Source organism: Quercus suber, unplaced genomic scaffold (assembly GCF_002906115.3).
Source record: "Quercus suber isolate HL8 unplaced genomic scaffold, Cork oak 2.0 scaffold_424, whole genome shotgun sequence".
Classification (NCBI taxonomy): Eukaryota; Viridiplantae; Streptophyta; class Magnoliopsida; order Fagales; family Fagaceae; genus Quercus; species Quercus suber.
Genome location: NW_027069875.1, coordinates 67,928 through 132,452, shown reverse-complemented (window position 1 = coordinate 132,452; position 64,525 = coordinate 67,928). Strand labels below are relative to the sequence as shown.

Genomic DNA, 64,525 nt, shown 5'->3' with positions numbered 1-64,525 from the left:
GGTAGGAGTTTGAGAAAATCACAATGGATTGTGTAGAGAATTGTGGGTATAACAATTTAATCTCAAGGTTGTGGTTAGGGTTTCTCTCTGAAAACACTCCTCTCATATGTCGGGTAATATGGGTAATATAGTGGTGTTAGAGACCTGGTGTATCAGATATGACAAATTGGCAAACAGAGAATGTTTCGGGTATCTTGCGAGAATGGCCTTACCTGAGAGACACTTCGGAAAACCAGCTGTCTCCATCTATCTGACTCTTCGCATTCTCATCATGGCTGAGCACATGCTTCTACTTCGCGAGAAAGGCTTCTCACGAGCTACCTACGAAAACTTCTTTGCTCTTTACTTGCCTTGAGTCTTCACACACACACTCTCTCACACACACAACCCTTACAATAAATCTCATATAAATACAGGATACGGTAGATTGAACATAATTAAATCAAATGGCACATAATTAAAGCCAAGACAAAATAGTTGTAAATCACAACTTTACATATAAATTTCTTGAAAATTTTTGTAATAGAACTTTTAAGGACCGATTAGAATCTAGAGTTCGAATGGTTTTAGACAATGGCCCAATGAGCCCAAAATAATGAATTTGTTAGAGAGTGGACCTATTATTAAACGTTCAATGAGTTAGGATGTTGAACACAATAAACTAGTTAATATTTGATGAGCAAAACAAACAGTTTGAAAAGGAAAATCGCTCCTCGATCAAGTTCAAGGATGGTATGTTCTAAATATTTCTCTTAGACTTATACAAATATTCAAGTTCTTGTTACACAGTGGTTTTCTTTAGTTCTTCTGATGATCCCCCTTGTGAGGGAGTTCTTCCTTTTATATTCCCTTCCCCTCTTTTATCTTAGCCATCCACGTGTAGATCAGATTGCTAATCTCCTTGATACTTCCCATTAGCACCTTCTTGAAATCTTTGTGGGTAGATGTAAGGTTAAAAATTACTGTTCAGTATCACTTCCACATTAATGCGGCCAGGAGGTTAGATGCAGAGCATTCAATGTGGTGGTAGAAGCTTTCTTCTCAGATATTTATCAATTCTTTATTGACTTATCTTTTTCTAAGAATATCTTCCTAAGCAAGGTTGCTTGTTGCCTAGTACTTGATGGGTGGTCGACTTTAGGCCTCCACTCAATTTGGTCGAGGAGGGATCACTCCTTGGACAGCGTCACCTATTCATTATGACTTGTCCTCTTCCTCAGCCTAATAATCTATCTGTCTTCGCTAGTATTTATTTGTCCCTAGGCTATTTGACGTCCTTGGGCGCGCCCACGGCCCAATATCCTTATCTAGGCCTTCATCCCTACAGAACTAAAGTTGGAGTTGAATTTAAATTTTTAAAACTTAGGTAATTGATTTTTACCCAGAAAAAATGACAATATTAAATTTAAATTTCTTAAATTGTTTGGTAAAAAAAAATTAATTGAAATAGAATTTAAATTTAAATTTCATTAACCGAAGCCTTTGACTTAACTTTGACTTTTTTAGAGCTCCCACATTTTTACACATCAGCATTATTTAAATAAAAAAAAAAAAACAAAAATTCAAATTTAATTCTGATCCACAATATTAAAAAAAAAAAAAAAAAAAAAAAAAAAAAAACAAAACCTTACTCTTTGACTTCTTTTCTACTTCCTTTCGTCCCTATGTCAAAAACATTTTGACTAAAAAAAACACAAAATGAAACTCGACTCTTTTGAGTTCTTTTCTACTTCCCTTCATCCCTATCTCTCTCTATATCATAAGCCTTTTATAAACCAAAACCAAAATAATCTCATCTCCCTCTTTAAATACAGTGCACCCATAAATCACAACACAAGCCAAACCCATAAATCACAACCACTAATATTACAACACCCTCCTATACCGTGAGATAATGAACGTGAGAGAGAGAGATAAGGTAAGAAGTCAATTTTTTATTGATTCCTTAGTCCGAAATTTTCATTGATCTTATTGACTTCTCTCTTGGTGCTCCGCCCCCTATACAAGACCCTTTCTCCTCCGAAATTTCACCTTAGCCCTAAAACCTTCCTAGATTGGTGAGAAAATCATGCCAGTAATGTAATTTTTGTGGTGGTGGGTGTGATTAGATTTTGCCATGAGAGAATGAAGATGAGAAGTGAGAGAGATCAGTTGCTTTAGGTGAAAGTATGTAGAGAGAGAGAGAAGTATGGGTCAAAGAACCAGAGTTGGCAAGGGATTAACAACAAAGGATTATCACTCTTTCAACTATTCATTGATCAGTTTCCATACATTTCCCCCTTTGTTTCAAACACCCTCCCTCTATTATATAGCCACTCTCACCCTCATCTCTACCGTCCACGTGCTCCCCATCCATGGACTTGCTCAAGTACCTGTCACGTCAGGCAGCTTCTTTTCATCTCTGTGTGAGTGGCGGTAGGTTATGAAGCACTGTTCAGAGGTCTTCTCCACATAAATGCGGCCAGAAAAGCTGTTGCAATGCATTGAATACAGTGGCAGCAGCCTTTCCCTCAGATATTTCCTTATCCTTATCGTTCCTGAATATGTTTTGAGCTTATCTTGATCAGGTGGAGTCCTCGGACAATCAATCAGGCTTTTCCCCTACTCTGTTAGTCTCCGATATCATATCAAAGTAAAACATCTTCCTCGGACAGATGACGTCCTCCTCGGACTGGAGATATCCTCTTCGGACAGCGATGATTCTCTACATGAGGATTCCACTTCACTCTGGGCCCTGCATTCTCCGCATCTTTCTCTTCGGATGTGAAACAGTCCTCTCCTGGGTATTCGGCCCATTAACTTGGGCCTAACCCCCTTATCCCCCACAGCTGGTTTTCACGAGTGTCTCACGAGTAAGGCTTTCCCGCAAGATACCTGCAAAATATTCTGTTTTGCTAATTTGTCATATCTGATACACCAGGTCTCTACACACACTATATACCCACATTACCCGTATATTGAGAGGAGTGCTTTTCAGAGAGAAATCCCTAGCCACAAACCATGAGAATTGTTACTCGCGAGAAGCCTTTCTGCGAAGTAAAGCATGTGCTCAGCACATGACTGGAATGCGAAGAGTCATGACAGATGGTAACAGCTGGTTTTCACGAGTGTCTCTCAAGTAAGGCCTTCCCGCAAGATACCTACGAAACATTCTACTTTGCCAATTTGTCATATCTGATACACCAGGTCTCTATATACACTATATACCCACATTACCCGCATATTGAGAGGAGTGCTTTTCAGAGAGAAATCCTTAGCCACAACCCTTGAGAATTGTTATACCCACAATTCTCTACACAATCCATTGTAGTTTTCCTCAACTCCTACCTCTCAATTTCCAAATCCTTGAGAGGTTGATAGTCCAAACACTTACCACAACTATTCTGAGTGTAAAGTGAGGTTTTGGTGTTGCTAGAAAGTATTGGAAGAAGCCATATATTTGGTGGATGCAATCGGACGTATTGCGGGATTCAAAAAGTTAGACAAGACACGGTTCTGAAAAGCCTTGTTAGAGTAGGAGCTTGGAAGGTTTAGGTGCATTGGGTAAATTAGGCTTGGAGGGTCTCTTGCTATTCGTGTATCCCAACTTATTGTCTAGTGGATCGATTTACCGCTTGGAGGGCGATAGAGAGGTTTTTTGCCAAGTTCTTCAGTTTCCTCTTCGATAACACATCAGCGTGTTATCTTGTGTTTGCATTCTTTTTCCCTACTCTTTTAGCTTTCTTTTTACTACTGTGTTTTAATGAATATAGCTTAGAGTAGTTTTATTATTTATCCGCTCACATTTAATTTATCCACTCACATTTACTTTATTCCGCGCTTAGTTTAAGTTAAAGTAAAATCAACCGAGCCGTTATCTTTTAATTTGGGAGTCTAAACAACTCTTGTGTTTTCACACATTTTCGAGCTTTCAATTTAAAATAATTTTTTATATTTATTTTTATCATCTATCGTAATTTTGTGTTTTAATATTGTAAAGCATACTACATGTCATGCCTACAATAGGTGGCTATATGTATGTTTTACTTTTACACCTAAAATTAATATTTTTTTTGTTGGAAATATTTTAGTGAATAAACAAGTTTTGATACAACAAAGAAGTTTAAAACAATCTCACAATAATATAGAATCACACTGCGAAAGCTCTTAAAAGTTGATTGTGCCACCCAAAGTAAAACTCAGTGCAACTGGTTCTCTTGGCCAAACAATCCCCTCCCCCCCCCCTCCCCCCCCCTGAGGATTAGACTATAGCGTCAACCTTCAAGACAGATGCATTTCCACTCACGAAGGTTCAAAAACAACTCTCTATTGCCTTTCCTTAGACAAATATATATTGTAGAAAAATATGTGGGAGAAAAATATAATAGAATTGTGTATATATAAAATATAGAGCGGTAAAATATGAATTATAAAAAAGGGTGTGATGATGGGTACTATATAGGCTATTTATGACAATAATGGTCTATAGTTATTAGTTACTAATAACCTAGAAAAACCCAATGGCTATATTATCAATTATTGCCCAACAACTATTTTTATCATAATTGCCCAACAACTATTTTACTCATAATTTTTCAATGGCTAAAAAATAAATAAATAATAAAAGTGTTTGGAACACACACCCACACCAACATTTTTGTCATGTAAGATGTAACTAATTAATTAGTAAGACAATTAATTTACCTAAATGACTCACTAATTATTAAAATAATTTTTATTACATATTAGTAACATGTTTTCGTTTTTTCTTTTTTTACATGTGATTTTTAATTAATTTGTGTATCGTACAAGAATTCTACTCATGTACCATTAATTTATTGCTACATAATGTCAAAAACTTGGAATAACAGAAACAAGGAACACTAATTTTATGCTGCTTTTTAACTATCCCTTTTTTTTGGGAGTTTTACGTTAAATTTCTAGACCTTAGTTTGTAGATATTGTAGGCTGTTTATGTAAAATCCTAAGGAAAAATAGAAATTAGAATCCTTTGTATAGTTGCCAATCAAACGACCTCTATTCTTAGGGGAGCGAATCAAAATTTTGAAACTTTATCAAAATTTTGAAACTTTAAGGAACAAAATCAAAAGAATCTCAAACTATAGAAGTGTATTTTACATTTGTTTATAATAAGTGGGGAGGGGGTTTTTAACTCAAGTTCTTATTATTGGGAGAAATAAATAATTCCAATAAGATATTTATAATACTCTTAATAAATCACTTTCATATTAGTTTAAACATTATTTTATTATGGTTTAAAAAAATTATTTTATTACATTTCAATCATAATAAGTTTTTTTTTATAGGACCAATCATAATAAGTTAAAAATTTATAATGCACTTTTTTTTTGTGGATAAAATTGTTATATTCTAATTAAAAATTAGACAATTCTTTTTTTAAAATACTAAAATTGGGCAATTATTAGTTTATATTGTACTTTTTTTTTTTATAGGGAATGCATAAACAATTCATTACTAAGAAAACATAAATTTTACATCATGGATGAGGGCTTGCTCAGCAAAGCAAGGATCCTCTTCAATCCATACAATGTCGTTAACAATGCTATAAGCATTTTTTGCTACCAAGTGGGCTGGCATATTCCCATGCCTCTTTATATGGGAGAACTGAAATTGATTAAACCCCCTACATAGCTCCAGGATGACCTGAACAACAAAATCCATAGTAGAGGGAGAGAGAGAAAAGCCCGCCAGAGCATTTACCACAACCTGTGAATCACCCTCCAACACCACTGCAGAACAGCCAATGCCCAGGGCAAACAAAATTCCTGCCTCAAAAGCTTTTGATTCAACCTCAAGAGGACCGAGAAGGGCCTCTAGTTTTTTGCACAAAGCCGCTGCAACAAACCCCAAGTTGTCACGGATTACAACCCCAATTCCCGTTGAGCCTAAATCCTCGAATGTTGTAGCATCAACATTCACTTTGTACAGACCTGGAGGAGGAGGAAACCAATATCGCGGCTGGAAAGCAGAGCTGGAATGCACCTCACCCTTGACTGTTACAGCATCAACATTCACTATGTACAGACCCGGAAGAGGAGGAAACCAATATTGCGACTAGACAGCAAAGCTAGAATGCACCTCACCCTCATTAGCCGCATTGAACACAACCCAGTGTTGCACAGCCTCAAACACCAACTGCTTACCAGAACGCAACACTCCACGGAGGCGCCATTCGTTTCATCTGTGCCAAATCTTCCAAGCAATCATAACCAGGCAAGACACATAGTCCACATTCACATTTTCGTACACCAGCAACTGCCACAGAATATCCATAAAAGAGATATCACTTCTAGCTAAGCTTATGGCCAATTTAGAGCACTCCCACACCTCTTAAGCTTTCGAACAACCCCACAAAGCGTGACCAGCTGTTTCGGGCAACACCATACACCAATCACATGAATCATGTGCCAATACCTTCCTTCTCTTAAGGTTTACTTTTATGGGTAACGCTTCCTTACAAGCTCTCCAAGCAAAATGTTTAACCTTATGGGGTATAGGAAGCCTCCAAAGACTTTTCCAAAATCTTCTCAACAGGCTACAATCTAAGACACTCCCTCTAGTACCCGAGGAAGAAATCCTCACAGCTAGGTGATAAGCACTTTTGACAAAGAATTTACCATTAGCCGTTTCAACCCACACCAATTTATCTGGAGGGGCGCGGACACTCAAAGGGATACTTTTGACTGCTTCAGCCTCATGTGGTAGAAAAATAGCGTCCACCACTGAAGATTTCCAACACATGACTTCAATATCGATCAACTCACCCACCCGAGTATCCCCATGCAAAAACAGCCGTGAAGAAATTACCCCATGAGAGGAGGAACTAGGCAGCCACCAGTCACCCCAAACCATAACATCTACATTCTAAACTAAACATTTAAAACATTATACACATTTGTATAAATTTTGATAGTATAATATAAACCTTGATAGTGTAATGTAAACTAATAATTCTCCTTTAAAAATTTGAAATTTTTTGTTTCCTTAGATTTATGGGATAAAAATTAATCAATCACTATAATACTACGGCGCCTGTTGAGAAGATCTAGTGGGAGAAAACGACAACTCGTTTTAGGAAAAAAAAAAAAAAAAAAAAAAAAAAAAAAAAAAAGAGAGAGAGAGAGAGAGAGAGTACCAAAAAAGACCTATTGCGGCAGGCCAAAAAGTGCCGCTAAAGGTACATTTGACCTTTAGCGGCGGTGCTATTGCTGTGGTTCTTCCTACCTATCACCGTTGCGGTGCCACTATAGATCTATTGCGGCGGTAACAAAAAGTGCCGCTGTTAATCTTGCTAACATCTATGTTTAATTGATTATATGATTAATTCACTTAAGTTTTCTTGTAATAAAGTTAATCTTAAGTAGGATTTCATAAATTTTAGTTTTAAAAAGCTTCAATATGTATAAGAAGCCAAAATCATACCGGCCGGAAAATGAATTTCGGCCAAAATTGGCTAGAATTTACCAAAACGCTCGGAACAGGCTGAAATGGGGCGAAATTTAATCCGAGGTGGAATGGAGGGTATTACCATTCTGGTTTACACACCGGTATGAGATATTCCAGTCATTTAGGCAAGAACGGAATGGAACAAAATCTATAACAATGATCAAAATTAGGGCTGTCCACGGGTCGGTTGGGTCGAGTTTGTGCCCTACCCAGAATTGACCAGACCAGATTGGGTCTCCTAAACCTGAACCAGCTGCCGACCCGCTGACGGCAGCCGTTCGGGTGGTCAGATGTCAACGGTTCGCCGGTCAGGTATCAGTCAGTTTCAAACTGTGTAAATTGTCGAATTTTGCAGAAATCATCGCCGGATTTCTTTGAAATCTCTGGTTTTTACTAGATCTAACTGGATCTCAAAGAGATCTTGGCGAATCTCAACGAGATTAGGCCGGATCTTGAAGAGATCTCGGAGATCTCAAAGAGATCAGGCCAGATCTCGAAGAGATCATGCGAGATCTCATTGTAAAATTGGTGGAGAATAGATAGTAACCATTTTCCAATGTGTTTCCCGGTCGGGTCGGTTGAAAATTGGTTTTTCATGCTCAAACCCGTCAACCGACCCATCGGTCTCAGGTTTTATAGGCAAAGACCAGCTGTCGACCATCCCGCGGCGTCGGGTCGACCAGTTTTCGAGCTGAGTTGTTCAGGTTCCGAGTCTACTTGGACACCCCTACAAAAGAACTAAAAACGGATGTGTGAAAGTTCTTTGTATGCTATGGAGATAAAAATGATATAGCATCAGAACAAGGATTCATTTTTAAACATACCTTTTTTTTTTTAATGCAAAAATATATTTTTGTTCCCTACATTTTGGGCTGATTATCATTTTGGTTCCTACTTTTTTTTTTACCGGATTTAGTCCTTGAAATTAGAAAAATGTTCTTATTTTAATCCGACTATCATCTTACTAACAGAAATTGTTTGCGTAGCAAATGAAGTGCACAGTTTGCATGTTAGATGCTGACATGACCAATAAAATAATAATAATAAATATTTGTGTAGTTTTATTGATAAAATTGATATAATTTATTAAGCCCAACTAATCTTTGTGACACAACATACAAGTACAACCAAAACCAGGCACAAGTCAAGTTTCATCAGATAGGTCCTGCTATGCAGACTACCCCCTCATCCCAAGCTGAGGTATAGTTGACCTGTCTGTCAAATCGCANTCTCTCTCTCTCTCTCTCTCTCTCTCTCTCTCTCTCTCTCTCTCTCTCTCTCTCTCTCTCTCTCTCTCTATGTATATATATATATATATATATCACTTAAAATTATTTTCTTAGGCTTTTATCAAGCTGGTCCTTTTCATAAGGATTCTTCCTAAATGAAGAGCACAACTCATATTCTATATATGCAGGTATTGAGCACGTGGGAGGAGATATGTTTCACAATATACCTAAAGGGGATGCAATTGTAATGAAGGTAGAATTTGGATATTGTGTTTAAAGTAGATGATGTTAAAGAATTTTTGGGTAAATTTTTTCAAAAGTAATTATTTTTTGTGTCTACATTTTTTCACTTGTAGAACATACTCCATGACTGGAATGATGAAAACTCCAAGAAACTTTTGAGGACCTGCTATAAAGCACTACCAGATAATGGGAAGGTAGTTATTATTGAACTACTCATGCCAGAAGCTACAGTGTCAAGCATAGCTTCTCAATATATCTCTCATCTTGACATGAGCATGTTGTTGAACCTTGAAAGCCAGGAGAGAACTGAGAAAGAATTTGAGGCTTTGTGCAAGGAATCTGGATTTTCAAACTTTCAAGTCGTTTTTTGTGCTTATACTCTTTGGGCAGTCATGGAGTTCCATAAATAATTTTACCCTCTATAGCTTTGCTGCACTTATTATGCTTTGTATTCTATCTCTACAAACTCCATCTCATGTAATAGTTGGTACTTAGTGAATTTCATAAATAAAAACATATTGATGGCTATACATTCCATAGTTTTGTTGTGCTTATGCTCTGGTTGGTTGCGGAAGTTATCTTTATTTTCTTCAACTTACTACTAGTCGTTAATCTGTGCGATGCTCGGAAAGACTATTGGCTATGACAAAAAATCCAACAATAAAAGAAGAATTTAAGTTATCACATGTGCAATGTTGTTGATAGTGCTAAACAATCTTAAAAAATTTCATTTTGTTGCCTTAGTAAATGGAAAATAATTGAGGATTCTAATATCCTCAATTATCCAATAAGTAAACCTTCAATCCAGAGAATGAATGCCACATCAGATTTGTATTGAATAACCAATACACTCTAGCACACATAATTATATCCCAATTAAACTCAAAATCCTCAAAACACGTATACATGATTCAAACCTGAAGAACAGCTCCTCCAATGCTAAATATTCCATCTCCTCCTCTCCTATGATCGCTGGAGCTCCACCACACCGCTGGCGCCGCCGCACACATCTTCTCTGGAGCTAACGCCGCCACACCGGACCTAAGGTTTGTTCTTTTATGATTTGCTATTTTCCCAAACTTTGGATTTCATGATTTTGATGGGTTTGGGATAATTTTTTGGATATCAATCTGTTTATATTGGTATGAGTTTTTTTAATTTGGCATAGATTTTGATTTTATTTTTTTGGTATTTTCATGGGTTTTGATTAGATTCTTAAGTGATAGGTTCAATCTGATTGCTCTTTGGCATTCCGTCACAAAAAGGGGGAGTGGAGTTTTGACTTGTAGAGAGTTTTTTTTTTTTTTTTTGTTTGAGAGGAGCTTGTGGAGTTTTTAAATTGTATCTAGGTGCTTCACTTTGTATATCATTTTTGGAGTTATTTATGTTAGGGGGAGTAACATTGATTGATATACATGTTTTTTATTGATTCTTGTTGATTTGTGATTCACTGCTTATTGATTTATATTTATGAGTTAATCATTCATATATGTCTTTATTTTATGTTGTGTGAATCTTACAAGAATGTTATACCTGTTGTTTTACTCTTTTTTGTCACACATGCGTTTATGCGTTTATTGAATATTTCAGGAATATATAGGTTGATTCAACTAAGCTGCTGTCTACACTTGCAACCGATGGATAGTAGTTAGGCTGAATTTGAAGTTTATGAGCATTTCTTTGTAAATGGCTTTTTACTTGTAAAACTTTGAGCTTTTAATTAGGGTTTTGTCACGAATTGCCAAAGGGGGAGTTTGTTAGGTTCTAAGGTCTTAGGATTTTATGTATTTAGAACTCTAATTTGTAATGTTGGCAAACCATGATCAAAACAATGTATTTAGTCTTGTTTAAGCTTGCTCAAAGTTGGTTTATTATTGTAAAGTTGGAATCGAGTGGCTGCAGAAGTACTTGGGACTTCGGCCTGGCTCGATCGATCGAAGAATAGACTCGATCGATCGAAAATCGCACAAGTTGATTTTCTGCAGAATTTCCAACTCAGCCCTACTTCATTAAACGTTTAGGGTTTTATGTTTTTACCCTAGGTATATAAACTAAACCCTAGCCACGTTTTTGAAAGTTGCTCCAATTGTATGTTGCTCATACATTGCTGTTTTGTGTAAATCTCTTGTGAAATCTAGAAGAGCTTTCCTTTACACAAAGCTTAGGGTTTTCAAGATAAAGATAATATCAATATCTTGATGATCAACTTGGTTGCTACCATTGAAGCTTAAAGAATATCAAGCGGGGGTGCTTGTAGCTGATTGAAGAATCCAAGAAAGAAGGAGTCCGTGGATTCGGAGCTTGCACGTGGTCGTGTCAGTAAGTTCTACTGGTGGGTAGCATTAGGAAGTCAAGCGGGGAGCTTGTAGTCCTTCTGTATGAACTTTGATTCTTTCGCATAGTGGATTCAGGTTTACCTTGAGGATAGCTAGGTCAAATCTTCTACAGGTTTTTACCGTGTGGTTTCCTGGGTCATCATATCTTGTGTTCATTTATTTTCCGCTGTTTTATATCTTGATATGATTATTTGATTGCTTTAACCTAGAATTGCATAATTTGACTAAGTAACAACTTGGCTAATTAATCTAGGCTAACCAATTTAGTTGTGTTTTAAGGAGTCTAAAACCGTTCACAAATGAAAGACTACTTGCATACAAATTTATTTAGATAATTTTCGTTATAGATATTGCAATTCATTGTTTATCCACATTCTTCAGCTGATAATTTTATCAACTAAAACAAGCCCAAATAATGTTCAAATAGTAGTATTATTAAATAAAATAAAATAAAATAAAATAAAAAGTACAGAAGTTGAAGAACCCAATGCTGAAACTTTATGTTCAAAATGAATAAATGACTACAACTGATAGCAATACGTTGGATGTTGGCCCTCATTTTGGGGTATCAAAGAAGTTAAGGAATCCTTGAACATTGAATGCAGGTCGATTTATATGTCAGAGACCTAGCCACTAGATCATTTGAGCAATATGAATTGTAGACCTTATAGCTCTTTGATGACTTATTGCCTCACTGTTATAATCTATGTATGAGAAAAGAACTCTAACTGAGGGTTCTTAGAGTTACGTTATTTCCTGGATTTAAATGAGAATCAATTGAGGCCGTGAACATCTCAATATTTGTAGGATTGGAACACTAATGAGTCTAGCTCAAATGTCACTTCCTCCTTCCATAATAATGAGATGGGGAGTGAGATTGTAGATTTGGACGTGTATGACTTACGATAAAAAATTATTGTAGAATGGGAATTTTAGTTATATTTTTAAATCTTTAGTTTATTTTTGTTGTCTAGGGAATTTACAAAAATTGAGATGGACAGTGAGATTGTGGGTTTGAAATCCATTGGATGCGCAAATAACTTACCAATGAAGAATTATTTTGTTGAATTGGAATTTTAGTTTGATTTGATTTTGTTTTATTATTATTATTATTATTTTTTTCATATGAAGATGCAATTTTTCAAAACATAGTTTGAATGGATACTAGTTGCAAGGACGTATCCTGTCTCTAATTTTTTGAAATTTATGGATCATTGTAATCTTAGAACTTAAATGTTATTCATCTAGTATACCTCCTGTGTACTTGATTCATTATTTTTGTTGATCAATTTAATGTATTATTTATTTTTTGTATTTTCAGGGAATCAACTTTTCCAAAAATTAAGGGTAAAGTTGCCTACTAACCACTTCTCCTAGATTGGTACAACATTTTCTTTTTTTCTCTTTTCATTTATTTTGATTTCACCTTTGGTTATATATATATATATATATATATCATTGGCCTCCTCTTCTTCTTCTTCTTCTTCTTCTTCTTCTTCTTATTATTATTATTATTATTATTATTATTATTTTTTTTTTTAGGGGGGAGGGGTACTGGGTTTGTAAGATGGAATTAGCTCAATCTCATATTCTCATGTTAGAGTCAGGTCATGCAGGTCTTGCTGTAGAGATTTCAAGGAAAAGCCATGGTGCTTACTCACAGGAAACTAGTGGAGAAAAACAAACACAACTTGCCAAGAGAACTCAGGAAGTCAACAACTAATCACTGCCCCTGTGATGGATGATTTTTTACTATTATCAGTGTCTAGGCTACATGAAGGTATGATAAGGCAAACAATTGGAAAGTGGTGCACTCTCAGTCACACTGAAGCATTATTCTTTCAAGTCCTCTGAGTTAAATTTTCTGCTGTCTATGTGAACTAGCAGTAGCCATCTATATATTGTTAAAACACCAAGTTCAAATCCCCACTTACTCGAAAAAAAAAAACATGTTCAACCCCCAATTTTGATGGTAAAGGTTGGTTGTCAACCATTATTATAGTTCTTCATGATCATAATCTTTTTTACTTTTGCAATGTGTGGTTTCTTTAATTAATTGGTTTAAAACCAGCAATTAGGCTATCTGCCTAAATGCAATACTAGAAAATCTAGTGTTGGTGTGAATAGGGATTTGCAACTGGTAGAAAGTGAAGGCTGGAAACAACATATATACCTCAGCTTGGGATGAGGGGGTAGTCTGCATAGCAGGACCTATCTGATGAAACTTGACTTGTTGCTGGTTTTGGTTGTACTTGTATGTTGTGTCACAAAGATTAGTTGGGCTTAATAAATTATATCAATTTTTATCAATAAAACTACACAAATATTTATTATTATTATTTTATTGGTCATGTCAGCATCTAACATGCAAACTGTGCACTTCATTTGCTACGCAAACAATTTCTGTTAGTAAGATGATAGTCGGGATTAAAATAAGAACATTTTTCTAATTTCAAGGACTAAATCCGGTAAAAAAAAAAGTAGGAACCAAAATGATAATCAGCCCAAAATGTAGGGAACAAAAATATATTTTTGCATTAAAAAAAAAAAAGGTATGTTTAAAAATGAATCCTTGTTCTGATGCTATATCATTTTTTATCTCCATAGCATACAAAGAACTTTCACACATCCGTTTTTAGTTCTTTTGTAGGGGTGTCCAAGTAGACTCGGAACCTGAACAACTCAGCTCGAAAACTGGTCGACCCGACGCCGGCGATGGTCGACAGCTGGTCTTTGCCTATAAAACCTGAGACCGATGGGTCGGTTGACGGGTTTGAGCATGAAAAACCAATTTTCAACCGACCCGACCGGGAAACACATTGGAAAATGGTTACTATCTATTCTCCACCAATTTTACAATGAGATCTCGCATGATCTCTTCGAGATCTGGCCTGATCTCTTTGAGATCTCCGAGATCTCTTCAAGATCCGGCCTAATCTCGTTGAGATTCGCCAAGATCTCTTTGAGATCCAGTTAGATCTAGTAAAAACCAGAGATTTCAAAGAAATCCGGCGATGATTTCTGCAAAATTCGACAATTTACACAGTTTGAAACTGACTGATACCTGACCGGCGAACCGTTGACATCTGACCACCCGAACGGCTGCCGTCAGCGGGTCGGCAGCTGGTTCAGGTTTAGGAGACCCAATCTGGTCTGGTCAATTCTGGGTAGGGCACAAACTCGACCCAACCGACCCGTGGACAGCCCTAATTTTGATCATTGTTATAGATTTTGTTCCATTCCGTTCTTGCCTAAATGACTGGAATATCTCATACCGGTGTGTAAACCAGAATGGTAATACCCTCCATTCCACCTCGGATTAAATTTCGCCCCATTTCAGCCTGTTCCGAGCGTTTTGGTAAATTCTAGCCAATTTTGGCCGAAATTCATTTTCCGGCCGGTATGATTTTGGCTTCTTATACATATTGAAGCATTTTAAAACTAAAATTTATGAAATCCTACTTAAGATTAACTTTATTACAAGAAAACTTAAGTGAATTAATCATATAATCAATTAAACATAGATGTTAGCAAGATTAACAGCGGCACTTTTTGTTACCGCCGCAATAGATCTATAGTGGCACCGCAACGGTGATAGGTAGGAAGAACCACAGCAATAGCACCCACCGCTAAAGGTCAAATGTACCTTTAGTAGCACTTTTTGGCCTATCGCAATAGGTCTTTTTTTGGTACTCTCTCTCTCTCTCTCTCTCTCTCTACATATATATATATATATATCACTTAAAATTATTGTCTTAGGCTTTGTCCTGTTCATAAGGATTCTTCCTAAATGAAGAGCACAACTCATATTCTATATATGCAGGTATTGAGCACGTGGGAGGAGATATGTTTCACAATATACCTAAAGGGGATGCAATTGTAACGAAGGTAGAATTTGGATATTGTGTTTAAAGTAGATGATGATAAAGAATTTTTGGGTAAATTTTTTCAAAAGTAATTATTTTNAATTTTTTTTTTTTTTTTTTTGCAGGGGCCGGGGCCCCCCCAAGCCACTATGTGGCTCCGCCCCTGCACGAGTCTCCTTGATTTTGTATAAATGCAAAAGTATGATGCAAAAAAGGGCAGTAACATTTCATCGCAATTGAATGATTTTGCTGGCTGTTACTTCTTATTTATGCAGTTAGGAATCTCAATATCAATAATTATCAGGAAATAATATTTTTCAAAACTGATAATATAAATTATTGTGATTGATGTGTAATAAAAATGATGTTAATCCAAAGCTGACAAATTTTATGAGTAGCTGTAAAAAATATTGTTTTCATAGCATTACTATTTATATATTACGTTGTTGTAGATTAAAAAATATATATTATTTGTTAATCCGCAGTAAATTACATATTTGGGAATTATATATTGCTAATTTGCCATATGTTGATATATATATGATGAATCAAAATAATATTACTTGTGTATTGTATTTCTTTCTGTTATCTGCTTTGTTTCTTCGTTGCAGCCTACGTATGAAGGATGCCATTCTTGAAGGTGGTAATCAATTTCAAAGAGTGCATGGAATGTCCTTGTTCCAATATATGGACAAGGATCCAGCTTTCAACATAGCATTCAACAAGAGCATGGCTGATCTTTCCACAATAGCCCTGTCGAAAATTCTTGAGGTATACCAAGGCTTTGTGGGGCTAACATCATTGGTTGATGTTGGGGGCGGAACTGGGAAATGCCTAAATATGGTCATTTCCAAGTACCCTTCAATTAAAGGCATTAACTTTGACTTGCCTCATGTGATACAAAGCACACCATCTTATCCTGGTAAAATTCTTAATTTCTTTAGTAGGGTTAATCTACTTAATAATATTACTATAAAATTTGTTTATAATTCATTAAACACCTACTTATTAAACTTATAGTATCTTTGTTTGGTAGGAACTGCTGTCAAGGCTCAGCAACTAGCGTATATCAAATTCTAATATACTGCTGAAGGAAAATAATAATAATAATAATAATAAAGACACTTCTATAGGTTTCCATTACCATTGCATAAAAGCCTAGCACCTTACAAAGTAAAAAAGAAAAAAAAAAATTAGGCTACATGGTTGTGATAGAGTTATATTCCTACTCTACTATTTATATAGTGTCCTCAATTTTGTTATTGTTGTTGTTCTTATAATTATTAAATATGTATTATCTTTTTCTTACTTTGAAGTATAAAATCATCATTTATTCAATAATTTTTGTTATTATGATTGGCACTTTATAATTTTGTTGTCATACGTGTATATTATTATCATTATTATTATTTTGCAATAGATAATACCATCGATGCACAAAGTAACATCTCAACATTCATTGTGATAATGCACACGAACTATCTCCACCAAAAAACAAAAAAAAAAAAAAAAAAAAAGTGGCTGCAAAAAACAAAATCTCATAAAACTATAACAAATAAAAAAAAATTATTCGAGAATTAAGAAACTTTTTTTTTTAGAGATAATTGCAATATGCTGCTAATTCCGCATCTCGGACTCTTTCCTATCTAGACTCTCAAGAATTTTATGTATAGGAATGTGTCAATTCAACTACAAGACCTTTTGTAAGGATTTAGAAACTTAAGTGGAAAAAAAAAAAACATAAAAACACAAAAAAAGTTTTCTTAGAGGGTTAAGAAACCCAACATGCTAGTGGTGCCAAGTAAGGGATAGTAATAACTAAGAGTGAAATGAGTTTTAAAAAGTAAAATCTCATCAAATGATAACAAAAAAGTATTATTAGAGGGTTAAGAAACTTATTATACTTGTGCAAAGGGAAAGTCACTGAAGGATCTTGTGAAGGTTGAGGTTATCGAGTGATTCTATTGACAAATAAAATTCTAATACTACATTTGATAAGTCATGTTATATTATTTTACTTTTTAAACTTTATTTTATTCTAGTCATTTTATAAGTTTATATTCTATATAGGCCTTTTTTTATTTGTAAATATTATTTTGAAAATAAACTTCTTGAAAAATAAGAATCAGGATATGAGAAATTTAAAAAGAAAATAGAAGAATGAATTGAAACTCAAAAGGATATCTTGAGAAATTCATTACTAGCAATAAATTGATTATAATTAAAAAATCTAGGTGAAATTTTTGATAGTTTATATTTATTTCAAAAACTATAAGTTTTTGAAGAAGTTTTACAAATATTAGAAAAAAAAAAAATCTAATTGATGAAGTGAATTATATAAAAAGATTAGATTAAATATTTTCCAAATGCATTTATCACTAACACAGTTTTATTGATAACTCTTGTTACAATTGTTTATACATATTGAAGCCTTTTAAAATTAAAATTTATGAAATCCTACTTAAGATTAACTTTATTACAAGAAAACTTAAGTGAATTAATCATATAATCAATTGAACATAGATGTTAGCAAGATTAACAGCGGCGCTTTTTGTTACCGCCGCAATAGATCTATAGTGGCACCGCAATGGTGGTAGCAAGAACCACAGCAATAGCATGCGCTATTAAAGGTCAAATGTACCTTTAGCGGCACTATTTGGCCCGCTGCAATAGGTCTTTTTTTTTTGTTCTCTCTCTCTCTCTCTCTCTCTCTCTATGTATATATATATATATATATATATCACTTAAAATTATTTTTTTAGGCTTTTATCAAGCTGGTCCTGTTCATAAGGATTCTTCCTAAATGAAGAGCACAACTCATATTCTATATATGCAGGTATTGAGCACGTGGGAGGAGATATGTTTCACAATATACCTAAAGGGGATGCAATTGTAATGAAGGTAGAATTTGGATATTGTGTTTAAAGTAGATGATGATAAAGAATTTTTGGGTAAATTTTTTCAAAAGTAATCATTTTTTGTGTCTGCATTTTTTCACTTGTAGAATATACTCCATGACTGGAATGATGAAAACTGCAAGAAAATTTTGAGGACCTGCTATAAAGCACTACCAGATAATGGGAAGGTAGTTATTATTGAACTACTCATGCCAGAAGCTACAGTGTCAAGCATAGCTTCTCAATATATCTCTCATCTTGACATGAGCATGTTGTTGAACCTTGAATTTTTGAGGACCTGCTATAAAGCACTACCAGATAATGGGAAGGTAGTTATTATTGAACTACTCATGCCAGAAGCTACAGTGTCAAGCATAGCTTCTCAATATATCTCTCATCTTGACATGAGCATGTTGTTGAACCTTGAAGGCCAGGAGAGAACTGAGAAAGAATTTGAGGCTTTGTGCAAGGAATCCGGATTTTCAAGCTTTCAAGTTGTTTTTTGTGCTTATACTCTTTGGGCAGTCATGGAGTTCCATAAATAATTTTACCCTCTATAGCTTTGCTGCACTTATTATGCTTTGTCTTTTATCTCTACAAACTCCATCTCATGTAATAGTTGGTACTTAGTGAATTTCATAAATAAAAACATATTGATGGCTATACATTCCATAGTTTTGTTGTGCTTATGCTCTGGTTGGTTGCGTAAGTTATCTTTATTTTCTTCAACTTACTACTAGTCGCTAATTTGTGTGATGCACGGAAAGGCTATTGGCTATGACAAAAAATCCAACAATAAAAGAAGAATTTAAGTTATCACATGTGTAATGTTGTTGATAATGCTAAACAGTCTTAAAAAATTTCATAGTGCCACATCAGATTTGTATTGAATAACCAATACACTCTAGCACACATAATTATATCCCAATTAAACTCAAAATCCTCAAACACGTATACATGATTCAAACCTGAAGAACAGCTCCTCCAATGCTAAATCCATTCCATCTCCTCCTCTCCTTTGACCGCTGGAGCTCCACCCTGCCTCTAGCGCCGCCGCACACGTCGTCTCTGGAGCTAACGCCGCCGCACCGGACCTAAGGTTTGTTCTTTTATGATTTGCTATTTTCCCAAACTTTGGATTTCGTGATTTTGATGGGTTTGGGATAATTTTTTGGATATCAATCTGTTTATATTGGTATGAGTTTTTTTAATTTGGCATAGATTTTGATTTTATTTTTTTGGTATTTTCACGGGTTTTGATTAGATTCTTAAGTGATAGGTTCAAACCCTTAAAAAAAAAAAAAAAAAAAAAAAAAATCTGATTGTGGTTTTTTTTTTTTTTTTAAAGCTAGCCTAGATTCTTTTTTCATGTATGCAAAACAAATTGCTCTGGTGTCTTTGACTTAACTATTCCAATACTTAAATACCAGAAATTGAATGTTTGTGCTATAATGGGTTAATATATATATCTGACTACTTAAATTGAATTTATCTTATGATAGGAGGTTGTAATTCAGGAGAATAGTGGCAAATTCAAAGGAATAGGCATGTGGAAGCTTCCTATTGGGTTTGTTAATGAAGTGAGTACACCCTGAGTGCAATTCTTTACATATTCTTTAGAAACTTTTAGAAAATGTTTCAGTCTGTGTTGAAATTTTCCATACACAGGGTGAGGACCTTTGTACATCTGTAATTAGGGAATTGAAAGAAGTGACAGGAGTAAGTGATAAAAACACAATTTGTGGACTTAAATGAGTATGATATTACATGTGTGTAGGTTTAAACATGAAACAGTAAATCTAAGACTTTTGCTTTTATTTTGTTTCAGGTTGAGACAGAGTTTGTTGAAGTTTTAGCATTCAGGTTAAAAAATTGCCTAGTACTGGCCAATTCGCCTACATATGAAGATATTATTGTTTTAGATGTGTGAATAGTCTTCCCTTTAAAAGCAAGTCTACTGATGTTGCATTCTTAAAATTTTATTGGAACTTGTTACACTAAAAGTTAATGTTATTATATTGATTGTTTTTAATAAAATTGTATGTTCCTTAATCTAACCAGTAAAAAAAGAAATTGAGTGGTAGTATATTCTGGTCTTCAGGAAATAANGGGGGGGGGAGAGTGGGGATTGTTGGAGAAGCTGTATCAACCACATTTTGGAATGCCACATCTGTGAGATTTCTGAAGAAGTGAGGTTTTCACTGTCTTGTTTTACAAGAAAGTGTTTTTTCACATGCTGTATATACCAACTTCAACCTACTGATATTAAGCCCTTTTTTTTTCTTTCTTTTTAATGCTTACAAGAAGCAGGGAATGGAGATTAGAAACCTCACAGATGTCACTGAACCATAAACCTCTTATTGATATTTAGTCCTGTTTTTTGGGGTACTAGTTGTGTAGAGCTGGCTGTAAACATTACTAGTAAGCTTGACAAAAATGAACTCATCTTACTCAGTCAACCTTGGTCCATTGAGAAAAATCCAATGAATCACTGAATCATCAGAATATAACCAAAAAAAAGTCAAGGAAGACCCACTCAATTGAGCCATGTCAATGAGCATGCTGTTGGGGGCGTAAAAATTCTCCATGAGGGCATCCTAATCTTCGCTACTAACCTTTGATATGTAGAGATTCTATTTTATGGTTAAGATTTTATTTCTTGTATCTAACAATATGGATGATGTTACATCATTCAATGTGAATAAATATAACTTTAAATTTATAAGATATCATTTAAACTGAATAAATATAGCTTAAAATTTAGAATATTTAATGAAAGCTATGAAATAAAAGGATCATAATCCTTATAGGAATATGTATAATCTTGAATGGTGCCTTCTTTCATTCCCTGACTACTCAAATGGAGTACAAATTTTCCCCCGAGGGGGGTGGGGGTGTTTATTTAAGAATTACACAACATTGTAAAGTCTTTAGCAATGACTTTGAGAAGGAATAAAAATACAATACAAAAATTATCCAAATATTGAGAACTCCAAAATAGGTTTAAGAGGGATCACTTCCCACCTTTCTCCTTATCTGTTTCCATCATAATCATCAAACAAAGTGTTTTACCTTTAAAACACCCTGCTTGATCAAAAGTTCTCAATGGTTTTAAAATAAGTTTTGTAGCAATTAGAGACTGCTGTGCTGGTACTGCAATTGGTTATGGCCTTTATTGCCATCGCTAAACTTTGAGACCGCTTATAATTACTCATCTCCAGCTGCAGTAACATTATAGGTATGGAGCATCTTCATATTGTATATCAGTTTAATTCCCAAGAGACAGAGAGAGAGGGAACAAACACAGAAGAAGAAGAAGGAAAGAAGAAATCTAAATAGCCAAATGGTAAATCAATAATTAATTAGCACCTTTATTTACCTATATACATGCATCATTGACATAAACACATCCTAAAAATTAAATATATGGACAAATTGTCATTTCCTAATACACTAATGACAACCTTAAACCTATCATGCTGTCAAAATCAACTACAGAAGCTCATCAACATCACTTTTCTCTTTCAAGGACTCAATTTTCTCGCAGAATTTTTTCAAGCCTTCAGGGGTAAACCAATTATGTTTCATTGCAGGAAATTACAGCAAGGTTAACTCCAGAACAACATCTACATATTCGTTTTGGTACTTCATATAATAAACGAGACAACAAGGAGAAAACTCACGAAGTAAGGTGAACGGTTTTAGACCTCTTAAAACACAACCAGATTGAGTAGCCTAGTTAATTAGCCAAGTTGTTACTTAGTCAAATTATGCAATTCTAGGTTAAAACAATCAAACAATCATATCAAGAATATAAAGCAGCGGAAAAGTAAATAACACAAGATATGATCACCTAGGAAACTACACAGTAAAAACCTGGGGAGGATTTGACCTAGCTATCCTCAAGGTAAACTTGAATCCAATATGTGAAAGAATCGAAGTTCATATAGAAAGACTACAAGCTCCCTGCTTGACTTTCTACTGCTACCCACCAGTAGAACTTACTGACACGACCACGTGCAAGCTCCGAATCCACGGACTCCTTCTTTCTTAGATTCTCCAATCAACTACAAGCACCCACGCTTGATATTCTTTAAGTTTCAATGGTAGCAACCGAGTTGATCATCAAAATGTTGAAATAATCTCTACCTTGAAAACCCTAAACTTTGTGTAAAGGCAAACTCCTCTAGGGTAAAAACAGAAAACCCAAAACGTTTAATGAGTTAGGGCTGAGCTGGAATTTTCTGCAAAAAAACATTCTGCCCGAGATTTGATCGATCGAGCCTTTCCTTCGATCGATTGAGCCAGGCCGAAATGCACCAATGCATCTTGCAGCCACTCGATTCCAACTTTACATGAAAGACCAACTTTGAGCAAGTCTAAACAAGACTAAATAACCTGTTTTGATCATGGTTTGCCAACAATACAAATTAGAGTTCTAAATACATAAATTCCTAAATCTTTAGAACCTAACATAAGGAAAATGCTGAGTGCTAAAATCCTCTGGAGCACTCTCCATGAACAAGTTAATGAAGTAGAGAACAAAACTGCTACATTCCTCACCATTTCTCTGTTGTGGCACCTAAAATTAAATTAAAAAATTCCACTTTCTTATTGTTCTGGATGTAAATACAAGTGAAAAACAATAGGATTGAGGTGGAAATTAATCAAGAGCACGTATTAATGATCACATTAGGCACCAAGAGAGGAATTTGATAAATAGGGTCTTTACTCTCAAGCCTACCCTCTGCTTTATAGATGTCCAATACAAATTTGTTGGAAATTTTAAAAAAAATAAATAAATAAAACATTGAATAAACAATTATACCAACACATGGAGGTAGGTTTTGGCATACATACTTTCTTATATCTGGTTCAAGCTGCCTTGGGTTTGCCTTCTCAAGTGAGTCCAGCAACAACATGCACGGTGTTCTTGTTTCTGATTTTTTGCTCTCACCAAAGTGGCAGAAGATCAAGAGGCTCCAGTGATGCCTAAAGAAATGGTATTTGAAACAATAAAATCCGATTATATCTCTAGGACAAAGAAACAAGGCAGCATCATAAAATCCCATCCATTGACAATAAACAAAATGTTTACAGTCAAGTTAATGGAAAGAAACCTACTAGCAAACAATAGGAACCAAAACATATTTCTTTGAAAAAATGTCCTTTTGAATCCATGTTAGCACCTTGGCTTTATAGGCCAATTTACTATGTAACTCAAACCATTAGAAATCGAGTTATGTAAAAAATGTTTTCTTATCTTTTGAAAAGATCCTTCATTAACAACCCCAGTAGGAAGCTTCCACATGCCTGTTCCTTTGAATTTGCCACTATTCTCCTGAACACAACCACCTATCATAAGATAAATTCAATTTAAGTAGTCAGATATTAACCCATTACAGCACAAACGTTCAATTTCTGGTATTTAAGTATTGGAATAGTTAAGTCAAAAACACCAGCGCAATTTGTTTTGCATATATGAAAAAAGAATCCAGGCTAGCTGAAAAAAAAAAACAAAAACAAAAACAAAAACCACAATCAGATTTTTTTTTTTTTTTTTTTTTTTTAGGGTTGATTTGGGCTTCAAACGAATAAGTTATGGCCTTTTTACGTTTGCTGATTTTGCTGATACGCGACTTTCGATCGATCGAGTCTAATTTCTGATCGATTGAACCAGGCCGAAAGTTACTAATACTTCTGCAGCCACTTGATTCCAACTTTACATAAAAGACACAACTTTGAGCAAGTCTAAACAAGACTAAACATATTATTTTGATCATGGTTTGCCAACATTACACATTAGAGTTCTAAATACATAAAATCCTAAATCTTTAGAACCTAACACATAGTTTTGTTGTGCTTATGCTTTGGTTGGTTGTGGAAGTTATCTTTATTTTCTTCAACTTATGTATTATTAGTCGCTAATCCGTGCGATACATGGGAAATCTATTGGCTATGAAAAAAAATCCAACAATAAAAGAAGAATTTAAGTTATCACATATGCAATGTTGTTGACAGTGCTCAACAACCTTAAAAACTTTCGTTTTATTGCCTTAGTAAATGGAACATATCAATTAAAAAAATTTATATAAAAATTAGGATTCCAAACACCTAATATCCTCAATTATCCAATAAATATTGCAATGTTAAAATAACAATTTGTAATCAATTGCAAGACAAAAAATGTTTTTCATAATTTTTTGTGATTTTTTTTTTTTTTTGCAATTTTAAATAACTTTTTGTATCTTCTTCTTTTGTTGCTTTGTAATAGTTATTAAATAACTCATTTTGTTCTTTTTAAGTGCATGTGTTGGTGTGAGTTATACATTGGCATTGCCTTCAACAATAATTTTTTGTAACTTTGTAGAATCACTATTCTCTTCACTTGATAAGTTGCTCTCACAATCATTTGTAGTATTGCTAATATAAGCTTGTAAATGTAATAAAATATAGGGTAAACATTCCGCTGTGGCATAAAACATAGGTTTTATGCCAGCCAATAGACCTTCACCACGTCACCTTTTGTATTCTCATGACTCAAATCAGATTTAGAGAAACAGAACAGAACGATTTCATAAAAAATAAAAAATAAAAAATAAAAGTTTCACGCCGTTTGGATTTGCTTCACATCTGCTTCCTTCGCGCCGTGTCGTCTGCAAAACAAAAATTGGAAACAGAAAATGCCATTACAATCTAGTTTCATGATTTTTTTTAACAGTTCTCATACAGATTTTGTTGATAATGATAGTTTGGTTTCCTGCCACGATTATATCCCTTCTGATTTTTCTACCCCTCTCAATAACAAAATAAATAAATATAAAAAAGAGAAGAAGAAAAGAAAAATTGCATATATATAAAGAGACAAGTGTAATAGATCTGGCTCTAATCAAATCTGTACACAGCAACAATGAGTTTTTATTAAACAAAAGTAGGAGCAAAGAAAATAAATAGAAGTTTCAGAAGAATGAAGATTATATACACCCCTTATAAAGAGACAAGTGTAATAGATCTGGCTCTAATCAAATCTGTACACAGCAACAATGAGTTTTTATTAAACAAAAGTAGGAGCAAAGAAAATAAATAGAAGTTTCAGAAGAATGAAGATTATATACACCCCAATAAAATTGAAGAACAAAAAAAGATGATGATTATTGAAAACAAGACATGCATCATCAGCTAGTTCTTCTGGTACTTGTCTCTGATCCAATGAAGACCCACAGCGGTTCCTTAACTTTCTTCACGCCAGTTGATGCAATAGCTTTAGTTTTCCCTAACTCATCGCCAGTCTTCTTCGAATATGTAGCCTTTGAACTCTTTTTGGTCTCAGGAACTGGGTTGGTCTCAGGAACTGGGTCTGGGCTATCATGGTGTGAAGGAGAGGATACGACATGAAGGAAGCAGAGGTGAAGCAGATCCAAACCAAACGGCGTGAAACCTTTTTTTTTTTTTTTTAATCGTTCTGTTCAGTTTCTCTAAATCTGGTTTAAGCAATGACAATACAATAGGTGACGCGGTGAAGGTCTATTGGCTGGCGTAAAACCTGTGTTTTACGCCACAGCCGGACCTAATGTTTACTCTAAAATATTACATGTAGAAGTAAAATACCAAATTAGTAATTTTGCTATATTAAATAAATATGTACTTTTGTCATTTTATCAAGTTTAAATTGCTTTGTCAGATTCTATAATAGAGTTTATAGTCATTTAGTTCAAGTTGGAAAATAAATGTTTTTCCATTCAAATTTTCCATTTGTATTGGGAGGTTGAGCCCTTTAAGAACCTTCAAAAAGTAATGTTTTTAAACAAAAAGATTCATTTACAATAATCAAATAATATTACTTTAAACAAAAAGAGTATTTAATAAAGGACATTTTTAATTTTTTACAATGCATTAAATAAACTTATTGATCATTGTGGGGGGGGGAAAAGGGCCCAATCCAACATAATGGGCCGAGAGCCCATATGAGAGCTATTGTGCGACCGAGAAGAAGGAGATGGTAAGGGCAAGGCCCATCTGGAAGTGGGACCCTCAAAGGGAAGAATGATTACAATCCGAAGAGGTCATCTTCCGTCCGAAGAGGTTATAGTCCTCTGACGAGAATAGTATAGATCAATTGAACGTATAAGAAGTCAAAATGATCTTCCGAGGACTCCTCCTGATCAAGATAAGCTCTGAGTACACTGGGAGACGATAAGGATGAAGAAATATCTAAGGGGAAAGCTGCTACCACCGTATTTAATGTTCTACAGCAACTTTTCTGGCCGCATTTATGTGGAGAAAACCCTTGAACAGTATATCCTCACCTACCGCCACTCACACGGAGCTGAAGAAGATGCTTGACGTGACACATACTCAAGTAGATTCACGGATGAAGTACAAGTGGACGATGGAGATGAAGAGAAGGGAGGTTATATAAAGGAAAGAAACTCCTAACGTAAGGGGGGAGAAAAAGAAAAGAATAAAAAAGAAAGAGAGAACTTAACTGTAACCCTAGGACCTTTGTTCATCAGATAAACAATAATATAGCTCTTCGGATTTTCAGGCTTTACGTGTAGATTCATATTGGCTCGTGTTTGAAAGTTGTGATTCGTTGTTGTCAATCCAATACTTAACCTAGCTCTTTCACCCATACTCTACAAATTTATTGTTTTGGGCTTGGGCCATAAATCCTAACCCTACAATCATAAAAATATCATTATAAATTAATAGTAACTAATAACACACCTGGACTTTAATATGTTCAATATAGAGCTCTTGATCTAACTTCAAAATAAATTCTACAAAATAGGAATATAGTTTTTTTAATCAAATTAAGAAAATAGAAAAACTATTAAATTCATGAGAACCTCCTACTATCATAGAATAAAGTGAACAAATAACAATGCTATTTCCATTCAATGACACATATTTTGAGTATATCATGGTTTTAAAACCTAGACTATTCAAAGAACTGGAGAACGAAAAGGTTCAATGTCTTTAAAGTCAAACTGAGGTCCAACCAAAGTTGAATAGTGATGGCATCATAATTAACTTAATAGTTATTTAAAAAATAAATAAATATATTAAATTAGTATAAAAAAAAAAAATTGACTAAAATAATTCAAAAAAATATAAATATCATCTTTAAAATGTATTTTTTTATATCACAACTTTCATTATAGTGTTTCAAAAATCAACAAAATATTATTAACTATTAAAAAAATAATCACAATAAAAAAAATTTATTATTTTACATTATACTATCTAGATAAGATTTATGTAATAGATTAAAAAAAAAAATGTCTACAACATTGTATATTGTAAGGACCTGATTTGAACTCCTAGCCCAAAAAGTATATGGACTTAGGCCCAAAAAACCCAAACAATAAATTTGTAGAGAATGAGTTGGAAAACTGGACTTTAATGAATTAAGCAACAAATAAATAGATCTTGATGACAAAAAGGGAAAATAACAAGCTTTCATTAAGGAAAAAGGTCCTCAGTGGAGTCCAAGGAGACTAATTTTTGTGTATTGATTTTGAAGTTTGATTACAAGTCTGGTTCTAGATTACTACAGTGTTTCTTTCCTGATTTTTCGATCTCTCTTCCTTCAGGGGTCTCTTACATTATATATCTCTCTCCTAATGATCTTGGTCTTCCATTTGTTGATCATCCAAGTCACTACTTGAGTGTCTGTTCCATCAGACAACCTTTTTGGCTTTCTGTGAGTTGTGGTAGCAAAGACAGCACTGTTCAGGGGTCTTCTCCACATAAATGTGGACAGAAAGTTAGCTACAAGGCATTTAATGCGATGACAACAGCTTTTCCCTAGGTATCTCCTAGCTTCTACTTTCTAGTACACTTGAGAAGTACGTCCCTGCCACTAAAGCTTCCTAGAAGGTCGCCTTAATCATTAGGATCTACATCAAATTCGTGTTTAGCCTATCCGAGGAGGTATTCCTATGAGCTTCCTATGAGCTTAAACCACTTGCTACTATTTAATCGTCCTCGGATCACCCATGTTCTCGGCCAAGGCCCAAGGCCCAATACCGGATTTGGGCCTTTACCCCTACATATATTTTTATGCAAATGTGTATAATATTATATATTTTTTAATAAATATTTAAAATATTATACATATTATATGCATTTGTTTAATTTATGATATAAATCTTAAATTTACAGTAACAATATATGAATTTAATATGCCAATACATGGGTTTATAGTATTAGCCATTAGGAATCAAAGTCCAGTCAAATAGGCCCTTTTGGATATATACTACAGTCAGTTTTTTTAAGACATTCTCCACTCTCCCAATGTGTGTGTTAAAATACTTAGCATTCAAAAAAAAAAAAATATCAGGTCAAATCCAATAAATAATGCAGTTAAAAAAGCAATTAAATGAAAAAAAAAAGTTTTAAAAAAATTCAAAGCAAATGAATGGTGGCAACATGGCCACATGTCCAACTTTTTCATGGTAATGGGTAGTGTCTGCCATAGTTTGTTGGTAAACAACTTCATTGAAAAAGAAAGGCAGAAATACACTTTTTGTCCCTATGTTTTGCCCTAATTGCCATTTTGGTCCTTACATTTTATTTTTATCACATTTAGTCTCTATTTAGAAAAGCGCCATTTATTTTAGTCATTTCCATCAATGCCCCAATAGCAAAATCCTAAGTAGCAAACGAAACCATTAAAATAAAATAAAAATTATTTTGGTATTAAAAAATGCCACGTTAGCATCTAAATTTTACAAAAAAAAAAATAGCAATTTTAACTAAATAAAAAAATTACAAATAGAATAAAAACCAAAAATCACATGAATTGAAATCTAAGTGTATCTTGAACAAAAACAACAAGAACACAAACCCAGATTTAAGAACAAGAAGAACATTTTCCTTTATTTGACATTTTCTCTCACTTTTTTCTTAGAAAAAAAAAACACAAAATTAAGCATACACAAACCCAATAAATTAAAATAAACCCAATAAATTAAGCCCACCCACCACTTCCACAAACACACACTCTCTCTCTCTCGTGGTTCAGCTTCTCCCTTTTACTCTCTCTGGTTCAGCACTTCAGCCTCTCATTGAGCTCGATCCCAGCCATGAGAGATGAGAAGGAAAAAGAGGAGGAACTAAAACCTAGGCAGACACGAGCAAGAAGAAATCATCGGCAAAGAACTTGATGTGAAACCCATAGACCAAGCCCAGAAAGGACTCACTGTTGTTTGATGGGTCGTTGATCGTTGGGTTTCGAATTGTTGAGTTTTGTGTTGGTTTAAGTTGATTTTGTGTTGGTTTCTCGAAAAGATGAGAAAATCTTACTCTTTCTTTTCTTCTATTTTCTTTGGTGCCCAAAAATCTAGGTTTTGAGTTTAGTGTTTTTGTGTTTAGGGGCCGAAAATCTGGGTTTGAGTTTTGTGTTTGATGCTTTGGTGGTGTGGGGGTTTGATTTTTCGGATTTGTTCATGTTTAATTTTGTGTTGATGTGGATCTTATGCTAATTTTTTGGGTTTTTAATTTTTTGGGTTTGTCTTCTTGTTCAAATGTTTAATGTGTTCATGTTTAATTTCTTGTTCATGTTTAATTTGATGTGGATTTGATGTTTAATTTTGTGTTTTTATTTACAGGGATTGTGATTTTTGGTTTTTAATTTTGTGTTCTTAAATTTGCGTTTGTGGGTTTGTGCTCTTGTTCAAAAAACTTAGATCTCAATTCATGTGATTTTTGGTTTTTAATTTTGTTTTAATTTGTTTTATTTAGTTAAAATTGATAATTTTTTTTTTTAATTTAGATGTTGATGTGGCATTTTTTAATGCCAAAATAAAATTTTTTATTATTATTTTAGTTGAATTTTCTTTTTAATATTGTGGATTAGAACTAAATCATAATTTTTTTTTTAATTTAAATAATGCTGATGTGTAAAAATGTGAGAGTTGTAAAAATGTCAAAGTTAAGTCAAAGGCTACGATTTAATATATATATATATATATATTTAATGAAATTTAAAATTCTATGTCAATTAAATTTTTTTACCAAAAAAATTTAAGAAATTTAAATTCAAAGTTAAGTCAAAGGCTACGATTTAATATATATATATATATATATTTAATGAAATTTAAAATTCTATGTCAATTAAATTTTTTTACCAAAAAAATTTAAGAAATTTAAATTTAAATTTAATATTGTCAGTTTTTTTCTGGGTAAAAATCTAGAGATGGGTTCAAGTTATACCTGGTGTAACTTCACAAGAGTTACATCTTTTATGGACCATTGATTACTATTAGATCTAATGGTTAGAAAACACTCATAGTAATGTCATTCTTACTCCCTAGAAATTAGTAATTTAGGCATTAACTCTTATTATTAAAAGGAAAAAAAAAAAAACCACTGAATTAACTCCTTTTTTTTTTTCTTTCATATCATCATCTTCTTCCTCCGTATTTATTTTTTTACTATACTTTCGAGCCTTCACCATTCATAAAATGCTCAAGATTAAATTGTTAATACAAGCTATCTTTATTTTGTTTTAATAAACAAAATAACAATCGTTCTCTAATAGAATTTTAGTCCACTGGGAGACTATAGCAGAATTTAAAAATGATTCATATGTTTCGGATCCTCCTGGGAAGTTTTCAAGCTTGAGGTCGTACCCATAATTTGAGATTGAAGGCTAAAGTTCCAATCGGCCTATGAAGCCACATTTTGATACCAAGGGATACTGTTTCAGGAGAATTGAGTTATGAAATGAGTCAATACTTCTGGTTATTTATCTTGCCCCCTATATTCATCTTTAATCTTGATGTCAAGGTTATATCTGGCCCCTAAAAAAGAAAAATCAGTATGACAAAAACACTAAAAGGAAGGGAGACTTCTTGTTTAGATTGCTTCACAATGCTGTGGTTTTTTTTTTTTTTTCCTTTAATAACATGAGTTAATGCCTAAATCACTAATTTCTAGGGAGTAATAATGACATTACTATTAGTGTTTTTTGACCCTTAGATCTAATAATAATCAATAGTCTATAAAAGGTGTAACTCTGTTAAAGTTACACCAGGTATAACTTTAACCTATCTCAAAAATCAATTACCTAAGTTTTAAAAAATTTAAATTCAACTCCAACTATAGTTCCATTACAAAAATATTTCAAGAAATATAAAATAATTTTTTTTATGTTTGATTTTGATCATCTATCGTAATTTTGTGTTTTAATATTTTAAAACATACTACAGGTCATGCCTACAAGAGGTGGCTCTATGTATGTTTTACTTTTACACCTAAAATTAATATTTTTTTTTTGCCGGAAATATTTTATTGAATAAACAAGTTTTAATACAACAAATAATATTCTCAATAATTAGCAAGGATATAAAATTAAAAAAAAGTTTAAAACAATCTCATAATAATATAGAATCACACTACGAAAGCGTTGTCCTTAAAGATTGATTCGTGCCACCCAGAGTAAAACTTAGTGCAACTGATTCTCTTGACCAAACAACCCCCCAAGATTAGACTATAGCATCAACCTTCAAGATGGACGCACTTCCACTCACGAAAGATCAAGAACAGCCCTCTATTGCCTTTCCTTAGAACAAATATATATTGTAGAAAAATATGTAGGAAAGAAATATAATATAATTGTGTATATATAAAATATAGAGCGATAAAATATGACTTATAAGAAAGGGTGTGATGATGGGTACTATATAGGCTATTCATGACAATAATGGTCTATAGTTATTGGTCAGCTTTTATATTATCCATTATTGCCCAACAACTGTTTTTATCATAATTGTCCAATGGCTATTTTACGTATAAATTTTCAATGGCTAGAAAAAATAAATAATAAAAGTGTTTGGAACATACACCTACACCAACATTTTTGTCATGTAAGATGTAACTAATTAATTAGTAAGACAATTAATTTACCTAGATGACTCACTAATTATTAAAATAATTTTTATTACATATTACTAACATGTTTTCTTTTTTTCTTTTTTTACATGTAATTTTTAATTAATTTGTGTATCGTACAAGAATTCTACTCATGTACCATTAATTTATTGCTACATAATGTCAGAAACTTGGAATGACAAAAACAACAAACACTAATTTTATGCTACTTTTTAACCATCCCTTTTTTTTTTTTTTTTTTTGGAGTTTTATGTTAAATTTCTAAACCTTAGTACTGCAAATAAAATATATATATATATATATATAAAATAAAATAAAATATCTAAGTCTACGTTGGGACTTCACGGGGAGGATCTGAGGGCAGTTTCTCCCCTTCCAAAAATTCACCCTTTTCTTGCTGGGGCTCAGTGGAAGAGACCTGATCACCTAACAATGGAAGACCCTGGCTAGGCTCAAGGGTAACCGAGGGATTTGGCTCATTCAAAGGCAGCTCAGAGGCCTCTGAGAGTTGTGCAGGAGGGGCATCATCATCTGGATACTGCCGAATGTCTTCACCATAGAAAATATTTTCTGGCAGTCTAAGATTTGAGTCGAGGGGCACTCCAGCAGCATCCAGTGCTTTGCCCCAAGTCAAGTCGCAGTAATCCCGAGCAACTGAGGCAAATTGCTCGGTGAGACCTTTTTCTGTTGTCTCCACCCCCAACTGATAGGACGCCCTCTTCTCAGCTTCAGTGGCCTCCTTAGCCAGCTGGGCGTCCCTCTGAGCTTCCTCGGCAGCCTTTTTAGCCTTCAGCAGCTCGGCATGAAGCGCCTTGGTGGTTTCCCTTTCTGCTGCCAGATTTTTCTGGGCTTCACTTAGCTGTCTGCGCTGAGACTCGGCCTGGGACTCAGCGTTCTTGAGACCAGCATCAAGGCTATCCCTTTCTTGGGCTACTCCTTTTAGCTGCTCCGAAAGCTTAGAAATCTCTCCCTTCAGGCTGTCCAAGGCTCTCTCTGCCTCGGACCTAGCTTGGGCCTCGGCCTGGGCTTCCACATGGGTCTTGCGGTTCCATTCTTCAGCCACAAAGACCTGCTGGGTGATCTGAACAAAGTGACAGTGTTAGTATACAAACATAGAAAATCCACATTATAGCCAAGGGGTGAAAAGGGCATACTTACCATGGCCAAATCCCTCTTCAAAGACATGAAGAGTTCATATTGGCTAAAACGCCTATATGAATCCATGTCTCGGGGCAGAAGCAAAGGTTGCTGCAGCGCCTCGGCTATCAGTGCAGCACGACCCCCGTCGTAGTTCCTGACCGAGGTCTCCTAGGGGAAGGGGACGCCGTCGAGCTCTAGCCGAGGGGACCATATGCATTGTCCTCAGTGCACCTCGGCCAGTGGAGGCTCCTCTCTGCTCTCCACCGAGGATGCCCTCTTTTGGCGGGGCTCTTTGACCACCTTCTGCTGCTTGTTTTTGGGTGGCAACCCCTTCTCCTTGTCCTCAGGCTCCATCGGCCTCTTTTTCTTTAGATCCAGTATAGGTTTAAGAGACGGATCAGGAACCTGTGGGGCGGGAGGAGGTGGAGGCAAATTAACCGTAGGGCGAGAAGTCCCCGTCCCTTTGACTTCAACTTTATTACTCCTTCTCTTTAGGAGTAGCCTCAGGTCGGACATCTCTTCCTCTGAAGAGTCCTCAGGGACTGTAGTCAGCAAGAGAGGAGGCCGGACACAAGACTGTCTGTCAAGTTCCTCTTCGGAGTCCGAAGGAATTATGTGGATACCTCCTTCGCTTTCCCCTTCAAATTTGAACTTGTCAATTTATGCGTCCAAGGAGGCGGACGAAGAGTCGACCCTTTCTCTCACGGTCGGCTGTGCAAGGGGAACTTGCTGAACTGGTCGGATGAGCAATGGAACACCTTGGGGATTGGGGTGTGGAACCGGTGCGAGGTCGTAGGGCGCTAAAAAATTCTTCCGAGCAACGTCTATGCGCTGCAACCTATAGTCACCCTGTGTAATTGCATTCCCCGCTGGCTGGACGTCTGCTTTCTTGGGGGTGTAACCAAGTATGAGCGGAACGGACCTCAACTGTCCGTCTTCGCTGACGTATATCTCCGAGCGCAGTAGATAGTTGAGGGCAGGCACGTTGGTAAGGCTCAGTCGAGGAGCAGTATGTATCTTATCTGTAAAACAAACACAGCAGATTAGGTCAGAAATCAGATACAAGGATAGACAAAGGAGTAATTGCTGAAAGAGAAAGCCCTAAGACTATGGTTAAAGACCTTGAGTCCGAGAAGGCACACCTGGCTCTCCTGGCTCGGTCGGGCAGTGTAGACCATCGTGCCATGCGCCCGAGACGATCAAATAATCGTCTTTCATTCCCTTATTGGATTTAGGAAGGCAGGAGAATAGCCTCACGACATCGGAGCGGGATTTAAGGTAATAACCCCCTCCTTTTTGGCCACGACACTCATACAGGTATACTAAGTCGTGCCAAGTTAGCCCTAGGCCTAATTGTTCATTTACGGCATCAAAGGCCCCTAAAATCTTAAAGGTGTTGGGCGCGCACTGATCGGGAGAGAGCCTATGGTTACGAAGATAGTTTAGGGTCACGGGACCCATAGGAAGGGTCATTCCCCCTTCAATGAAGGCGATCATAGGAATTATGACCTCTCCTTCTTGTCGAGCTAGTAATAGTCCCTCCGGGGGGCAATACCTCAGATTTACCCCCTGTGGGATGTGGTGGGTTCTCTTGAACTCCTCAATCAACGCCGGACTATCGACGAGATATTGGAATTTACCCATTTCTAAAAAGAATGAATGAAATAGTGGGGAAGATGGTGTTGATGGAAGAAAATGGTAGCCGAGGAGAAAATAAAGGCTCAGGAGACACCGAGACTTACACTAGCCACTAGCATGAATGAAACGAATTCCCTAATTCGGAATGTACTTTTAGGTGGGATCCTGAAGGCAGAAGATGCAGAAATCCGAGAGGGCGTGAAGTGCTTTTGAAGAAGGGAACTCTCCGGAAGCTCTGAAAATGCTCTGGGTGTTATGAATGTGTGTAAAGTAAGAAAAGTAACTGCCTTCAGAGATTTATATATGGGGACAAACGGAGCGGTATCATTCATCTCGCTCGAATCACGAGGGCAAACCCTACCCGTTTGATCAACAATCCACCGTTGGATGCAGGAGACACAGCCGCCTGAAGTAGTTGATGCGCTACTTTGGGAATGAGAGATTTACAGCGGTATTAATGAGGTGCGCGTCTCCACAATCTCACGCGTGTAAACAGGGGTACTTATGACTTTTTACTTCTGTTGATTTCTTTTGTGTTATTTTATTTTCATTTTTATCCATTCCCGCGCATCAAATCAAAATCTTATTCTTTCTTCCCGCTTGCGTGGAAAAGAAATAAAATTTTGAGGGGCTATTGTGGGGGAAAAGGGGGTCAGGCCCAAGTTAATGGGCCGAATGCCCACGAGAGGACTGTTTCACATCTGAAAAGACGGATGCGGAGAAAACAAGGCCCAGAGTGAAGTGGAATCCTCTTGGTGAAGGATCATCGCCGTCCGAGGAGGACATCTCCTATCCGAGGAAGATATTTTGCTCTGGTATGATATCGGAGACTAATTGAGTAAGGGAAAAGCCTGAATGACTGTCCGAGGACTCCACCTGATCAAGATAAGCTCAAAGTATATTCAGGAACGATAAGGATGGGGAAATATCTGAGGGAAAGGCTGCTGCCACAGTATTCAATGCATTGCAACAGCTTTTCTGGCCGCATTTATGTGGAGAAGACCTCTGAACAGTGCATCCTAACCTACCGCCACTCACACAGAGATGAAAAGAAGCTGCATGACGTGACAGGTACTTGAGCAAGTTCATGGATGGGGAGCACGTGGACGATGGAGATGAGGGTAGGAGTGACTATATAATAGAGGGGAGCACCTGTCAATGAGCCCCCAGAAAGAAGGAGGAAAAAAGAGAGGGAAGAAAAACAATAGTAAAAAAAAAACATCAATGTATACAAACTGATCAATGTACAATTGAATGGGTGATGATCCATTGTTATTAATCCCTTGCTAATTCTAGTTCTTTGACCCATACTCTACAAATTAATTGTCTTTGGGTTTACGTAAAGAATTTGAACCCCACAAGTTCCATTACAAAAATATTTCAAGAAATTTAAAATAAATTTTTTTATGTTTGATTTTGATCATCTATCGTAATTTTGTGTTTTAATATTGTAAAACATACTACAGGTCATGCCTACAAGAGGTGGCTCTATGTATGTTTTACTTTTACACCTAAAATTAATATTTTTTTTTGTCGGAAATATTTTATTGAATAAAAAAGTTTTAATACAACAAATAATATCCTCAATAATTAGCAAGGATATAAAATAAAAAAAGTTTAAAACAATCTCATAATAATATAGAATCACACTGCGAAAGCGTTGTCCTTAAAGATTGATTCGTGCCACCCGGAGTAAAACTTCGTGCAACTGATTCTCTTGACCAAACAACTCCCCAAGATTAGACTATAGCATCAACCTTCAAGATGGACGCACTTCCACTCACGAAAGATCAAGAACAACCCTCTATTGCCTTTCCTTAGAACAAATATATATTATAGAAAAATATGTGGGAGAGAAATATAATATAATTGTGTATATATAAAATATAGAGCGTTAAAATATGACTTATAGGAAAGGGTGTGATGATGGGTACTATATAGGCTATTCATGACAATAATGGTCTATAGTTATTGGTCAGCTTTTATATTATCCATTATTGCCTAACAACTGTTTTTATCATAATTGTCCAACGGCTATTTTACTTATAAATTTTCAATGGCTAGAAAAAATAAATAATAAAAGTATTTGGAACATACACCTACACCAACATTTTTGTCATGTAAGATGTAACTAATTAATTAGTAAGACAATTAATTTACCTAGATGACTCACTAATTATTAAAATAATTTTTATTACATATTACTAACATATTTTTTTTTTCTTTTTTTACATGTAATTTTTAATTAATTTGTGTATCGTACAAGAATTCTACTCATGTACCATTAATTTATTGCTACATAATGTCAGAAACTTGGAATGACAGAAACAACAAACACTAATTTTATGCTACTTTTTAACCATCCCTTTTTTTTTTTTTTTTGGAGTTTTATGTTAAATTTCTAAACCTTAGTTTGTAGATATTTTTGGTTGTTTATGTAAAACCCTAAGGAAAAATAGAAATTAGAACCCCTTGTATACTTGCCAATCAAATGACTCCCTATCTTTAGGGGAGCAAATTAAAATTTTGAAATTTTAGGGAACAAAATCAAAAGAACCCCAAACTATAGAAGTGTATTTTATATTTGTTTATAATAAGTGGGGAGGGGGATTTGAACACAAGTTCTTATTATTGGGAGAAACAAATAATTCCAATAAGCTATATATAATACCCTTAATAATATCACTTTCATATTAGTTTAAACATTATTTTATTACATTTTAATCATAATAAGTTTTTTTTTTTTTTTATAGGACCAATCATAATAAGTTAAAATTTTATTATGCACCTTTATTTGGGGGATAAAATTGCTATATTCTAATTAAAAATTAGACAATTATTTTTTTTAAATACTAAAATTGGACAATTATTAGTTTATATTGTACTATTAATATAACATCTACATTGTAAACTAAATGTGTAAAACATTATACACATTTGTATAAATTTTGATAGTATAATATATGTAAGGGTTAGTTTTAGTTTCTGAGCCCAAAAGGTCGAAGGATTCAAGCCCAAAAAGCCCAACACAATGAATTTTTAGAGAGTGCACTAAAAAACTAGGATTCAATGGATTGGACAACGCTCACAACAGACAAGAAGATAAGAAGACGAAGACAAGCTGGTTTTATTTAAAGAAATTCTTCCTTGGTCCAAGTTTGAGGAGGGTAGTTCTTGATTATATTACTTTTAGACTTCAATACGATTTCAGTTCTTTATGCTACAGTATTTTTCTTTTCTACAAGTTCTCCGCCCCCCTCTCTGGAGGATTTCTTATGTTATATAACCCCTTTTAGCTGATCTTAACCCTCCATTTGTTGATCATGCAAGTAACTACTTGAGTGCATGTCCCATCAGACACCTTCCTAAACCTTCTGTAAGTTGTGGCAACTAAGGCAACACTATTCAAGGATCTTCTCCACATAAATGCGGCCAGGAGGTTTGGTGGAATGTATTAAATGTGGTGGCAGCTACCATCCCTTTAGTTTCGTTAGGGCTAACCCTCTCTTTAAAGCTTTTCCTCTACAATGTGGCCCCCTCCTACAATATGCCATTAACACGGCCATGGCCTGCCTCTTTTGTCCTTACCATCTGAATGTATAGGCTCTTCAGAGCTGTATTGGACTCCTCGGCCTTGGGTATGACACATGGCATGATTACCTTATTAATATTCTATACCCCATAATAGCCCCTCAAAACTGTGGTCTTTCTCTCTTGTCCGAGGAGTAAAAATGGGGTTTTGACCTCGGATGATTGACACACTTCTTTGTTTTCCCCACGTGAGAACGTTGCTTTGCAGGTCATGTAACTATTCTTGATGCTTCAGAGTTCGTAACGCTTCATTAAATGCTTCATACGACGCCTTGTCTCCCACGTCGTACGGCGAGATGAAGACCCTACGATTGATATTTTTCCTTAAAATTTGAGGTGGAGTAACTTCCGCCCAACTCTACCTCCTATATAAGGCGCCTAGGGGATTCATTTCTCCCACTTTCCAAATCTTTGAACTTTCAAGATTTCCCAAATCTTCAAACTTTCAAGGCTTTTCAAATCTTCAAATCTTCAAGAGGTTCCAAAAGTGACTCTTGTAAGTTTTTTCATTCTTAGGTTCCTTTCTCCTTGGCTAATCTCCTCGTTCTTTTGTGTTCTACTTCTTCTTCACAAAAATTTCTTTCACCCCCCCTTTAGTCTGATTTGATGGGTAGGTTTTCTCATTTAGTAGATACCCCAACGGGTATGGAAGGGTTTAGGGCCCTATATCATATTCCCCAAGGGGTCTCCTTGTGGTATTGCCCTTTGTGTGAGTGGTATACCTACAGAAGGGAAGGGGAGGTCGTCATTCTCATGATCACCTTCATAGAAGGGGGAATGAGGCTTCCCATGGGTAGAGTGACCAGAGACTACCTGATCGCCCATAGAATATGTCCCCACTAATGCACACCTAACATGTTTAGGATCCCAGGTAGCATAGACGCTCTCAACGAGCAAATGAGGTTGGGCCTCACTTGGCACGACGTTGTTTGAATGTACGAGTGCCATCTGCTTGCAGACTTGGGCTATTACCTTAAGTCTAGGTCTCCTGTCATTAGGCTTGTCTCGTGTCTCCCCAAATCCAACAAAGGCATGCAAGATGACTTTCTAATCACCTCAGGTGAATGGCACGACGGTCTTCACTGTCCAACCTAGGAGGGAGCACCAGGTGAGATACCCTAAGTTTAGGTCTTTTAACACGAGAATTAGTTTTGTAGTTTGCTTATTTCTTTCCTTCTGACTAAGGGCTCGTTTTGCTAACTGTGGTTTTACTTCTCGGTTGTTTTACAGATAAAAGATACGTGGCTCCCAACCATAAATTTGTCTACATCCCCGATCTCAACAAGGTGCTGAGATCTAAGGTGTTTGTGAGCGAGGACAGACAATTAAGAGTCATTCATTTCATCTTCGACTTCAAGCCTCCATCTGACAAGTTTCAAGACGTAGGCAATGCGATTAGAGCGGGTGATCCTTAGCTGGCTCGAATTGACATCTCGATGCCCGAATTCTTGGCCCGAGAAGACATTATGCAAGTTGAGCTGCACTTCCATCGTTCTCCCCGTGAAACAGCGGCTCTACTAGAAGAGATAGCTTTTTCACGCCTGTCACTCGAGATTGAGGTTGACCAGTTTTAGTTCGAGGAAGGGAGAGAGGAGCAGGGAGAGCCTGTGATCTAGGTCTCGGACTCGGAAGATGAGCTTGACAGATCTTTAGGCGTCCGTCCCTTCAGGTTTATCGTTGCACGTGTAAACAGCAGCTCGAAAAAAGAAGAAGAAGAAGAAGAAATGCCGCTAGACAGGAATAGGGGTCTACGTGAGCTCCTCACGAACAGGGCCAAGGGGTTGGCACCCAAAGATGCCTTAGGGTCTCAGCTCCCTCTTGATCTTCCTCCTCTTCCCCCTTCTTCAGTTAGCCCCTTTGCACCTACTAATCTGAAGAAGAGAAAGAAGGACAAGATGGTGGTTGAGGAGGAGGAGTTAGTCCCTCATAATGAGGAGGTTCCTCCCAAGCTTCCAAGGATAGCCAAGGACAAGGGAAGGACCTCTTCGGTAAAGAGCAAGGAGGAGCGGCACATAGCCAAGGTGCATACCCAGAATCCAGTGTGGAACCCTCAGCTGGGGTTGGATAGGGCGGCCATTCCATAGAACTCCACCATCAGGGATTTCCAGAAAGGGAATACCCACTATCTTGCCAACGCCCTAAAGTGCCCCTTCTGTTGCCAAAGGATATGGCTGCCTTAAAGAATGTGAGGCAGCAGGACCTCTTTCTATCTTTGAAGAGGGACCTAGCCTTGGTAAGCTTCTCAGCATGCCTTTAATAACCCCATGTTAGGTTACCTTTTCCTTATTTGATAAAGCATTCCTCTATTGTTTTTGTGCAGACCATCTAGGAGGTCTTTATGGCCGATGAGTAGGTGAAGGACGCTCGAAATGAGGCAAGGCTCGAGGGTAACCTTTATGCCGAGACCAGCAATGCCTTGGGTGCAGCTGAGCAGAAGAACTAGGAGCTCATTGTGAAGCTAACTGCTGAAGAGAGGGGGCGAAAGAGTGCAGAGGCCGGCCTAAAAAATGCTCAGGACCAAGTTGAGAAGCAGCGCAAAAAGCTCCATTTTGCTGAGATAGAACTGGTCACGGCCAAACAGCAAGTCTTGGATCTGAAGGTAGAATTGAAGAAGGCCAGGGAGGCTGCTTGGGCAGCTAAGGAAGCTACAAAGGCTTCGAAGCAGAAATCCTATGACCTTGGGGTACAGTAGACCGAGGCCTGCCTAATAGAGGAGCTAGCAGAGGTTTGCTGGGAATACTGCCAGGAACAGTGGACAGAGGCACTCAACCTAGCCAGAGTTCTTACTGCTTCGGAGTGGAGGAAGGCTAAAAATATCTACTATCCCCAAGACCTCCATGAAGCTCCAGCAGCACTTCTAGGCCCTAGAACAGATGTTGCCCCTATGACAATTGCACCTGAGTAGCTCTCTACCACCCATGCCTCTTTTCCTCCTCCTAAGACCTCTAAAGGGCCTGGCAAGGCTGGTGACCAAGGCTTGGGGGTGGAAATGACCAAGGGTAAAAGGGCTGGCCAATGTGGTTTTTGACCAAAGGACAAGGGCAAAGGTAAAGAGGCCAAGCCCCTGCCGGAGACCAAGGACCTTGAGGCTACTCTTAAGGCCAAGGATGCTGCTCCCAAGGAGAAGGATGTTGCTTCCAAGGCAAAGGAGGCTGATCCCAAGGCTAAGGATGTTGCTATCAAGGCAAAGGAAGCTGATCCCAAGGCTACTGACCTTTTTATCTTCCAGCCAGGCATTAAAGAAAACCCTTCTCCAGCCAAGGCTTAACCTAGGACCTTTCTCTTTTCTTTTTTTCTCTTTTCTTTTTTTTCTTTTTTTTTTGTTTTTTTTTTAATGTAACTTTCTTTTGTTGTGGCAGTTTGCCATGTTTAAGATGTAGCTCCCTTTTGATCAATGAAATGATATTGACTTTTGCTTTATGGCAAGTGAACCTTTGTTTTTCTCCTCTTTTTTTTTTTTTTGGCAATATTTGTCTCTGATTGGTTGTGGTAACTGTTCTATCTTTAGATTAATGAAGCTTCTAAGGATGAAGACTAATATTTTGACAAGAAGCTAACAGTAATGAATCGTTGCTAATCCAAGTAAACTGAATCATGTAAATAATGAGAAAAATGACTATGTGTTGGTACTAAAATCTGTATAATAAAATACTTAGCAAAGAAAGGTGTGTTTTAGGTCTCTCATTTTAAGAGTACCTTATGAATGTACCTTTAGAATCCTTTAACCAAAACCCAGGGTGAGTTATCATTTTCTCATGATGATGAATATGCCGAGGTCCCATCCTTGGTGAAATTGCAAGGTGTTAATTTACCTAGGGCATGGGTCCGAGGGACAAGCATGGCGGAGGTTCTATTTAATATTCATACAAGTAATCAGAAATATTGATTTACCCAAGGTATGTGGTTTGAGGAACCAGGCATAACCAATGTTTTTTTTAGGGGTGTCAATGTTCGACCCAACTCGCGAACACAACACGAACCCGACACGGGTTTTTTCGGGTTAGGGTTGGGCCTTAATTGGTTTGGGTCATAAACAGGTCGACCCGAAAGCGACACGATAAAAAACGGGTCATAAACAGGTCAACCCGCGTAACCCGCAATAGACACGTTTGACATGCCAATTTATTTGTGTCAACCAGAAGTGACCCACTTAACATAATTCATTTAACTTATATAACAAATAAATATTTATTTTATTTTAGATTTGTCAAATACCTTTTATATCCAACATATATTTTAAATTTAAAAAGAAAAGTAAGTAATTACAAAAATTTACAAAGGATATAATTGGAAATTGAAACTTTACAGACCTTAGAACTACTAATACTTTTCTTCTTTTTTTTTTTTTTTTTTTTTTTTTTTTTTTTTTTTTTTTTTTGGTGGCATAGAACTTACACAAATGAAATTGGATGAGCTTGTGGAAGATGTTACGAATTCGGACATCAACAAAGAATCTATGGATGATAATTGTGGTCATAATCAGGATTAGTCTACTGTTTGCTCAAATTCTTTCAATATTGATACTTAGCATTTGGCGAGTTCCAAGAATATTATATTTTTGTTGAACGATGTTATTTTATTTTGTGAAACTTTGTTATTTTGAATTTGAATTGAAGTGTATGCACTTCTTTTGGAATGTAAAGAATTTATTACTAGATGAATGTTATATTTTTGTTGAATTATATTATTTTGAATGTAGGTTGAAGACTTGAAGTGTATGCACTGCTTTTTGGGATATAAAAATAATTATTTCTAGATAGATGGTATATTTAATATTATGCAGGTTGAAATGGGTTGTGTTACATTCGTGTCAACCCAACACGACTCGTTTATTAAGCGTATCAAATGGGTTGGGTCAGGTCAACCCGCCTTATTAACAGGTTGGGTTAGGGTTAAAGAATCATGACATGATTATTAAATGGGTTGGGTTAGGGTTGAGCCATTTAATCGAATACCTCTACCTCGACACGACACGAACCCGACACACTAACCCGAATTGACACCCCTAGTTTTTTTTAATATTCACACAAGTAACTAGGAATATTAATTTACCCAAGGTATATGGTTCGAGGAACTAGGCATAACCAAGATTCTATTTAATATTCACACAAGTAACCAAAAATATTAATTTACCCAAGATATGTGATCCAAGGAGCCAAGCATGACCAAAGTTCTGTTTAATATTCACACAAGTAATCAGGAATATTAATTTACCCAAGGTATGTAGTCTGAGGAACCAGGCATAACCAATGTTCTGTTTAATATTCACACAAGTAACCAGGAATATTAATTTACTCAAGGTATGTGGTCTGAGGAACCAGGCATAACCAATGTTCTGTTTAATATTCATACAAGTAATCAGGAATATTAATTTACCCAAGGTATGTGGTTCGAAGAGTCAGGCATGACTAATGTTCTGTTTTAATATTCACACAAATAACCAGCAATATAATTTACCCAAGGTATGTGATCTGACGAGACAGGCATGACCAAAGTTTGGTTTAATATTCACATAAGTAACCAGGAATATTAATTTATCCAAGGTATGTGGTCTGATAAACCAAGCATAACCAATGTTCTGTTTAATATTCACACAAGTAACCAAGAATATTAATTTACCCAAGGTATATGGTTCGAAGAGCCAAGCATGACTATAGTTCTATTTAATATTGACATAAGCAATCAGAAATATTAATTTACCCAAGGTATGTAATCCGAGAAATCAGGCATAACCAAAGTTCTGTTTAATATTCACACAACCAAGAATATTAATTTACCCAAGGTATGTGGTTCGAGGAACCAGGCATAACTAAAGTTCTATTTAATATTCACACAAGTAATCAGGAATATTAATTTACTCAAAGAATGTGGTCCGAAGAGCCAGGTATGACCAAAGTTTTGTTTTAATATTCACACAAATAACCAGGAATATTAATTTACCCAAGGTATGTGGTCTGAGGAGCCAGGCATGACCAAAGTTCTGTTTAATATTCACACAAGTAATCAACACAACATATAATGTCACAAATAAAAACATGGCAGAGTTGCCTTTCATTAATAATAATACATTTGCAGGTTATTTACATTCCATGATTGTGGTTCAACATTTTCGTCTAGATCTTTTAGGAAGTACGCACCTATACCAACTACCGAAGTGATACGGTATGACTCTTCCTAATTGGGCCGTAACTTTCCCCATGCTGGATTTTTTGCAGTTCCCACAACCTTTCTTAATACCAAGTCCCCAGGTGCCAATGGTTTTCACGTCACACTTGAATCATACCCCTGTTTGAGTTTCTGCTGATAGTATACTAATTGAACCACGACATTTTCTCTCCGTTCTTCAACTAGGTCTAAGCTCTTTTCTAGTAGGCTGTCATTATTGTCCGAAGCGAATAAGCTTGTCCTCAATGTTAGGAATCCAGTCTCTAGAGAAATCACAGCCTTAGCCCCATAAGTCAATAAAAATGGGGTTTCCCTTGTGGAGGTACGAGGGGTAGTCTGATATGTCCAAAGAATATGTAGTAGCTCTTCCACCCATTTACCCTTTGAATCGTCCAATCTCTTCTTAAGTCCATTAACTATGACTTTATTAACAACCTCGGCCTGTCCATTCCCTTGTGGATAGGCCGGAGTCAAGTACCTATTCTTGATACTCAGTTCACAACAGTACCTTTTGAAAACTTTGCTATCAAATTGAAACTCATTGCCCGAGACGAGGGTATGAAGGATCCCAAACTGAGTGACAATATTTTTCCATACAAATCTCTTAGCGTCCATATCCTTGATATTTGATAGGGGCTCGGCTTCAACCCACTTAGTGAAGTAATCAGAGCCAAGAAACAGCCTCCTCCTATTTCCTGCTGCTCTAGGGAGGGGCCCTACAATGTCCAAGCCTTACTAAGCAAAAGGCCAAGGGCTAGATAAATGATTGAGGACACCCCCTAGCTAATGAATATTTAGGGCATATCTCTGACATTGGTTACACTTCTTCACCTATTTCTGTGCTTCCCTTTACATGTCTAGCCACCAATACCCTTGGGTAAGGGCCCCGTGAGATAGTGACCTGCCCCCTATGACTTCCACAAATCCCTTTGTGTAGCTCTTCTAAGAGTGGATCCATTGCCTCAGAATGAATGCATAGCAAATATGGCCTAAAAAAAGAGCGCTTGTATAACTTTCAATCCTTGGACAACCAGAACCAAGGAGCTTTTCTTCTCACTTTATTAGCCTTCTCCTTCTCCTCGGGCAAGATGTCATCTCTAAGAAATAGCACAATAGGATTAATCCAACTAGGCCCCACCCTAATTTGGTGAATAAGAACCCTCTCCTTCTTCATCTCAATAAGCTTGCATAGATTTTCAACCAGGATAACTCAAAGTAAACTCTGCATTGAGGAGGTTGCAAGAGTGGCAAGAGAGTTAGCATGTGTGTTTCTGCTCCTTGAGATTTGTTGTAAGGAGAAAGATTCAAAACCTGATTACAAGTGCCTTACTTGATTCAAATAGTCCTGCATTCTCACATCCTTGTCTTCCAATTCTCCCTTCAATTGGCCTACAACCAATCTCGAATTTGAAAATATCTCCATTGTTCTTACTCCCATTTTTTGAACCATAGCCATTTCCCCCAACAAGGCCTCGTACTCAGCCTCTTATTTGTGGCTGAAAAGCCTAGCGTTAAGGATTTCTCAATGATGATCTTTTTAGGAGATACCACAACTAGCCCTACTCTAAATCCCCTTTGATTTGCTGCGCCATCAACGTATACCTTCCAAGATAGAGGTTCCTGTAAGGAGATCATCCTAGCTGATTTTTCGTCCATGCTCGGCATTTCACCATTTTCTTCTAATAAAGGCTCAGCAAACTCAGCCACCAAATCTGCAAGGACTAGGCCGTTTATAGAAGTGCGAGGCATATACTTAATATCAAAAGCTCCTAGGATCGTTCCTCATTTTGCAATCCTCCCTGTGTAATTAGCTTTCCAAAGTAGTGATCAAAGAGGGAGTTGGGTTAGAATCACAACAATGAGCTTGGAAGTAATGAGGGAGCTTCTGTGTAGCATGTACTACTGCTAAGATGGCCTTCTTAAATGGTAAATAATGAACCTCTGCCTTATGTAATGATTTGCTCACATAATAAACTGGTCTCTGCACCTCATCATTAACCCGTACCAATACCAGACTCACTACATGGGAGGCTACAGCAATGTAAGCAAATAGAACCTCCTCCTCCTTGGGTTTGGACATAATAGGTGGCCGAGAAAGAATTCCTTCAATTGTTGGAAGGCCGAGGAACATTCCTTTGTCCATTCAAATTCCTTCCACTTATGCAACAACTAGAAGAAGGGCCTACACTTGTCTGCTGACTGAGAAATGAATCGATTTAAAGCAGCAGTCATTCCTGTTAACTTTTGAACCTCTTTAGGATTCTGAGGAGGCTGCAGGTTGTTATTACTCTAATCTAATTAGGGTCAACTTCAATTCCGCAATGGGTAACCATATAACCTAGAAACTTGCTAGAGTCTATGCCAAAAGAACATTTAGCGGCATTAAGGCGTAATTTGTGCTTCCTCAGTATCTCAAAAATATTCTTAAGGTCATTTATATGCTCGGACTCTACTTTACTCTTGACCACCATATCTTCTATATACATCTCAATATTTTTACCCAACTAAGGCTCAAACATCTTGGTCATCATCCTCTGGTAGGTAGACCTTACATTTTTCAATCCAAAGGGCATTACTTTGTAGTGGTAATTCCTTGTGCGTGTAAGAAAAGTAGTCTTTTCCTAATCGTCCAAAGCTAACAGTATCTGATGATAGCCCTGAAAGACGTCTAAAAAGCTCATCTAAGGATGACCTATAGTTGCGTCCACTAATTGATCTATTTAAGGCAGGGGGAAAGGGTCTTTTAGGCAAGTTTTATTTAAATATGTAAAGTTTATATATACTCGCCACTTCCTTGTTTTCTTTTTCACCACCATTGCGTTGGCCAGCCACTGGGGATAAAATACATCTTTTATGGCCCCAACCCACTTAAGCTTAAGCACTTCCCCCTTAACAACATCAGAATGTTCCCTAGATAAGCGCCGAGGCGGTTGCTCCTTGGGGATGACAGATGGATTAATGTTTAAACGATGGCAAATGAAATTTGGATCCACCCCAGAAGCCTCGTAGGCGCTCCATGCAAATATATCAATATTTTTTCTAAGAAAATCTATTAGCTCTTGCCTCTCCTGAGGAGGCAGCTGAACTTTGACCTGAAAGACAACTTTTTCCAGTTGCTCGCACTTTGCTCCTTCTACCACTACATCTATGGACAACACTGGCACCTTTAATTGCTATAAATCCCACCCAGTAAAGGTCGAGGACTCACCTCCAGGTTGATGCCTAATTGCGGCCACGAAGCACTGTCTGGCCATAGACTGGCTCCCCACCAGCTCCTCAACCTGCTCCCCAGACGAATACTTCACCTTCAAATATAGGGTGGAAAAAACGGCCCCTATGGCATGAAGCTAAGGCCTTACCATAATCGCAGTGTAAAGGGAGTACGCATCCATCACAATAAAATCTACCTCCACCACTTCTAATCTTGCCTACATAGGTAGTTTAATTCGGCCATTTGGGATAATAGTCCTCTCGTCGAAACCCACCAAAGGCGAGTTGTAGCAAGTTAGGTCCTTCAGTCTCAATCTAAGCCCCTTATATAAATTAGGATACATGATTTCTAAATCGCTGCCCTGATCTACCAGCACCCTCTTCACGTCGTATCCCTCAATCCTTAGGGTAACTACTAAGGCGTCATCATGTGGTTGTGAGGTCCCAACTTTACCTTCATTGGAAAAACTCAAAGCTAGTCGAACCTCCACTCTGCTTCTCTTCGGATCAAGAATCAAGTCCTCGACAAATGGCCGATCTATGGACATCACCTTGGATGGAAAAGAGTCTGTTCTTCCCAGAGTAGCAAGGATCATGCTAATCATACCCAACGAGGGTTTTGAAGAAGTATCTCTTTGTGTTCTCAACCTAGCCTAACTGCGTTGTCCATTGGGCTGAAACAAAAATTGTTTCAACTTCCCTACCTGCACCAATTACTTTAGAAGACTCTATAAAGTCCTGCAATCCTCAGTAGTGTGCCCTCGTTCCTGGTAGTATTGACAATGAAGACTCTAGTTGCATTTCGTGGGGTCTCCCCCCATCTTATTTGGCCACTTAAAGTATGACTTTTTCTTAATTTTTTCTAAAAACTGGTGCACAGGTGCTCGGAACACAGTGTTGACCACTTAAGTAGTAGTAGATCTGGATTTCCTAGCAAAATCCCTCTGAGGTAGGTTATTGTTGTATCTATTTAACCTAAAATCCCTTCTATCTTGTGGGACCACCTTAGCTTTCCCTTTCCCTTTTCCTTGTTGTTGGTCCTCCTGACCTGCTTATACTTGTCAATGAGCTGACGCACACTCCCAATAGGCTTCCCTATCAGAGATTTTTTCAAATTATGCTCAGCTGGTAGGTCGACTTTGAAAGTCCTTATAGCCACATCATCGAAGTTCCCATCTATCTCATTAAATATTTTCCAGTATCTATCAGAATACGTTTTCAGGGTTTCCCCTTCTCACATAGCCATAGACAACAGGGAGTCTAAGGGTCAAAGAACTCTACTGCAAGTAACAAAGCAAGTCCCAAATGCCCTAGCAGGCTCCCTAAAAGAGTTAATAGAACCTTCCCTCAAACCATCGAACCACCTCATCACCACGGGCTCCAAATTGGATGGGAACACCTTGCACATCAAGGCTTCATTCTTGGAGTGGACAGCCATTCTCTGGTTGAAATGGCTAACATGCTCTAAAGGGTCTAATCTTTCATTATACATGGTGAACGTTGGCTGAGTAAACTGCCGAGGAAGTTTTCCTCTTTCAATCTTTGGTGTAAAAGGTGACTTAGAAATTTGGTTCAGAGCCATGTTCATAGCATTGTTGCCCACACCTTTGTGAGATGGACTCTTACTTCTACGCTTATAATGGCGATCTTTATCATACGAGAAAGATTCACTGGGAGGAGTCCTTGATCTAGGCCTGTAGCTGCCATCCCCATTGTCCTCAAAGGAAGGGTCAAAGCTTGAAGGAGTCTTTCTTCGTTGCTCGCGGCGTAACCTCTTCCGCAGGCGGTCAATCTCCAACTGTATGCTTCTAGTATTCTCTTCATAAGAGACGTGACTCTTACTTCGAGACTGGCTCTTACTGGTTTGAGTGGTACGTATACTAACTTCACGATCTCTCCTACGTTCAAGGTTGAGGAAATGATCCTGGCGTTGGGAACCAACAGATTCTTCCTGGTTAGGACCTGACCCACCATAGCCAAACGTTGATCTCACTAAAACTCAAGTATTTCCCCCACAGACGGCGCTAATTGTAAGGGTAGGTTTGGGTTCCTGAGCCTAAAAGGTAGAAGGATTCAAGCCCAAATAGCCTAAAACAATGAATTTTTAGAGAGTGGACTGAAAAACTAGGTTTCAATGGATTGGACAACGCTCACAACGGACAAAAAGATAAGAAGACAAAGACAAGTAGGTTTTATGTAAAGAAATTCTTCCTTGATCCAAGTCCAAGAAGGGTAGTTCTTGATTATATTACTTTTAGACTTGAATACAATTTCAGTTCTTCATGCTACAATGTTTTTCTTTTCTACAAGTTCTCTGCCCCCCTCTCTAGAGGATTTCTTATGTTATATAGCCCCTTTTAGCTGATCTTAGCCCTCCATTTGTTAATCATGCAGGTCACTACTTGAGTGCTTGTCCCATTAGACACATTCTCAAACCTTCTGTGAGTTGCGGCAACCAAGGCAGCACTGTTCAAGGGTCTTCTCCACATAAATGCGATAAGGAGGTTTGGTGGGATGCATTAAATGTGATGGTAGTTACCATCCCTTTAGTCATGTCAGGGCTAATCCCCTCTCTGAAGCTCTTCCTTTACAGTGTGGCCCCCTCCTACAATATGCCATTGACGCGGCCATGGCCTGCCTCTCCGTCTTTACCATCTAAATGTATGGGCTCCTCGGAACTGTATTGGCCTCCTCAGCCTTGGGTATGACACGTGACATGATTACCTTATTAATATTCTATACCCCACAATATAAATCTTGATAGTGTAATGTAAACTAATAATTCTCCTTTAAATTTGAAAATTTTTGTTTCCTTATTTATGGGATAAAAATTAATCAATCACTATAATACTACGGCGCCTGTTGAGAAGATCCAGTGGGAGAAAACGACAGCTCGTTTTAGGAGAAGTGTCAAAAAACGGTGTATCTGGGAAACAGGCATAAACTTCTAAATTAAAGCCTAACAAGATTAGAAGACAACCTCTGTGTGTGTGTGTCTCTCTCTCTCTCTCGGCGGAGAAGACGATCCCATGGCGGGGCTGGGTTCTGAGAAGCAAGAAGAAGACGAGCAGCCATGGAAAGTCCTCGAATTCTACAGTGGTATTGGTGGCATGGTAATACCTTAAAAGTTTCTTCTCTCTTTTATATATTAACCTAAATTTGTATGTATTGTTGAAATTAAGATTAATGTTTTGTTTTGTTTGTTTTAATGTAAAATTTTATAGAGGTACTCGCTAATGAAGGCGGGTGTAAATGCAAAAGTAGTGGAAGCTTTTGATATAAATGACAAAGCAAATGATGTTTACCAACACAATTTTGGTCACCGTCCCTATCAGGTTTGCTTCACAAAACACTGCTTCTGCTTTTTGTTTTTTTGTTGTTTTTTGCTTTCAAAGGTATAACTTGTTAGTATAATCAAATGGGTACTCTAATATTGTACTCAATATTCTAGTTTCACTGCTTTATAAGGACAAGTGTGGTGTACAACTGTAATAATCTTGTGCAGTGAAATTCTTTGCTACAATATTCATTTTGATTATACTGTCTAATGCTCATTGAGGTTAATTGAGTTTTTTCACATTCAATGCAAAATTTTGGTTGTTTACACTTTGTCCTGGTTAGTAGTTGATATTTATCGTTACCCAATTTTGAGTATTTGGTGTCAGGCTTGTAAGTCATTGAAGAAAATGAATTTTACTAATTCTTGTCACTCATTTTTCAAGTTGTTTATATATGTGCTTTAGAGGTTGGGCCATGGTGCGATGGCAAGTGCCTTCCACCAAAAGTGATAGGTCGTAGGTTTGAGTCTGAAAATCAGCCTCTCCAAGAAAAATTGGGAGTAAGGTTGCCTACCATGAGTTCTTCCAAAACTTGCAAAAAGTGGAACTTTGTGCACTGGCTACAACCTTTTTAAATCTATTCTTGGACTGATCAAAAAAATATCTGTACTTTGAGCTGCTCAGAAATGGGGATTTCTTAATTTCTGGTTGTCAAAAGTTTGGAGTTTGCCTTTTTAAGTGCTCCCTTTTTATTATCATTGGTTTGTCAAGACAGAATTCTCTAAAGTGACAAAATTTCTCGTCTCAAATATGTTGATTGACATAGGGAAATATTCAGAGCCTGACTGCTGCTGATCTCGACAGCTATGGGGCAAATGCATGGCTTCTTTCTCCTCCTTGCCAACCCTACACTCGACAAGGTGAATCATTTTTGCTTCTTGTTTATGGATTATTTTATTAATTGGTCAATAGTTTCACAAGACATCGTACCATTAGGTCTCCAGAAGCACTCTGGTGATGCTAGGGCATTTTCTTTTCTCAAGATTCTTGAACTTATACCACATACTTCTCAGCCTCCAAGTATGTTATTTGTGGAAAATGTTGTTGGATTTGAGGTTTGTTCTTCATAATTCTGCTCATTATGTGAATTTTTAATTTCTTCACTTGGTTGCAAATATTTGTTCTTTTCTACTCAATAATTTGTTTTGCTTACTTATTTTGTACTACTTTTTTTTGGTTGCAGAAATCTGATACTCACACAAAATTGATTGAGATATTGGAAAAGACAAACTTTGTTATACAGGAGTTTATTTTGAGTCCTTTGCAATTTGGCGTCCCATATTCTAGGCCTCGTTATTTTTGCCTGGTATCCTCTCTCTTTCTCTCTCTGCGGTTAACGACTTAAGTATTAATTTTTATAAGTAGAAACAGGGAGGGATAATGAATGAGAAAGTTGTCATGGTGTGTGTATTTGGATTGATGTGTGCCGAAATATTCCATTTCAATAGGTAAAGCAAAACGCTTACCAAAGCGAAATTCAAAACTTTGCTACCAAGTGCATGTGCATAGGTTCGAATTTTGTGAGCCACTTAAACAGTAGGACCACCAAGCCAACCCTCGTAGCACATCATTTAGATGGGACCAGGTCACCAACACTGGTTAATGAGCCTTTGTTAGATTTGGTTGACATCAATGCATCGAAATTTGGAAGGCTATTCATCATTGTTTAATGTGGTGCATTTGGCAGGAAATGAATTCTAGAAGCTTTTAGGGATGCGAATAGACTGATAGATCTGAAGTTGGTATTTCTCAGATCCTTCTTTGAATGGATAGTTGTGGCAGGATTGTTCCATTTTCAAACTTATTAGATTTGGTTGATCATTGAAATTTTAGAATTTAAACTTTAATTGTGGGAGAACCTATTGTGCACTTCATGTGTACTTGGGCCATACCTTTTTTTGACATAATAAAACTTGTTACTCATCCAAAAAAAAAACCCTTCAGAAAAGGGGAAGTGGATGGATGGTGCTTCTTAGCTAGAGTTGGGGTTTCTCCCTGTAGTAATCGGATGAATTGGGCTGTACCTATTCCCATTCAAAATGACGGAAGTATAGGGCAACATGAAAAACCAAACTCCCCCCCCCCCCCCCTCCCCCCTTTTTGTCTAATCAAGTACCAGGATGGCTGCTTCCAAGCCCACCTNTCTTTTTTGATTTGTAGGAGTTACAAAAGCAAGCAACCAATGGGTCTTGAACCCATGACCTCACTTCCTCTTCATTCTCTATTGAGGGATGAAGTGCCATTTGAGCCATAGTTCATTGGCATCCAAAAATTATCTACCAACCATATCCTGGATAGTTGAAGTCAAGCTTTGGTAGCTTGATTTTAGTTGGAGAAGTAAGCTATTTCCTTTCTAAGATTTCCAAACATAGATAGGTAAGTAAATAATTGTCTAGTAATTGATTTTCTGTTACCCCTTTTTTTTTTTATAGGTAATAAAGAAATACTGATATTAAAAAAAAAAAGTCACCCAAGTATACAAGAACTGGAAGTATATTGGGGTAAACAATCATTTACAAAAATTACATAAATCTTGTAAATCAACAACATAAAATAAAGAAAGGCCCCTCAAAGCTGACAACCAGTCCAATAAAGTTATAAAAAAGAATAACTTGAGTTAAGGCATGGTTCTTTATGTATCTTCAAAACTTCTGCTATTTCTTTCCATCAAATGTATTGCATCAAACAATGGGGGATAAGGATAACCATCCAAACGCAATCATTCTAATGACGACCAAACTGACCTCACCTACAAGCTAGTAATTCAACAACAGATTTTGGCATCACCTAATATACTCCAAGCAAACACAAAAACATGGACCACAGATCTGAAGCAATAGGTCAATGCAACAATAGGTGATCAAATGATTCACCATTACATTTACACATATAACACCAATCTGTAATCCATACCTTTTTCCTCAAATTGTCAATTGTCAAAATTTTACCCAATGCTGCCGTCCATACAAAGAAGGCCGCTCTAGGAGGGACCTTTGGTTTCCTATTTTCAGAAAGTAGGTTCATGCTAATGAGGTTTATGAAATGGATTTTTATATTCTTTGGCATTTTGGCCAAGTAATGTTTTTGCTTAAAAACTGAGGTGGAGGCACCTTTCCACTTATTCTATAAAGGTGATATTGTTGTAGATGGCTGGTGATGGGGTTGATATACTTTATTAATTTTCAATCTGACTGTAGAAGCTTTGGTTTCAACATTGATGGGTGGCTAATCACGTTTATAGATTATGTTTCTATTTATTATATAAGATCTCAAGTTATTCAGAATTTGGCAACTCTTTTTGTTAAGAATTGTAATCGATTTGTGTAACCCATATTTGTCTGCTTTACACTTTACAGGCAAAAAGAAAACCTTTTTGCTTTCAAAATCATTTCCTGAATAACAAGCTGCTTCGGTCTCCAATCCCATTATTTGGGCATGATGATAACACAGTGGCCAATGAACATGATCGATTGCTTCAGTCATGTGAGCCAGTACAGAAATTTCTTGAATTCGAAAATCATAGCAACCAATCGGATACCGAATCTGGTTGTATGGACACCACCCATGTTTCTACTGAAGCTTTTGGAGATCTTGAGAAAAATGATAAGGGGAATGAGCTCGTTGGTAGCTCTTTAGACCAGTACTTTGTTCCATTAAGCTTGATAGACCGGTGGGGAAGTGCTATGGGTATCCTTAATTTCTTTTGCTTGTCATCATTGACGTCGCTGATTTACTATGTTTTATATTGACTGAATCTCTTTCTCTAGATATCCTTGACAGACTTTAGATATTGTTTATCCTGATTCAAAGCGTTGCTGTTGTTTTACTAAAAGTTATTATCGGTATGTGAAGGGGACTGGCTCACTTTTGGCTACTGTCCAGGTAGGATTTCTTTAATCTGTGGATAGGTTCAGAATCACATGCTTAGGACCGACTGGCGCTACAAGTTATAAGCTAATTGGATGGTTTGTTATAAAAAAATAAATAAATAAATAAATAAAAAACCCAAATGCTTTTTTCAGGAGAAAAATAAAAAATTAAGCTTGCTGTTTATATTATTCAAGCACCTCTGATATTAAATATTTAATTGTATTGTTAGCGTTTTCATTTTGACCCAGCCGAGTTAGTTTGATCCAAATAGTCAATTTAGGCATCAACATCATGCTATGGATTTAAAATGTTGGGTTGGATATTGACATAAGGCTGTCTGTGTCAAATTTGACCATGTCTTACAAAGTCTGAATAATTTTGTTACATCTTGTTCTATTTGGTCTGTGCAAAAAAAGCCATATTTCTTGATTTTGCTACCCTTTTTTTCGCTGGGGTCTTCAATTAGGATCTTTCCATGTCTTTCTGTAGCCATGACTTGTATAAATTGTGCAAATGCAGCCAAAGAAGAAAGGCAAGTCATCCCCATTGAAAGAGCAGTGTCTTAGATTTTTTACTCCTAGGGAGGTATGTGCATTCTGCTCTCTCTCTCTCTCTCTCTCTCTCCAATTTTATTTTTTTCCCTAATACTGACAGAGGTCCCCCACCCCCAAACAATTAGGTTGCTAATCTACATTCTTTTCCGGAAGATTTTCACTTCCCACAACAGATAAGCCTTAGACAACGGTATGTTTATCCATAATATATGCACATCATAGATTTCTTTTCTATTTTTTTAGGTGGTGGAAAAATGGAATTAGCTATTATTTTACTTCTGGAACTGCATCTGCTGTCTACAAAATCAGCTATTACCTCTAAACAGATTAATTATAGAAGATTGCGTTGAGTTAAATAGGTAATGATTTAGATTGTCTTAAGTTAATCTGTAATGATTCAGTTTCTTTTGCTGCAGGTATGCATTGTTGGGTAACAGTTTAAGTATAGCAGTGGTTGCTCCCTTACTCCGATATCTATTTGCCGAACCATTAGTTCAACAGATGCAGATTTTTCCATCCAATGACGCATATACCCATAACTAATTTTCTAGATATGTGGTGTGATTAACTTAATAATCAAATGATGCCGCAACTTTGAAATTATTGGGACCTAGGTAGCAACCCAACTTTTATCCCATCCTTCTATGGCAATGACTTGGAGGGGAAGTCAGAAGCCTATTACTGATTCAAGATATTGCCAGTTTTGTAAGAGAAGGTAAACAAATGTCGACAGGGTTTAAATGCACTCTTTTAAAGTGCTCTAGAAGACGTGATTCTGTTAATGACATGCAAAAGCAAAATTCCTCAAGGCGTAAAAACCTCCCAAGACACTATTGTATCAATCCAATAGTCTTTGTATTGTTAAGCTATGTGTGTGTATGTGTTTTGTTTGTTGGTTTCTTGTTTTTTATCAATAGAACTGAACACAACTCCATTACAAGTTTGGTAAATTAGAGGCCACCAGGTTCCTAAAAGTAAAGGACACTCCACACGTAAATAAGAACACTATTGAAAAAATGTATGTTGCTATAGCCAGAGCTACTTTGAGCTTTTCGGCCCCAAACAAACCATGGAAACCATTTAGGCTGCTTGATGTTTTCCACCAGATGGCCCTGCATGGATAAGGAGGGAGCTTGGTTGTGCAACTCCCTTAGAACCTGTGCTCAGAGCCTTCAAAACAATTTTCACCAAAATCAACCACATGTTGCAGCAACTCCAGCACTATATTTATGTGTTCCCCATACCGCTACTGCAACACCATGGCTGCAACTACTTGTCCATCAGAGTCATGCACAACAATAGCACCCAACCTGTTCATGCTCAACCTTGACCGCTGATAAACTTCAAAGTTAAGCTTGTACAATCCATGGTGGAGTAACAGCCAGTATTTCAACAAACCAGTACCAGAAGGACAACAACATTGATTTCATAACCGCACCAAGCAGTTCCGTGAAGTAGGAATGAACCAGGGCAAGCTTTGTTAAGGGTAGCTCATTGCCACTCCAGACTGGCTTTGCTGTCCTCCATAGCCAAATCGCGTAGAGCACTGTCTCCTCCCTTCCCACCCATCTCACATCTTCTATCAGGGAATACTCTATGCTTCAAGAGATAAGTTTTGGTTGGGAGAATATCAACACACGTCCTCCACCATGAGAAACCATAGGACTCACTACTTTTGTACGTGGATGGGGTTGGAAGCCACCTATCCTCCCCAATCCTAACTTTCTGCCCATTACTAACTTGCCATCTCACCCTCATCTCAAGGACCTGGGCTGCCTTCTAGAATACTCTGCTAAGCATATGATGCATTTTTTTGTCACCCTAGCCTCCATAAAATAGCAATCAGGGAAGTACTTTGATTTCATCACACGAAAGAGGAAGAGTAAGGAATTCATGTTTTGCAACAAATACCAACCCTATATTGCCAATAATATTACTTTTGCGTATCTGAGGAAACCAATTCCTCTTGATTTTGGGAGGCATAAGCAGATCCACTTAGCATTAGCATTGGGGGTGTAAAACCCCTCAAATTGCTATTTTAAAACCCAAACAGCCAAACCCTTAAAAACATGCAACATTGGAGTTGTCATGTGTAAAAAATTATACCAACTTGTAACAGTGTTTGATACCAACTTTAATGTAGCAAGTTGCTAAAAATTAAATAATATTTTTTGTTCCCATAGTGGGGAGAGAGAGAGAGAGAGAGAGAAGAGTAGTTTATATTATTTTGTTGGAATGTATGTAAAAATAAGAATTGCAATGTTGGGTGCAGTGTTATTAAACTTGGCCTGGCTCGGGCAATTGGACTGGTGACTTGGTGCATAGACCAGGTCGGGTGATTAATTGGATTGGAACAGTACATGACCCAGTCAAAAACTGTGTAACCCGATGGGTTTTAAGCAACCCGTGTGACCCGATTGGGTTTTATTAACCCGGCTGGGTTTGTGAATTGGGTAAAATTACATTAATAGATCCACTATATTGACTTTTTTATTATTTAAATGTGTGATAATATGATAGTTTAAACAAGAGTTTGAGATTTTCCTTTTTATTTATTTAATATACATAATTTTAAGACATGTAACAAGATTTTATTTAGCAAAAACTTTGATTGAAATCTTATGACATTCGTTTATTTTGCTTGTGAATTTTATAGAATTTTTAATGCTATTGCTTATAAAACATTGATTTTGAATTATAATAATGTGTTTAATTTAGGCATGTGCCTTTTTTCTTTCTTTTTCTTTTTAGTTTACATATTTAGGTTATGTTTTTTCAAACTTAATTTTATATATTTTTAATTTTTAATTTTTTTTTTTGACCTTACGGTTCGACCAATGACCCAACTCATAAACCAAGTCAATGTTTAGTCTAGGTTTAATAACTATAATTGGATGTATTGTTAAATTAGTAAAATATATAAAGTAGTATTTTAAAGGGTAAAATAAGTATTTTTTTACAAATGCGGATGTGAATGCTAAAACATATATTTTACTGTCACTATCTAGTTGGCCCCACCAAACTTGCTCATTACTCTCCTGACACAAGTTTAGGAAGTTGAAAACAACATATTGCATATGTGGCTATAGCTAGGGCTATGGCTTTTACCTTTAGTAATACCTGCTACCCTTCTTGTGATATCAATTGTTCCTTTCGCTACTTCAACTTCTTTGGCACGAATTGGCACTCTTTCTTTGATGTCGGATAACACTTTTTGTTTGTCCAATGAAAGATGCGAGACCTACATATTTGTCGAAGTGTTTAATAATTGAAACTTAAGCAAAAAGATTGTTTGAACTTGTGTTGTGTGGGCATGCATCGAGTCCTATATTGAGTTTTTGCTATGTGAATTTTAAATTTATAAGTGATTATAATGAGCTTCAATTAAAACTTGACTAGTCATTTTGAGGTATAAGTGATTATTTCTGTTGGACACGACTTAACCAAAAAGAACTGTATTAGTTTATTTGTGCAGAGTTGATACGTACCATTCCCTTCGGCAATAAACTCCCAAATGTAGAAATTCGTTTTTGAACTAACCCATGCGTACTTATAATTAGCAACAGCATGTAGGTGGTCTAAAACTGACAACATCAAATGAAAAACAGTAACTTAGGGATGCACCATCATCCAACTACAGGAGGCAAACACTTTATCCACATTTCCCTCAACCAGTAATGATCGCCAAGGCAATTGTTGCACAATGTAAAGGGGTTCCTTTAGAACCTTGTATCTCTTAGCCCACAATAATCATCTAAAGCTATCTAAAGAAATGTGTTTGTCTTAGTGGACCGTCGAACCACCTGCCTTTCTTCTCATTTGCCCATAGTAGCTCATTAAAATCACATAGACAACACCACAACAAAGAGCTTTGGGCATGCAGCCTACAAAGCAATTACCAATACTCCACACCACGGGAGGCATTAGATTGGCCATAAAGAGTTGTGATATGGAGAGAGAGAGAGAGAGAGAGAGAGAGAGAGAGAGAGAGAGAGAGAGAGAGAGAGAGAACAGTAGTTTATATTATTTTGTTGGATTGTATGTAAAAATAAGAATTGCAATGTTGGGTGCAGTGTTTGATACCAACTTTACTGTAGCAAGTTGCTAAAAATTAAATAATATTTGTTGTTCCCATAGTGGAGAGAGAGAGAGAGAGAGAGAGAGAGAGAGAGAAGAGTAGTTTATATTATTTTGTTGGATTGTATGTAAAAATAAGAATTGCAATGTTGGGTGCAGTGTTATTAAACTTGGCCTGGCTTGGCCAGTTGGACTGGTGACCTGGTGCATAGACCGGGTCGGGTGATCAATTGGATTGGAACAGTACATGACCCAGTCAAAACTTGTGTAACTCGATGGGTTTTAAGCAACCCGTGTCACCCGATTGGGTTTTATTAACCTGGCTGGGTTTGTGAATTGGGTAAAATTACATTAATAGATCCACTATATTGACTTTTTTATTATTTAAATGTGTGATAATATGATAGTTTAAACAAGAGTTTGAGATTTTCCTTTTTATTTATTTAATATACATGATTTTAAGACATGTAACAAGATTTTATTTAGCAAAAACTTTGATTGAAATCTTATGACATTTGTTTATTTTGCTTGTGAATTTTATAGAATTTTTAATGCTATTGCTTATAAAACATTGATTTTGAATTATAATAGTGTGTTTAATTTAGGCATATGCCTTTTTTTTTTCTTTTTCTTTTTAGTTTACATATTTAGGTTATGATTTTTCAAACTTAATTTTATATATTTTTAATTTTTAATTTTTTTTTGACCTTACGGTTCGACCAGTGACCCAGCTCATAAACCAAGTCAATGTTCAGTCTGGGTTTAATAACTATAATTGGATGTATTGTTAAATTAGTAAAATATATAAAGTAGTACTTTAAAGGGTAAAATAAGTATTTTTTTTACAAATGCGGATGTGAATGCTAAAACATATATTTTACTGTCATTATCTAGTTGGCCCCACCAAACTTGCTCATTACTCTCCTGACACAAGTTTAGGAAGTTGAAAACAACATATTGCATATGTGGGAATAGCCAGGGCTATGGCTTTTACCTTTAGTAATACCTGCTACCCTTCTTGTGATATCAATTGTTCCTTCCGCTACTTCAACTTCTTTGGCACGAATCGGCACTCTTTCTTTGATGTCGGATAACACTTTTTGTTTGTCCAATGAAAGATGCGAGACCTACATATTTGTCGAAGTGTTTAATAATTGAAACTTAAGCAAAAAGATTGTTTGAACTTGTGTTGTGTGGGCATGCATTGAGTCCCATATTGAGTTTTTGCTATGTGAATTTTAAATTTATAAGTGATTATAATGAGCTTCAATTAAAACTTGACTAGTCATTTTGAGGTATAAGTGATTATTTCTGTTGGACAGGACTTAACCAAAAAGAACTGTATTAGTTTATTTGTACAGAGTTGATACGTACCATTCCCTTCGGCAATAAACTCCCAAATGTAGAAATTCGTTTTTGAACTAACCCATGCGTACTTATAATTAGCAACAGCATGTAGGTGGTCTAAAACTGACAACATCAAATGAAAAACAGTAACTTAGGGATGCACCATCATCCAACTACAGGAGGCAAACACTTTATCCACATTTCCCTCAACCAGTAATGATCGCCAAGGCAATTGTTGCACAATGTAAAGGGGTTCCCTTAGAACCTTGTATCTCTTAGCCCACAATAATCATCTAAAGCTATCTAAAGAAATGTGTTTGTCTTAGTGGACCGTCGAACCACCTGCCTTTCTTCTCATTTGCCCATAGTAGCTCATTAAAATCACATAGACAACACCACAACAAAGAGCTTTGGGCATGCAGCCTACAAAGCAATTACCAATACTCCACACCACGGGAGGCATTAGATTGGCCATAAAGAGTTGTGATAATTATACATTGTATACAGGACACAACTAAAATCGCATTTTTACGGTAGTTTATAATTCAATGTGTGCAATAATAATAATAATAATAATTCCGTTGATCGCCAAAGACTATAACAAAAGAATCTCATCGCTTAAACCTTGCCCCCTATAAAAGCATTCTAAAAACCTACTTTCAAATGAATCTACTCACCACCCCTATGATCCAACCAAGTTTCCAATAGAAACACTACTGTGGGAGCTTCAGATTTCACCATACAATGAAGAAACTGAATTGCCCAACATTTCAGAAGTCCATAGTAATTCTAACTTAATTAGGATATTCATGCTGACTGACTGTTACATAACATTCGCTAATAGCTTAGTTTCTTTTGAAGTCTCATACTAAGAGAGACAAGTTTTGTGTTTCAATTCATGATTTCACCAATCACAACTTTCTATGTATTCGTTTGACTTTTCTTACAGAATAACAAATGTTTAAAATAGAAAATAATAATAATAATAATAAAACACATGACATATCATGATTGGTGGTGCATAAAATAGAATAGATGGTTTGCAGTTTTTAAAGAAGAGAGAGGGGAAAAAGAAGAGTAGAGAGAAAAATAATTAAGAATTGTATATTTGCCTTAAGCACTTTGTACATGAAAAAATGCTAATTAAGCTACCTATGATAGATGAAAATAGGGCAAGAATTGGGTCTAGTATTCTTATATATTAAATTCGTTGAGATGTGAACATGTGACAAGTGTTTAAAACGTATTTGCATCCCTATGATTCTAATGCACATAAGCACCAGACATTTCATGAAAATATTGATGTGTTAAACAAAATTTATGTCATGTCATAGACTCCATTTTATGAAGGTGGCATTGGTTAAGTATAATGACAATTTTGAAACAAATACCTAAAGTTGAGGTCCTTGAGGAATAAGTTTACAATCTAACTTAGAAAAAAAAAAAAAAATATATATATATATATATATTTAATTGAGAGAGAGAGAGAGAGAGAGAGAGAGGGGTTTGTTACCAATTTTTTATTTTGACAAACTTGATGATCTCAATCTATGTGAAAAGTGAGGTACCTAAAAATAAGATAATATTCAGATTAAAAAGAAAAAAGAAAAAAGAAGAAGAAGATAATATACACATATATTTTTTTCGTGGGAATAAAGCAATTTTTATGGTTGAGATTTTGTTTTCCTAAAAGTAATAAAAGAAAGGGCGAGGATCCCAAACTCCAGATAAAACTTAAACCCGAAGGGGGAGAGAGACGTACAACAATAGAGAGAGAGATATATATAAATTGTAAAACCAAATTTATTTGATCTCACAATCAAAAACAAACCCTATCTCACGTTTAAACACACACACAACTCTTGATTTTCGAGGAAGCCATCGGAAATCCAAAACGCAGTCATAGAGAGAGGAAGGTCAGTTTCTTCATCTCAAATGAGTCAAATTTTTTTTTTTCTTTTGCTATTCATAATTTCTTTTGTTATTTGAAGTTTGATGTTTTCTCTGTATGCCTAAGAAATCAAAGTTTTTATTTTTTATTTTTTAATCTGAAATTTTGTGTTTGCATATGATTTGTTTGTTTTGATTTTATATTTAATGTTATTTGACTGAGTACTTTTGTTGTATATTTGAGGGGTTTAAGGATTATTCTATGGTTTGATTTCGTTAGACTTAGATGGTTTGCCCTTTTCAGTTAACATATTACATACATATGTAACTGGGATTTCAATTCCATGTTGTTTGTTTGTCTTTACTATTCTATATTTTGTTTTTTCTTTTTGTTTTTTTGTTTTTTTGTGTTTTGTAGATCTTAGCCTCTGATTGGTTTTGCATTTTTTGGTTTCAAACCTTTGAAAGATTTCGTTTAGGTCGTAGCATTTGATTTCAGGGTTCTTTTCTTGATCACCAAGTAATTCCCCGTGATAAGCTTTTGTTCAGTATTAAGAATTATTGGATAAAAATCAAGTTTAGGAAGTTATAGTTTATTTTTTATTATACTGAGGTTTTTGTCTGATTTTAACTTTTAATTTATTGGTTCTTACAGGTTTTGTGATTTTGAATTCTGGGTTAGCATAGCAGTCATGAGATTCATGAAGGGGAGTAAAGTGGAGGTACTAAAGAATAAACAGGTGCCTCCAGGAGAGTGGCATTGTGCTAAGATTATCTCTGGTAATGGCCACACTTACAGTGTTATGTATGAAGGTTCTCTCGAACTGAGAAGTGAGGCAGTTGTGGAGAGAGTGCCAAGGAAGGCTATTAGGCCTTGCCCTCCTCCCGTGGAAAGTATGGAAGGTTGGGCAGTTGGTGATGTTGCAGAAGTGTTTGATGCTGTTTCTTGGAGAATGGCTATGATTTTGAACGTTTTGGGTGGGAATTATCATTTGGTTAGGCTATTGGGATCTTATGAGAAGTTCAGAGTTCACAAATCCAACATCCGGCTGCGTCAAATCTGGCAAGATGACAAATGGGTTGTGATCAGAAAGGTAATTTTCTACTTTGATCTTGTTTTTGGATGGTCATTATTGTTAATTTGAAGTTATTCCTGAGTATATTTGAGTTTGAGTCCAATTTTGTCTTACTAATCTAGTGTTAATAGCCAGATGGCTAATTCTATGTGAGTGATAGGTAATGACTAGTTTGTACTTCTAATTTAGAAGTTCAATTTCCTATCATAGCTGTCACTGTGTTTTCGGAAACAAGAGCCACAGAATCCATTTATCTGTTTGCCTTTGTGTTGACTAATTTGATGTTGGCTTTTGTTCACAGGGTTCTCGGAATTGTGAACTTGTGAAGTTCAACAAGCCATCTAGCTTGAACTGTCATCAGATGTCCCCTAAGTTTCCACAGCTTGATACAAGGAGAAAGATGCAGGCAGGAAATACTTGTTTAGCTGCTCAAGACAATACTTGTTTGCAGGAGTCTCGTATTGTCTCATGTAGAACATTGAAGAGAGCATCCCCTTATTGCTCCTCTCATACTGAAGCATATTCTGGAAAAATGAGAGCAATTGAGAACGAGGGCGAGCAACAAAGAGTCATTTCAGAGTCTCCATCCCCCTTGCTGAAAAAGGTAGATGCTGTAGCTTACCCACGAGTAAATCTGGGTGAAAAATACATGCATACTTCCTTTAATAAACAAACAACTGGATTTTTTGAAT

General features: G+C 36.4%; 5 protein-coding genes, 1 long non-coding RNA gene and 1 other non-coding gene across 8 annotated transcripts in view; 6 read left to right on the top strand and 1 right to left on the bottom strand.

Moving 5' to 3' along the window:
- The first annotated feature begins 8,780 nt into the window (after positions 1-8,780).
- LOC136062529 (uncharacterized) lies at positions 8,781-9,474 on the top strand. The gene is made up of 2 exons (XR_010624261.1): positions 8,781-8,949; positions 9,053-9,474. It is a non-coding gene; the product is annotated as an uncharacterized LOC136062529 (long non-coding RNA).
- A 6,281-nt stretch (positions 9,475-15,755) lies between these two features.
- On the top strand, positions 15,756-18,583 carry LOC112010443 (caffeic acid 3-O-methyltransferase). The gene is made up of 3 exons (XM_065761642.1): positions 15,756-16,063; positions 17,978-18,042; positions 18,146-18,583. Exons 1-3 carry the CDS (start codon positions 15,760-15,762, stop codon positions 18,581-18,583), a joined length of 807 nt encoding a protein of 268 aa, XP_065617714.1. The 5' UTR covers positions 15,756-15,759.
- A 437-nt stretch (positions 18,584-19,020) lies between these two features.
- Positions 19,021-20,030, top strand: LOC112008939 (uncharacterized). The gene is made up of 4 exons (XR_010624253.1): positions 19,021-19,137; positions 19,541-19,618; positions 19,707-19,757; positions 19,867-20,030. It is a non-coding gene; the product is annotated as an uncharacterized LOC112008939 (transcript).
- Positions 20,031-32,265: 12,235 nt separating this feature from the next.
- Positions 32,266-33,235, bottom strand: LOC112003954 (uncharacterized). Its single transcript, XM_024036180.2, has 2 exons — positions 33,096-33,235; positions 32,266-33,018 (listed from the first exon to the last, which is right to left on the bottom strand). Exons 1-2 carry the CDS (start codon positions 33,159-33,161, stop codon positions 32,266-32,268), a joined length of 819 nt encoding a protein of 272 aa, XP_023891948.2. The 5' UTR covers positions 33,162-33,235.
- A 7,238-nt stretch (positions 33,236-40,473) lies between these two features.
- On the top strand, positions 40,474-41,574 carry LOC112003953 (uncharacterized). The gene is made up of 3 exons (XM_024036179.1): positions 40,474-40,539; positions 40,765-40,989; positions 41,341-41,574. The coding sequence occupies exons 1-3, from the start codon at positions 40,474-40,476 to the stop codon at positions 41,572-41,574; spliced, it is 525 nt and encodes a 174-aa protein (XP_023891947.1).
- Positions 41,575-50,548: 8,974 nt separating this feature from the next.
- Positions 50,549-56,308, top strand: LOC112003961 (tRNA (cytosine(38)-C(5))-methyltransferase 2). Its single transcript, XM_024036187.2, has 10 exons — positions 50,549-50,794; positions 50,906-51,016; positions 51,786-51,879; positions 51,956-52,074; positions 52,203-52,325; positions 54,376-54,706; positions 54,807-54,901; positions 55,409-55,474; positions 55,569-55,633; positions 55,860-56,308. Exons 1-10 carry the CDS (start codon positions 50,711-50,713, stop codon positions 55,984-55,986), a joined length of 1,215 nt encoding a protein of 404 aa, XP_023891955.2. The 5' UTR covers positions 50,549-50,710; the 3' UTR covers positions 55,987-56,308.
- Positions 56,309-62,383: 6,075 nt separating this feature from the next.
- Positions 62,384-64,525, top strand: part of LOC112003947 (uncharacterized) — a 5,587-nt gene continuing 3,445 nt past the window's right edge. For both annotated transcript variants that reach the window (XR_002882044.2, XM_024036174.2), the window contains exons 1-3: positions 62,384-62,783; positions 63,413-63,851; positions 64,135-64,437. Coding sequence is in view for 1 of the 2 variants with exons in the window: in XM_024036174.2 (XP_023891942.1) it covers positions 63,450-63,851; positions 64,135-64,437 (705 nt within the window). In the remaining variant the exon portion in view is untranslated. The remainder of the gene's footprint in view (positions 62,784-63,412; positions 63,852-64,134; positions 64,438-64,525) is intronic.

Bases quoted from the DNA above. Each gene is read 5' to 3' on its own strand.
- LOC112003954 (XM_024036180.2), bottom strand. From the start codon at position 33,161: ATGGATTCATATAGGCGTTTTAGCCAATATGAACTCTTCATGTCTTTG. The intron at 33,019-33,095 runs GTAAGTATGCCC...CACTTTGTTCAG, and splicing joins TGAAGAGGGATTTGGCCATG to ATCACCCAGCAGGTCTTTGT.
- LOC112003953 (XM_024036179.1), top strand. From the start codon at position 40,474: ATGGCTGCCTTAAAGAATGTGAGGCAGCAGGACCTCTTTCTATCTTTG. The intron at 40,540-40,764 runs GTAAGCTTCTCA...CTCATTGTGAAG, and splicing joins TGAAGAGGGACCTAGCCTTG to CTAACTGCTGAAGAGAGGGG. The intron at 40,990-41,340 runs GTACAGTAGACC...TTTTGACCAAAG, and splicing joins AGAAATCCTATGACCTTGGG to GACAAGGGCAAAGGTAAAGA.
- LOC112010443 (XM_065761642.1), top strand. From the start codon at position 15,760: ATGAAGGATGCCATTCTTGAAGGTGGTAATCAATTTCAAAGAGTGCAT. The intron at 16,064-17,977 runs GTAAAATTCTTA...CTATATATGCAG, and splicing joins AAGCACACCATCTTATCCTG to GTATTGAGCACGTGGGAGGA. The intron at 18,043-18,145 runs GTAGAATTTGGA...TTTCACTTGTAG, and splicing joins GGGATGCAATTGTAATGAAG to AATATACTCCATGACTGGAA.
- LOC112003961 (XM_024036187.2), top strand. From the start codon at position 50,711: ATGGCGGGGCTGGGTTCTGAGAAGCAAGAAGAAGACGAGCAGCCATGG. The intron at 51,017-51,785 runs GTTTGCTTCACA...TGATTGACATAG, and splicing joins TTGGTCACCGTCCCTATCAG to GGAAATATTCAGAGCCTGAC. The intron at 52,326-54,375 runs GTATCCTCTCTC...TACACTTTACAG, and splicing joins GGCCTCGTTATTTTTGCCTG to GCAAAAAGAAAACCTTTTTG.